Source organism: Sorex fumeus, unplaced genomic scaffold, assembly GCF_029834395.1.
Source record: "Sorex fumeus unplaced genomic scaffold, SorFum_2.1 ptg000041l, whole genome shotgun sequence".
NCBI classification, from domain to species: domain Eukaryota; kingdom Metazoa; phylum Chordata; class Mammalia; order Eulipotyphla; family Soricidae; genus Sorex; species Sorex fumeus.
This window is the reverse complement of record NW_026606098.1, coordinates 11,504,631-11,576,719: the sequence shown is the minus strand read 5'-3', so window position 1 is coordinate 11,576,719 and position 72,089 is coordinate 11,504,631. Positions and strand designations below refer to the sequence as shown.

Here is a 72,089-nt window from a genome sequence, read left to right as displayed (position 1 = left end):
CCACCTGGCCCCGTGGCGCCGTGTAATCCCATCAGCCGCCAAGACTCAAGAGACTATAAAATCCAGCTCGTCGGACGATACCAGTGCAGTCTCCTGCCCCTGCGTCTGGCTGTTCCTCACCGGGGTTCCTTGGAGGGGAGCGGGTTGAACTTTCCTCCCCAACCCGACCAGGGCTCCAGCAGCCTAAGTTCTCCCGGACCAGCCACCACCATGCCGAGACCTCTCTCCGCATACATGAAAGTACTGGCAGAGGGACAAAGCCACGCGGGTTCCGGGGCCGAGATCTCTAAGCCTACTAGGATTGGAGTCGAGCATCCTCCACCCAGATCCTCCAAATTCCAGTAGGCGGGGGTGACACCCACCAACTGGTCCCCTGGCGCCGTGTAATCCCATCAGCGGCCAAGACTCAGAGACTATATAATCCGGCTCCCGGACAAGACGAGTGCAGTCTACTGCCCCTGCGTCTGGCTGTTCCTCACCGGGGTCCCTTGGAGGGGAGCGGGTTGAGCTTTCCTCCCCGCCCCGACCAGGGCTCCAGCAGCCAAAGACCTCCCGGAGCAGCCACCACCATTCCTAGACCTCTCTCCGCACACATGAAGGTACTGGCAGAGGGAAAAAGCCACGCAGGTTCCGGGGCCGAGATCTCTAAGCCTACTCAGATTGGAGTCGAGCATCCTCCACCCAGATCCTCCAAATTCCAGTAGGCGGGGGTCACACCCACCACCTGGCCCCCTGGCGCTGTGTAATCCCATCAGCGGCCAAGACTCAGACACTATAAAATCCGGCTCCCGGATGAGACGAGTGCAGTCTCCTGCCCCTGCATCTGGCTGTTCCTCACCGGGGTCCCTTGGACGGGAGCGGGTTGAGCTTTCCTCCCCTCACCGACCAGGGCTCCGGTATCCGAAGACCACCCGGACCAGCCACCACCATGCCGAGACCTCTCTCCGCACACATGAAAGTACTGGCAGAGGGACAAAGCCACGCGGGTTCCTGGGCAGAGATCTCTAAGCCTACTCGGATTTGAGTCGAGCATCCTCCACCCAGATCCTCCAAATTCCAGTAGGCGGGGGTCACACCCACCACCTGGCCCCCTGGCGCCGTGTAATCCCATCAGCGGCCAAGAATCAGAGACTTTAAAATCCAGCTCCTGGACGAGACCTGTGCAGTCTACTGCCCCTGCGTCTGGCTGTTCCTCACCGGGGTCCCTTGGAGGGGAGCGGGTTGAACTTTCCTCCCCAACCGACCAGGGCTCCGGCTGCCTAAGACCTCCCGGACCAGCCACCACCATGCTGAGACCTCTCTCCGCACACATGACGGTACTGGCAGAGGGACAAAGCCACGCGGATTCCGAGGCCGAGATCTCTAAGCCTACTCGGATTGGAGTCGAGCATCCTCCACCCAGATCCTCCAAATTCCAGTAAGCTGGGGTCACACCCACCACCTGGCCCTCTGGCGCTGTGTAATCCCATCAGCGTCCAAGACTCACAGACTATAAAATCCGGCTCCCAGACGAGACGAATGAAGTCTCCTGCCCCTGCATCTGGCTATTCCTCACCAGGGTCCCTTGGACGTGAGCGGGTTGAGCTTTCATCCCCTCACCGACCAGGGCTCCGGTATCCGAAGACCTCCCTGACCATCAACCACCATGCCGAGACCTCTTTCCGCACACATGAAGGTACTGGCAGAGGGACACAGCCTCGCTTGTTCTGGGGCCGAGATCTCTAAGCCTACTCGGATTGGAGTCGAGCATCCTCCACCCAGATCCTCCAAATTCCAGTAGGCGGGGGTCACACCCACCACCTGGCCCCGAGGCACAGTGTAATCCCATCAGCCGCCAAGACTCAAGAGATTATAAAATCCAGCTCGTCGGACTAGACCAGTGCAGTCTCCTGCCCCTGCCTCTGGCTGTTCCTCACCGGGGTCCCTAGGAGGGGAGCGGGTTGAACTTTCCTCCCCAACCCGACCAGGACTCCGGCAGCCTAAGACCTCCCCGACCAGCGACCACCATGCCGAGACCTCTCTCCACACACGTGAAAGTATTGGCAGAGGGACAAAGCCACGCGGGTTCCGGGGCCGAGATCTCTAAGCCTACTCGGATTGGAGTCGAGCATCCTCCACCCAGATCCTCCAAATTCCAGTAGGCAGGGGTCACACCCACCACCTGGCCCCGTGGCACCGTGTAATCCCATCAGCGTCCAAGACTCAGACTATAAAATCCAGCTCCCGGACGCGACCCGTGGGGTCTCCTGCCCCTGCTTCTGGCTGTTCCTCACCAGGGTCCCTTGGACGGGAGCGGGTTGTGGTTTCCTCCCCTCACCGACCAGGGCTTTGGTATCCGATGACCGCCCGGACCAGGCACCACCATGCTGAGGCCTCTCTCCACACACATGAAGGTACTGGCAGAGGGACACAGCCTCGCGTGTTCCGGGGCCGAAATCTCGAAGCCTACTCGGATTGGAGTCGAGCATCCTCCACCCAGATCCTCCAAATTCCAGTAGGCGGGGGTCACACCCACCACCTGGCCCCGTGGCGCCGTGTAATCCCATCACCCGCCAAGACACTAGAGACTATAAAATCCAGCTCGTCGGACGAGACCAGTGCAGTCTCCTGCCCCTGCGTCTGGCTGTTCCTCACCGGGGTCCCTTGGAGGGGAGCGGGTTGAACTTTCCTCCCCAACCCGACCAGGGATCCAGCAGCCTAAGATCTCCCGGACCAGCCACCACCATGCCGAGATCTCTCTCCGCATACATGAAAGTACTGGCAGAGGGACAAAGCCACGCGGGTTCCGGGGCCGAGATCTCTAAGCCTACTCGGATTGGAGTCGAGCATCCTCCACCCAGATCCTCCAAATTCCAGTAGGCGGGGGTGACACCCACCAACTGGTCCCCTGGCGCAGTGTAATCCCATCAGCGGCCAAGACTCAGAGACTATATAATCCGGCTCCCGGACAAGACGAGTGCAGTCTACTGCCCCTGCGTCTGGCTGTTCCTCACCGGGGCCCCTTGGAGGGGAGCGGGTTGAGCTTTCCTCCCCGCCCCGACCAGGGCTCCGGCAGCCGAAGAACTCCCGGACCAGCCAACAACATGTCTAGACCTCTCTCCGCACACATGAAGGTACTGGCAGAGGGAAAAAGCCACGCAGATTCCGGGGCCGAGATCTCTAAGCCTACTCGGATTGGAGTCGAGCATCCTCCACCCAGATCCTCCAAATTCCAGTAGGCGCGGGTCACACCCACCACCTGGCCCCGTGGCGCCGTGTAATCCCATCAGCGTCCAAGACTCAGACTATAAAATCCAGCTCCCGGACGAGACCGTGGTGTCTCCTGCCCTGCGTCTGGCTGTTCCTCACCAGGGTCCCTTTGACGGGAGCGGGTTGAACTTTCCTCCCCTCACCGACCAGAGGTCCGGTATCCGAAGACCTCCCGGACCAGGCACCACCATGCCGAGACCTCTCTCCGCACACATTAAGGTACTGGCAGAGGGACACAGCCTCGCTTGTTCCGGGGCCGAGATCTCTACGCCTACTCGGATTGGAGTCGAGCATCCTCCACCCAGATCCTCCAAATTCCAGTAGGCGGGGGTCACACCCACCACCTGGCCCCCTGGCGCCGTGTAATCCCATCAGCGGCCAAGACTCAGAGAGTATAAAATCCAGCTCCGGGACGCGACCCGTGGGGTCTCCTGCCCCTGCGTCTGGCTCTTCCTCACAGGCTCCCTTGGAGGGGAGCGGGTTGAGCTTTCGTCCCCTCACCGACCAGGGCTCCGGTATCCGAAGACCTCCCAGACCAGGCACCACCATACCGAGACCTCTCTCCGCACACATGAAAATACTGGCAGAGGGACAATGCCACGCGGGTTCCTGGGCCGAGATCTCTAAGCCTACTCGGATTGGAGTCGAGCATCCTCCACCCAGATCCTCCAAATTCCAAGTAGGCGAGGGTCACAACCACCACCTGGCCCACTGGCGCCGTGTAATCCCATCAGCGGCCAAGACTCAAGAGACTGTAAAATCCAGCTCCCGGATGAGACCAGTGCAGTCTCCTGCCCCTGCGTCTGGCTGTTCCTCACCGGGGTCCCTTGGGGGGGAGCGAGTTGAGCTTTCCTCTCCGCCCCGACCAGGGCTCCGGCAGCCGAAGACCTCCCAGACCAGCCATCACCATGTCTAGAACTCTCTCTGCACACATGAAGGTAGTGGCAGAGGGAAAAAGCCACGCAGATTCCGGGGCCGAGATCTCTAAGCCTACTTGGATTGGAGTCGAGCATCCTCCACCCAGATCCTCCAAATTCCAGTAGGCGGGGGTCATACCCACCACCTGGCCCCGATGCACAGTGTAATTCCATCAGCAGCCAAGACTCAAGAGACTATAAAATCCAGCTCGTCGGACGCGACCAGTGCAGTTTCCTGCCCCTGCGTCTGGCTGTTCCTCACCTGGGTCCCTTGGAGGGGAGCGGGTTGAACTTTCCTCCCCAACCCAACCAGGGCTCAGGCAGCCTAAGACCTCCCGGACCAGCCACAACCATGCCGACACATCTCTCAGCACACATGAAGGTACTAGCAGAGGGACAAAGCCACGCGGGTTCCGGGGCAGAGATCTGTAAGCCTACTCGGATTGGAGTCGAGCATCCTCCACCCAGATCCTCCAAATTCCAGTAGGCGGGGGTCACACCCACCACCTGGCCCCCTGGCGCCGTGTAATCCCATCAGCGGCCAAGACTCAGAGACAATAAAATCCGGCTCCCGGACGAGACGAATGAAGTCTCCTGCCCCTGCATCTGGCTATTCCTCACCGGGGTCCCTTGGACGGGAGCGGGTTGAGCTTTCATCCCCTTACCGACCAGGGCTCCGGTATCCGAAGATCTCCCGGACCAGCCACCACCATGCAGAGACCTCTCTCCGCACACATGAAAGTACTGGCAGAGGGACAAAGCCACGCGGGTTCCGGGGCAGAGATCTCTAAGCCTACTCGGATTGGAGTCGAGCATCCTCCACCCAGATCCTCCAAATTCCAGTAGGCGGGGGTCACACCCACCAACTTGCCCCCTGGCGCCGTGTAATCCCATCAGCGGCCAAGACTCAGAGACTTTAAAATCCAGCTCCCGGACGAGACCAGTGCAGTCTACTGCCCTTGCGTCAGGCTGTTCCTCAACGGGGTCCCTTGGAGGGGAGCGGGTTGAACTTTCCTCCCCAACCCGACCAGGGCTCCGGCAGCCTAAGACCTCCCGGACCAGCCACCACCATGCAAAGACCTCTCCGCACACGTGAAAGTACTGGCAGAGGGACAAAGCCACGCGGGTACTGGGGCCGAGATCTCTAAGCCTACTCGGATTGGAGTCGAGCATTCTCCACCCAGATCCTCCAAATTCCAGTAGGCGGGGGTCACACCCACCACCTGGCCCCGTGGCGCCGTGTAATCCCATCAGCGTCCAAGACTCAGACTATAAAATCCAGCTCCCGGACGCGACCCGTGGTGTCTCCTGCCCCTGCCTCTGGCTGTTCCTCACCGGGGTCCCTTGGAGGGGAGCGGGTTGAACTTTCCTCCCCAACCCGACCAGGGCTCCAGCAGCCTAAGAGCTCCCGGACCAGCCACCACCATGCCGAGACCTCTCTCCGCATACATGAAAGTACTGGCAGAGGGACAAAGCCACGCGGGTTCCGGGGACGAGATCTCTAAGCCTACTCGGATTGGAGTCGAGCATCCTCCACCCAGATCCTCCAAATTCCAGTAGGCTGGGGTCACACCCACCTCCTGGCCTCCTGGCGCCGTGCAATCCCATCAGCGTCCAAGACTCAAGATACTATAAAATCCGGCTCCCGGACGAGACGAATGAAGTCTCCTGCCCCTGCATCTGGCTATTCCTCACCAGGGTCCCTTGGACGTGAGCGGGTTGAGCTTTTGTCCCCTCACCGACCAGGGCTCCGGTATCCGAAGACCTCCCGGACCATCAACCACCATGCCAAGACCTCTCTCCGCACACATGAAGGTACTGGCAGAGGGACACAGCCTCGCTTGTTCTGGGGCCAAGATCTCTAAGCCTACTCGGATTGGAGTCGAGCATCCTCCACCCAGATCCTCCAAATTCCAGTAGGCGGGGGTCACACCCACCACCTGGCCCCGAGGCACAGTGTAATCCCATCAGCCGCCAAGATTCAAGAGACTATAAAATCCAGCTCGTCGGACTAGACCAGTGCAGTCTCCTGCCCCTGCCTCTGGCTGTTCCTCACCGGGGTCCCTTGGAGGGGAGCGGGTTGAACTTTCCTCCCCAACCCGACCAGGGCTCCGGCAGCCTAAGACCTCCCCGACCAGCGACCACCATGCCGAGACCTCTCTCCGCACACGTGAAAGTACTGGCAGATGGACAAAGCCACGCGGGTTCCGGGGCCGAGATCTCTAAGCCTACTCGGATTGGAGTCGAGCATCCTCCACCCAGATCCTCCAAATTCCAGTAGGCGGGGGTCACACCCACCACCTGGCCCCGTGGCGCCGTGTAATCCCATCAGCGTCCAAGACTCAGACTATAAAATCCAGCTCGTCGGACTAGACCCGTGGTGTCTCCTGCCCCTGCCTCTGGCTGTTCCTCACCGGGGTCCCGTGGAGGGGAGCGGGTTGAACTTTCCTCCTCAACCCGACCAGGGCTCCAGCAGCCTAAGACCTCCCGGACCAGGCACCACCATGCCGAGACCTCTCTCCGCACACATGAAAGTACTGGCAGAGGGACAAAGCCACGCGGGTTCCGGGGCCGAGATCTCTAAGCCTACTCGGATTGGAGTCGAGCATCCTCCACCTAGATCCTCCAAATTCCAAGTAGTAGAGGGTCACAACCACCACCTGGCCCACTGGCGCCATGTAATCCCATCAACGGCCAAGACTCAAGAGACTATAAAATCCAGCTCCCGGATGAGACCAGTGCAGTCTCCTGCCCCTACGTCTGGCTGTTCCTCACTGGGGTCCCTTGGAGGGGAGCAGGTTGAGCTTTCCTCCCCACCCCGACCAGGGTTCCAACAGCCGAAGACCTCCCGGACCAGCCACCACCATGCCGAGACCTCTCTCCACACACATGACGGTACTGGCAGAGGTACAAAGCCACGCGGGTTCCGGGGCCGAGATCTCTAAGCCTACTCGGATTGGAGTCGAGCATCCTCCACCCAGATCCTCCAAATTCCAGTAGGCTGGGGTCACACCCACCACCTGGCTCCCGTGCGCCGTGTAATCCCATCAGCGGCCATGACTCAGAGACTATAAAATCCAGCTCCCGGACCAGACCCGTGCACTCTCCTGCCCCTGCATCTGGCTGTTCCTCACCGGGGTCCCTTGGACGGGAGCGGGTTGAGCTTTCCTCCCCTCACCGACCAGGGCTCTGGTATCCGAAGACCTCCCGGTCCAGCCACCACCATGCCGAGACATCTCTACCCACACATGAAGGTACTGGCAGAGGGACACAGCCTCGCGTGTTCCGGGGCCAAGATCTCTAAGCCTACTCGGATTGGAGTCGAGCATCCTCCACCCAGATCCTCCAAATTCCAGTAGCCGGGGGTCACACCCACCACCTGGCCCCGTGGCGCCATGTAATCCCATCAGCCGCCAAGACTCAAGAGACTATAAAATCCAGCTCGTCGGACGAGACCAGTGCAGTCTCCTGGCCCTACGTCTGGCTGTTCCTCACTGGGGTCCCTTGGAGGGGAGCGGGTTGAGCTTTCCTCCCCACCCCGACCAGGGTTCCAACAGCCTAAGACCTCCCGCACCAGCCACCACCATGCCGAGACCTCTCTCCGCACACATGAAAGTACTGGCAGAGGGACAAAGCCACGCGGGTTCCGGGGCCGAGATCTCTAAGCCTACTCGGATTGCAGTCGAGCATCCTCCACCCAGATCCTCCAAATTCCAGTAGGCGGGGGTCACACCCACCACCTGGCCTCCTGGCACCGTGTAATCCCATCACTGCCAAGACTCAGAGAGTATAAAATCCAGCTCCCGGACGAGACCAGTGCAGTCTCCTGGCCCTGCGTCTGGCTCTTCCTCACCGGCTCCCTTGGAGGGGAGCGGGTTGAGCTTTCCTCCCCGTCCTGACCAGGGCTCTGGCAGCCGAAGACCTCCCGGACCAGCCACCACCATGCCTAGACCTCTCTCCGCACACATGAAGGTACTGGCAGAGGGACAAAGCCATGCAGGTTCCGGTTCCGAGATCTCTAAGCCTACTCGGATTGCAGTCGAGCATCCTCCACCCAGATCCTCCAAATTCCAGTAGGTGGGGGTCACACCCACCTCCTGACCCCCTGTCGTCATGTAATCCCATCAGCGGCCAAGACTCAGAGATTATAAAATCCAGCTCCCTGACGAGACCAGTGCTGTCTCCTGCCCCAGCGTCTGGCTGTTCCTCACCGGGGTCCCCTGGAGGGGAGTGGGTTGAGCTTGCCTCCCCGCCCCGACCAGGGCTCCAGCAGCCGAAGACCTCCCGGACCAACCACCACCATGCCGAGACCTCTCTCTCCGCACACATAAAGGTACTGGCAAAGGGAAAAAGCCACGCTGGTTCCGGGGCCGAGATCTCTAAGCCTACTCGGATTGGAGTCGAGCATCCTCCACCCGGATCCTCCAAATTCCAATAGGCGCTGATAACACCCACCACCTTGCCCCCTGGCGCCGTGTTATCCCATCAGCGGCCATGACTCAGAGACTATAAAATCCAGCTCCTGGACGAGACCAGTGCAGTCTCCTGGCCCTGCGTCTGGCTCTTCCTCACCGGCTCCCTTGGAGGGGAGCGGTTTGAGCTTTCCTCCCCGCCCCGACCAGGGGTCCGCCTGCCGAAGACCTCCCGGACCAGCCACCACCATGCCGAGACCTCTCTCCGCACACATGAAGGTACTGGCAGAGGGACAAAGCCACGCGGGTTCCGGGGCCGAGATCTCTAAGCCTACTCGGATTCGAGTCGAGCATCCTCCACCCAGATCCTCCAAATTCCAGTAGGCGGGGGTCACACCCACCACCTGGCCCCCTGGTGTCGTGTTATCCCATCAGCGGCCAAGACTCAGAGACTATGAAATCTAGGTCCCAGAACCGCGCGGCCGCAAATGCGGCCGCCCATCATCTTATCAAGACATCTTTTTATGACATCTTATTCTCTCATTCCTTCTTTGGACAAACTTGCAGGCTATCGAATGTAGCCTTCCCACAGGGCAGAGTCTGGCAAACTTTCCGTGGCGTACCAAATATGCCAAATACCAATAACAATGATGGGTCTCATTCTCCTAAAGAGCCTTGAATATAATCTCAGGGCTAGGATGAAAAAGACGTTACTGGGGCCTGCTCGAGGCAATCGACGAATAACATTCTATCTCAAACTGTTTATCCTTCCTTGATAATTTCCCTCCATAATCTTTCTTTCTTATTTTATTCTCCCTCATATCATCTTCTACTTCTTGGCTTCTGTTGGTCAACGCTTGTTGAAAATGACCCTAAACTCCCTTACCTTTGAGGACTTGCCTCCCTACCACACAGCACTCCACACCTTCCCCACATTCCAGTTTTTCTTATCAGCTAGTTTATGTAGAAAACTTAAAGGAAATATGATAATGAATTTTGAATAGCACTATATTTAAACTACTAAATTATAAATAAACGTGGACAGTGTGCTACAGATAAAACATCCAGGTAGATATTAGGTTTTCTACCATAACTACCTTTTCTGTTTCTGTCAAAAAATTGTCTCTGATTTACTTTTTTTCATGGATATCATGTCAAAATCACTATTAAAAAGAAAAGGAAACGCAGAGAGTGAACACTCATATATAAACATATATTTGTGGTTGTGAGTATGTATCAAATATAATTTAATAAATGAAAAAATACCCTTTGTATTTGAGAGAAAGGAAGTCAGTGTCTAAAATCACAAAGCAATTGTGAACGTCAAGCTAAAATATGGCTTACCATATTCTGGTTGAATACTTTCCTCTGTTATTGCATGCTGCTTTTTCTTAACTGCTAAATTTAGGGATAAGAAATCTCATGAAAAGCTTTGAAAAATATTATTCCTTCCCTGACCTGATCAGAAACGAGGAAATATCAAGAAAGGTAAATGAGAAGAGGAGACGATATGAGAGTACTTCTGAACACTGAAGCGGGAGTCCACAAGTACTGATGACTGATCACTGGTGATTGGTCATTGGTCACTGGTCACTTGCGATGATCCAATCTTGTTTAGAAACAAGTGCATGGGAGCTCCAAGATTCTACCAGGTGCTGGGAGGTTTGGTGGAAGAATGATGTCATAAAGCAGACAGCTGAAAGGTAGAGGCTAGCCAATTGGGACGTCAGATTCCCAAGAAGAAGACTGGATTGGATAGACTGAGATGTAGACTTAAGTAGGCTAGAGAGATGGTATCTTACAAAACAGTTATAACAGTTTCAAGTTCCTCAGACTCTTAGGTTCTGGAAATACTCCTATTATACTGATGAGCTTACATATTTCATTAATAAATCAACAGTTGCTAGGTAATAATTTGTATTGCCTAGTTAACCAATAACCTTTAGTTACTACTAGTGTATTTTGTGTAATGTTTAATAATATTAAGTGATATGTTAATGCTTTATAATATACATTATTACTTAATTTAGGGGTAGGAAATGATGAATTATTATGAGAAATCTTCCCATAACAAAAACACTAGGTTTAGGGTGTTCCATTAGAAAACATGTACCCAGAAAAGAATAGTAGGCAAAGATAGAATAGATCATACAGTATCTGCCAGGTGTAAACTTGTGTCAGGCAAACATAGACTAATACTTTGTAGGGTCTTTAAGATATAGGGGACAATATAGCCAAAAATAGAAGAAACAACTTTCACAATCTTTATTTATTTGTTTATTTTGATTTTGGCTGGAACGATAGCACAGTGGTAGGGCGTTCGCCTTACAAGCGGCCAACATGGCCGACCCGAGTTCGATTCCCCCGCCCCTCTCAGAGAGCCCGGCAAGCTACCGAGAGTATTCGATATGCCAAACACAGTAACAACAAAGTCTCTAATGGAGACGTTACTGGGCCCGCTCGAGCAAATTGACGATCAACGGGAGGGCCTTTATGGGCTGGAGTGATAACACAGCGGGTAGGGCGTTCGCCTTACAAGCGGCCAACATGGCCGACCCGAGTTCGATTCCTCCGCCCCTCTCAGAGAGCCCAGCAAGCTACCGAGAGTATTCGATATGCCAGACACAGTAACAACAAAGTCTCCAATGGAGATGTTACTGGACCCGCTCGAGCAAATCGACGATCAACGGGAGGGCCTTTACCTTTACCTTTTTATTTTGATTTTGGGTCCTCACCTAGCCACAATCAGGGCTTCCTCCTGGTTCCACAATCAGGAATCACTCCTGGAGGAGCTCGGTAGACTGGGTTAAAGAGAGGTACCTTGTACACTGCATTATTTCTCTTGCGCAAACAACTTTATATTTTACGGATGCCAACTGATTCTATGTGAACTACACTAGCCTCTACTCACCAGTTCTCTTGGCACGTTTATATACTTCCTAACTGTCCTTGATGTCTCTGTCAACTCCAACATTGGCTCAACTGTTGGGATATGCTGGGGTTGGGGAGCAATATTGCATTATATTGACCTGCCATAAGATCACTGAATGCTGCAGAGGTGACCCTAAAGCTTGATCAATCCACGTGTTTGTCTACTTCTGTGATTGTCTCATTCTATGTGACAGACCGCTGCTCAATGGAGCTTCAAAGTGACAATTGGATTAAGGCAGATGAGATATAATTTCAACAGATTATAAACAATTATTGTGATCAACAAATTGTACCATGTATTAGAAAACCCCAAGTAGTGGGGAATAATTGGTGACCTCTAAAAAGAATCAGAAAGAACACAAGAAATACTTGAAGGCAGTTGTCAATTAAAATAGTGTCATCATCTGGATCCAAGTGATAATCCAGTGGTAAACGTACTTGCCTTGCACATGGTGGACCTGGATTCAATCCCTGCCATCCCAATACGTATCATCCCTTGACACCCTTGAGGAATTTCTTCGTATATGGCAAGCACACTACTCACTGTACTATCAATCCGGATAGCCCATGAAGTGTGTGTGTGTGTGTGTGTGTGTGTGTGTGTGTTATGTATGTATGTTTGTGTGCATGTGGAGAAAGAGAGGTTTTGGGCCAGCCCCAGTGATACTCAGGTCCTCCTGTCTCTGTCTCAGTAGTGACTCCTGGTGGTGTTCATGGGACCATATGTGGTGCTGGAGATTGAGCCAGGTCAGTTACATGGAATATTCATATATTAATCCTTACATTATTGCTTAGTGCTGGAGCAGAAATATTTATTAGAAGTGAAAAAAAGATGAGCCAGTAGGCGTCAGTGCAAAGATAGAATCAGGAACTTTGCTGGGGAAGGATCATACAAGTGGACAGGGACTGATTTCATAGTACAACTGCAGAGATAAGCAGAGGCAGAGACAGATCCTCAAAGAGTGAACAGTTTACTATGTGTAGTTTTTTAAATAGAAAATATTTGCTGATCCCTAATTAGCAAAAGGAAGAATGAAAGGATGACTGAGAGGAGGAAACAGAGAGAGAAATAAAGGAATAGAAAGAAGAAGAAAGAAAGAAAGAAAGAAAGAAGGAAGGAAGGAAGGAAAGAAAGAAAGAAAGAAAGAAAGAAAGAAAGAAAGAAAGAAAGAAGTAAAGAAAGGGGGAAAAGGCATCTGTAAGGAAGGAAAGAGGGAAGGAAGGCAGGAAGGCAGGAAGGCTGGAAGGAAGGAAGGAAGGAAGGAAGGAAGGAAGGAAGGAAGGAAGGAAGGAAGGAAAGGCAGGAAGGAAGGCAGGAAGGAAGGAAGGAAGGAAGGAAGGAAGGAAGGAAGGAAGGAAGGAAGGAAGACTGCTGGGGCTGGCTTCATTGGACCTCACCCACCCCACCCCCCGGGATGCCTTGAACAAAACAGGCTGGCATGGGGTGTAGGGGCATGTCTATGGTGTATTGTTCTGTGCTCTCTTCTGAGATATTTTTTCTTGAGTCTCTGGATCCCAACCATTGATGAGATTATATGGCGCAAGAGGTGTTTTGTGGGTGTGACTGCCAACCTGCTGGAAACGGGGAGAGTTCAGGAGAGATCACCAATTCTCTGATTTCATTGAGCTGGAGTTTTCAGTCAGAAGTCCCACATACCTAAGTTTTTCTGCAGATGACTCATACATGAGGCTAGTACACAATTGCTGATAGCGGCCATGATCATGGCTTTCAAGTTCTGTAGGTTTTTGGCTGCTGGGGCTAGCTCCATGGGGCGTGGAAGGAATGGGTCTCCAAATAGATTTTGAATCACATTTTCTTTATTTTCTTTCCTTTTTATTTTGAGAGTTCTCTTGATTGAATCTTTATATTTTTTAAATTTTATTTTATGAATCAACTTGAGATAGAGTAACAAGATTTCATGTTTGAGTCACAAAAATATAATGTTGAAACTCCCATCCCTCCACCAGTGCACATTCTGTAGGAAAACACTGTTCTGTACTTCCTGCATAGCCTCAGGAATAGTTGATAGTTGATATTTTATTTGACTGAGGAAAAGAGAAAACACCTTAGGAGGTATTTTGCGCTTGGGCAGTCACAAAGGGCTTTAGAATTACCTTTTATGTGGGCCCTCAGGAAGGGCTTTCTTCTGTTGATCTGGCTACCTGACTGGGTGGAGCACCAGCCCAGACTGCCAGGGATTTGGGGAGAGAAGGGAGCTGGAGAGAGAGAGCAGGGCTGCAAGATGGACCACAGAGAGACTAGCAAGGAGAACATGTGCTTGAGTGAACCTAGGACCTCCATAACATAAATTTCTTCTATGGGATAAACTTCCTTGTAATAAACTGCTACAAAGATCAACCGGCCTGGCCCTGGTCTCTTCCTTCATCTGCCCTTGGCCAACAGGGTTCCCTATCCAGGCAACACACAATGGCTCTAGTGCTCTGAATGCAGGCTGTGAGATAGAGCCATCCGAAGAGCCCGCAAACACACAACCCTCAGCATGTTTAGTTTTTTTACAGCTGGCGTCCCTTGGGCAGGCTCGAACTACCAACCTAAAAGGTAAGAATTGCGTTCAGCGCACCCCCACTTTAGAAAGTGAGTGGGAGAAAAGGATTTTTTAGTTTGCTGGAGTTAGAATCCTAGCAGCAATTCCCCCACTAAGATGGGACAGATTCTGGGCCTTCCCAAGATCTTTCGAAGTGTCTGGAGCCATACTCAACAGGCCAAGATGTTTATGGATTTGATTCAGTGTCTCTCCTGCATGACAGGGAACACAGGACTATACATTTTCAAGACCAGCTCCGGTCCTGCCTTAAAGTAGTTTATGAGGCAAACCCATGGTTCCTGGATGAAGGGACTCTAGAAACCAAGATTTGGGAAAAAGTTAAAAAAGATGTCTATAAGGCATCTAAGGAAGGGACTAAGATCCCCTGGAATTCTGGAATACATGGGAGATTGTTGATTCTAATCTCCTGTTTTGGAAAAGCACAGTTGAGGAGGAGGAGAATATTAGGGATCATACGGCCTCAGCTCCTCCCATACCTAAGTCGAAAGGGTTTTCATAGTGAAAATATTTCTCAGGCTGATGAATATAGCTCCACTTCCAATACATCCTATGAAAGCGATGCGGATTATGAGTCTGCTTGCACTTACTCGTATTATGACTCCGAGAGTAGCTCAGCAAAGTGGCCTCCAGACTGCTCGGGACTTGCTCCCAATCGCCCAGTTCAGGCTGAAAAGAAACAGCCTCTGTCTTATCACAGGTTAAGAATGGATTCTCTCAGTCATTTCCAAAAGGCCTTTACCTCCTCTGGTCCTACATCTCTGTACTGTAGGGAGTATCTTACAGACTGGGGTCAAAAAGCTTAATGGGTACCTCAAGATTTTCACATGGTTGCTAAAACATGCCTAAACCCTTCTCAGTACCTACAGTGGAGGATTTGTTTCTGTGATGAGGCCAAGGCAAAGACTCATGGCCTAGGCCATGCTGAAAGAACATTTTCAGGGTTTAAACTGACTTAGGAGATGTTAATAGGTGAAGGGAAATGGCAGGACCCAAAAAAGGCAAGTCACCTTGCCTGGTGCTGTTTTTGCTCATGCCCATGACATAGCCCTGCATGCATGGGAGAAGACTGATGCACACGCAGAATTTAAGGGAAGTTTTACTAAGATGGTCCAGAGGGCTTCAGAACCTAATGCAAATTTCATAGGAAGGTTGATGGAAGCCATTGAAATGCAGGTTAAGCATAAGGAAACTCAGCAACTATTGACTAAACAATTGGCCTTTGAAAATGCTAATGAGTATTGCCAGGCCATTCTGTGCCCTATCAAAGAGAAGGAAGATATTGTGGGGTATTTGAAAGCATGTAGGAATGTTGGTTCTGTTAAATAGAAGATGCAGGTGAAGGCTTTGGAAGCCTATACAAGCTTGTACAGAGACAAGCTCAGAAAAGATGTTTTCATTGTGGAAAACCAGGCCACTTTCGTAAAGACTGCAGGGCACTCCCCAAACATACTGTGAGAGCACCTCTTGGGTCCTGTCCCAGGTGTAAGAAGGGAAACCACTGGGCCAGAGACTGCAGAGCCAGACTTGCACCTCCCGGGCCCTGTCCAGGTGTAAGAGAGGAAATCATTGGGCCAGAGATTGTCGCTTACATTTTGATGCAGCTGTTGACCCCAATTCTGGAAACCTGCAAGGGTGCCAGCCCCAGGTCCCACAATATCAGGGGATGTTCCAAGCTGCAGCCCCTCTCCCCAGTGTGGAATTTCAGAGCTCCAATCATTATCATCCCTGCAGCCAATAGTGACAGGAAGCGCAGCCTTGGAGATTTCCTGCCCAGTATTGTTACAAATTAAATTCTGCCATAAAGGGCCCAATTCCACAAGGCACTGTAGGCGCTACTCTTAGGCAGTTTGACTTTAAAGACAACACTGTGGCTTTAAGCCCACCACCTCTCCTTATTCAATGGATATATGACATGTTAAATCAAAGACCAAAAAGGAGGTATTATTCCACTTGAATGTAGCCGGGAAAGTCCTCATTCAAGGACACGTCTATGCTTTTGTTTCAACAGATGATAACCCCACTGGGAAACTTTGGATCCCATTATGTCTCATCAGAACTCGAATTCATCCACCTGAGTTGGACCTCAGACTGGCAGAGACTCACACACCCTTCACATTCCAGCCCCAAGCTATCTCCGAACTAATTTCCACTGGAAGTCACAAGGGAAAGAAGAGGAGCCAGCCTCAGAAGACCTGCAGCAAGGCCTCTGGCTCCTGTGACACATCAAAAGTTCACATGAAGGCATTCCTTACACCTCTGTTTTTACAGGTTGTGGATCGGACAACACCAGGCCTCCGTATTTTGAATTAAGAATACTTTACTTTTACCCTTTCCATGGAATTCACAGGTTCCCGAGGAGAAATGAATGACTTTTAAACAGGAACACTTTTTTCATTTCTCTCTTGGATATCCATTTTTATTGGAGCTGTCTTTTTCTCTACTCACATGCACGGAGACCAAACCCTGATGGTCAAAGCCTCTGATTACTAAAAAATGTGTTTTTCTCAAACATAAGCTAGGTTGTACATCTATGACTGCCAATGAACCTGACCGGAGAATGGCTGCATTCCCCTACTGAATTACTCCTGCCAAAAGTTGTGATGCTCTTGTTCCAGTGCTCCCTGATCGATCCAGTGCTTCCTGGAATTTATCATACTCCTAATAGCTGCTCCCCTGGGACTCATTACTGAAACTACTACTGATCATGTTACAGAAACAACTCTTCAGTTGTGATCCAGACGCGTCATTTCTTCAGAATGGGACTAAATGACTCTCATCGTTGGTGACTCTCATCACCCCTGGACATTGCAGGACAATTGGACGCTTACTACAAGCAGTGCTCTGGGTCCAGGGTTGGACTGAAATCTTACTACAACTGATGAGACTGTCTTCTGTTTGGAATTGTTCCTGTTTCAAATTTTGGTTTTTTTGTAAAAAAAAAAAAAAATAGGACAGATGTAGGATAACACTGCTTTGTCTTTCCTGCGTAATCTCAGGTAGTTTAGGTATATTGGGTTACTCCCATCACAGTGCTCCCATTTCTCTGTCTTCATTTGTAACTTTCTTTGTTTTCTATTAGGTAAAGGTAAGGTAAAGGCCTTCCCGTTGATCGTCGATTTGCTCGAGCGGGCCCAGTAACGTCTCCATTGGAGACTTTGTTGTTACTGTGTTTGGCATATCGAATACTCTCTGTAGCTTGCCAGGCTCTCCGAGAGGGGCGGAGGAATCGAACTCGGGTCGGCCATGTTGGCCGCTTGTAAGGCGAACGCCCTACCCGCTGTGCTATCGCTCCAGCGTTTTCTATTGACAAATATTGCTTTTTTCTTCTCCCTTAGTCCTTTGCATAGAAAATCAACAGGTCTGGCCCTGGTCTCTTCCTTCGTCAGCCCTTGGCCAACAGCGTTCCCTCTCCAGGCCACACACAGCGGCTCTAGGTCACCAATCCTGGGCTGTGAGATAGAGCCATCCAGAGAGCCCATGAACACAAAACCCTCAGCGTGTCTCCCCAGAAACTCCCCTCTTTCTGGCCCTCCCCTAGCCTTCTTGGCAGAAAATTTTGAACATACTATCTCTTTGATCTTATATATTTGATGCTAGACCATTTCTAACAAAATACTATCAACTTAATTCCTCTTACTAAGCTTAAAACAATGGCTTATATACTGTGGGTACTTGATAAGGTCTTACTATTTGTGGGGGCACACCCAAATTCTAAGAGCTTACTCCTGGCTTGACCCTCAGTAATTATGCTTGGCAATGCTTGTAGAAAAGTATGGGATGCCTTAGATTGAACCTGAATAGGTCCCTGACCAAGCCAAATACCTATCTCCTTTACTATTGCTCTGGCTGAAGTATTACTATATTTAAATATAGTAAATTTATTTATTCAGCCTGGCCGACCTGAGTTTGATTCCTCTGCCCCTCTGAGAGAGCCCAGCAAGCTACCAAGAGTATCTTGCCCACAAAGTAAGGCAAGCTACCACGCCGTATTCAATATGCCAAACACAGTAACAACAAGTCTCACAAGGAAGATATTACTGAGCCCGCTTGAGCAAATCGATGAACAATGGGAGGACAGTGCTACAGTGCTATGTGCAAGATAAATTTCCTACTGGTTTATAGACTGAAGAGTAAGAACTGTGAATAGCAGAAAATTCCACTATTTGATACTCAATATTATAAGCCCACACTGATTCAACCTTGATCTTAAGTGGTCTTGCTCTATACACTTTCACTTTTTGACAACCAACTGCTTTCTAATGATCACGGTCCTTAGCCTCTGGCTTAGTGCTGGACTCACATGATCCTTCTCTCCACATGGCACCTTTGGGGCTTTCAGCATTCAGTTTTCAGCAGGAGCCTTGTGGACCATGCTGAATTCTATTTCTGAACACATGATAATTGAATACAGAAACATCTGAGACTTTCTTGATTTTTTTCCCTCTTCATAGTTTTCCACATTCAGATTTGTTGCTTTGAACTCTTAAAAAGATTTTTTAATTTAATTTAATTTTTATACAGTTGTTCACAATATTTGAGTGCATTTAATATTCAAACACCAATACACTACCATTACACCTTCTCACCACCATATTTCAAATGTTTCCAACCCAAACCTAAAACACTGCCCCAAAACAGAGCCAAAATAATTAATTTTGTACTGCTTGTTATGAAAAATTCGCTAAAATGATCCAAAAATTGTTTCTTAGAGGAAAGTGCGTCAAGACGGTTATATTACACCCAGGAGTCATTAAGCATTTCTATAGGAGATTAGTAACATGTTGTTAAGGTTTAGCCTTGGGTGCATATTCATCTATCTGTCTGTCTGTCTGTCTCTCTCTCTGTCTGTCCATCTATCTATGTTTTTGTAAAAATATATTTCCCTTATGATTGGTTTCCTTCTATTCTACTTTATTTTTTATTATTTTATTATTATTTTAGTTTTCTATTTTATTATTATTTTTATTATTATTGTTTTATTATTTTTTATTTTTTAATGAATCACCATGAGGTTCAGTTACAGATTTGCAAACTTTTCTAATTACGGTTCAGTCATAAAATGATCGAGTACCCATCTCTCCACCAGTGCCCATTCTCCACCAGCAATATTTCCAGTATCCCTCCCACCACCCCTACAAAATCTCTCCCACATACCTCTGTAGCAAACACAATCCCTTTTACTCTCTCTCCTTTGGGGTTTTATGGTTTGCAGTGCATGTAGTAACTGGGCATCATATTTGGTCTATATTCTACTTTCAACAGACATCTACCATCCCGAGTGAGCCCTCCAAGAATCATGTAAATAGTGGTCTCTTCTCTATTCCATCTGCCTTTTCCCCTAACATGTGAGACCTTCTTCCAAGCCTTGGAGCGATCCATTTGAACTTTATTATCTTTGGGTGTGAGTCTCTCATCCTGTTCCTTTCACTTAATCACTTAACTACCCGTTAGTCGTCGATTTGTTCGAGCGGGCACCAGTAATGTCTCCATTTGTCCCTGTCGCGTGCTAGTGTAGCCCAATGGCATCTATTCGCTCCGGGAACATGAAGGGCCTCAAACTGATTGTTCATGATCTTCATGAAGAAGTCTGACCATCTGGAAGGTGGGCGGCCACGCGGTCTTTTGACATCCCGTGGAATCCATTCGGTAACAGCTCTAGTCCAGCGGTCGTCTTTAAATCTCATTACGTGACCAGCCCATCTGATTTTCGACACCTTGGCAAATGAGACAGCGTCCCTGATCCTTGATCGTCGACGGATATCAGAACTCTGGATTCTTTCTCTCATTTGAGTGAAACGTGATATTCCAAGCATAGCTCTTTCTATTCTTCTTTGGGAGACCTGAATGGCGTTCTCATCTTGTTTGCGTAGGGCCCAGGTCTCTGAGGCATATGGTAATGCAGGAAGAACAGTGGAATCAAAGAGATGTGCCATAGTACCAAAGAGTTCCCAGTTGGTGGTCATTCTGGGAGTTCTCTTTTTGAACTTTGCAGCCCTTTCTCCCTGCTCTGTGAAGTAGAATTTTGCACGAAGGAGACGGTGGTCCGATCCCGTTCGAAATTTTGGGACAACAGCGACATCAGTCAGGCAAAACCGTCGATTGAATATGATGTGGTCTATTTCGTTGTGGAATCGTCCACCAGGAGACTCCCATGTCCATCGTTTAGATTCTGCCTTCTGGAACTGTGAGTTACCATGAATGGTCTTGGTCGACATGATGAACTCAGACAGTCTCTCACCCTGTTCCATTCTAGGCCATGGGTCCCGATGTGAAGTTCTTCAGCTGATCTTCTCGGTCCTATCTTGGCATTAAAATCACCCACAATGATCTTGTAGAAGGTGTTGTCTTCTTTATAGAACTTCTCTAGCTCCATGTAGAACTTCTCGATTTCTCTTTCATCATAATGAGATGTTGGTGCGTAGACAACGAAGATAGAAACTGCAGGCAGTGAGCCACATCTATTCAAATGTAAACGTCCGATTCGGGTTGTTAGGCATTCAAATGAATCAATGCTCTTGGCCAAGTTTGTGTTGACAAGGACACCGACGCCTCCAACACCTCTTTTATCGCATGTTCCGAGGAACAATTCTTCTCCAGTGTCGAAAACAGCATGGTGAGATTCGTGCCTTCTTGTCTCGGTCAGACCAATGATGTCGTACTTGATCATTCGCGCTTGTACCATCAGGTCCTCGATGGATGCATCTGATGCTAGCGTACGTGCATTGAAAGTACAGACGATCATTTTTGTCTTCCTTCGTTGTGGCAGCCTACGTCGGCCTTGAGATTTTGTCGTCCTCTCCTTTCTCATCCTTCTCAGTGCTGCCATGTCGGTGAAGCCTTCAGGGTCAGGTGAATGAGACCAGTTGTAGTTACTGGTTTTGGCATATCGAATACACAGCGGATAGCTTGCCAGGCTCTTCCGTGCGGGCGGAATACTCTCGGTAACTTGCCAGTCTTTCTGAGAGGGATAGAGGCTTTTGGGGCGACCTCTAATTACCCTTGTAGGTGTTACCATATTTGAACCCTATCAAATATGGTGCGACAATTCCGGAAGATGGGTATTTAGTGTCTTATGATGTAGCGGCCGCGCGGGTCCGGGAAACATCCTGGAGTGTGGCGACGGCTGGGTAGTGGAAGTAGTGTCGAGAGTGGAAGTCTGCCAGTGGGGTATTTATCTGGGTAGGGTGGGTCTCCTGTGCACAATTCAATCCCTGGGTGGTTGATGTTCCTTTATATTCCACAAATGAGTGCAGTCATTCTATGTCTGTCCCTCTCTCTCTGACTGATTTCAGCTTGCATACTGGAATAAAGTCCCACTTCTGATGCAGTCCTAAAATTTTCAGGGAAACGCCTCTGTCCTGAGTGCCTCTTGGGGGGGGGGGGGCGGAGGGTGGTAAATGGCCAAGGAAGAGGAGTCTTGCAGTTCCCTGAGCTGGATTTCTGGACACACTGACCTGGAGTACATGCCCACCAACCACTTGCCTTCTATTTTAAGCCTCAACAAATCTGTTGTTTTACATTTGATCTATCAGTGTTGTAAAGTATAAGAGATTGGAAGAGATTCATTCATGTGTGAGGCTAGTCTGAGCGTGTGCTGTGAGAATAGGGGTGGTTGAGTTATGGACAATATGGCTAAAAAAGAGGATAGGAAATTGTCAATATCTGATCTGTTTATTTATTTATGTCAGTTTGGGGGCCACAGCTGTTTATGCTCAGGGATTGCTCCTGGCTCTGCACTCAGGAATCATTCCTGGAGAAGTCACTATAATAAAAAGTCAAAATAGTTTGAAAATTAATGCAGAACAGGTAACCGCACTGGCCATTTAAATTTAAGTCCCAGGTTCAAGATATTGCTACATGCCCAATAGCTATACACATTCCATTATCAAGTACTGTGTTTATTTAAGAGTGAAATAGAAAAATATTTTTAAGTTTTATATGTACTGGTTTCAAATATTTGTTGCTGGAGCACTGTATGGATTTGCAGTCTATTGTGTTATTGATGTGCTGTTTTGTTTAGGATATCTGTGCCTGCTGGATCCAATCACCTGTGAGAAGAAAAAATCCGAACTGGTGGAAGCCAGAAATTTCATATACAGATCACTGGGGAAAAGATGTCAGTCAGGACATATGCCTTCTTTAGATGGTCTTTAGCCTGTAGTTTCTGTTAACTTCTGATAACATCCACGAGGCTTGTCTTGTAGTTAATACACTCACATCCTGGCCTCAAAGGTCACATGACCTACTCCTCTATCTTCATCATCTACTTCCTCCATTGTGTCAGAACAAGTGTTATTCCATCGACTCACCTGAAAATACACCAGATCTCTCCATTGCCAGCCATAACATCTATTCAATGAAGGTTTACTAAACAAAGGAATATTTGCAGGGTTGATGGTTTCTTTGAATGGCCATTATCTATTCTACACCATGATATTGTTAGCATCTAAAATGACAGGAATGGGACTAGATCTTGTGTGTGTGTGAATGCTTTGATTTTTTTTGTGTGTAGCCACACCTGATGGTGCTCAGAGGTTCCTCTTCGCTCAGTGCTCAGAAGTCACTCCTGGCAGGGCTCAGGGGAAATTTGGAGTACCAGGGAGCCAAGCAGGCCTACTGTGTTTAAGACAATCACCTACCCTCTGAACTATGTGTACAACCACTATCTATATTTCTTTTAGCCAATTTATGAGACCTCCAGGGCTCTGTGCATTTAGAAAGTGTGTAAATGTATGCAATATGATAGATCCATACAACAGAATATCAGTCAGAGGAAGTAATGACATACTGTAGCAGAGATGAACTTTGAAAGCATCAGGGTTTAAAAACGGCTGTCAAAAAGGTCACATATCTTAAGATCGATGCATGTGAAGGGTTAGAGAAAGAAAATTCATATAGACAAAAGAGGAATGTTGCCAGGAACCAGAGGAGAGAGAGAATGGAGAGGTCAGTGGGTAGTGAAGAGGATGTTTTTGGAAATGATGAAACTGTTATGCATAAAATAATGGTCACTCTGACTGTCAGTGTCCTTCCATTGTTCACTGATTTGCTGGAGCTCGCCTAGTAACATCTCCATTGTGACAATTGTTACTGTGTTTGGCATATCTAATACATCATGGGTAACATGCCAGGGTTTGCCCTGCGAGGGAGATACTCTCCATAGCTTGGCGGCTCTCCCCGAGGGGCTGAGAAATCGAACTTGGGTTGCCCATGTTGGCCACTTGCAAGGAAAATGCCCAACCTGCTGTGCTATAGCCCCAGCCCATGGATAAAATAATGGTAATACTTGCAAAACTAGCAAGTATAGCAAATGCCACTGAAATTTGTCTTAATTGATGGATCCCATAAAAAAAAATTACTTATGCAGGTGTGTATTTTAAAAGGGTACAAGTTCTCTCTCCTTTACTCATTGCCAAGAAGCACCTAGGAAAATTGGGAATAACTGTTGGGCTGTTTTAGATTTTTCTTCTTTTCAAACTCTAAATTATGTAAATGCAATACACCTTAGGTTTTTCCCGTTAGCAATAGAAGGCCATCAGACACTCCCTTTTGGGCAACTAATCCCTGGGTTGGCCAAGGTGTTCTTACTCTTTTCCCCTTAGGAAATACTTAAAACACTTCACTTCAAAGTCTCTCCCACTGCACCCCCAAAAGAAAAACGAGTCATCACTCTCAATGTTTGCAGCTTGATTTTGGTTTATTTTTTCTTTGCATATTTAACACTTGGTGGTTTATTTGTGGTCACACCACGTGATGCTGGGAGAACCAAGCTATCTGCCCAAGATCCCGCAGGAGCTCCAGAACGAACTTCACCTCTTTGAACTCTCTCTGACCTTGTATATGACCTGTTATTTTTACCTATTTTATTTTCCCACTTTTGTTGTTCCTTTGATGGATGGTACAGAGTTTTTCACTAAAAAACATTTTAATGTAACCCACCAATTTTCCCATCATGCCCTTCTGGTGTCCCAGTTCCAGTCCTTCCCCATTTCCTTCCCTGTCATTCTTCACCCCATATCTCTCCTAGAACCATCTCTTCCCACCACCATCCTCCAAGCCTCAAGAAAAGCCTGTCCCAATTGCTCTGGGAGTGATAACCTAGTGCACATGTCCCAATCCGGATTCTCCCACGGCCCAACCTCCAACGCCAGTTATAGAGTTGGTTTTTGTGTGAGTTTCCTGTTAACATCGAAGTTTGGAGCTTGCTGCAGGCACCAGACACCGCGGAAACCCCCTGAGAGGTCCCCTGAAGCTAATATATTTTGAGCTCTCAAGTCAGGAATGTCAGGACGCTGTGGTATGAAAGACACATTGGCCAAATTTGAGAGTTTGCAAATCCCAAGGACTTAGTCATATAGATCTTATTGTTGAACCATGCTGGCCTAGTGCCCCAGTAATACTGGCTCTGAGTATTGTTGGGAAGATCAAGTGAAATGATGCACCTAGGGTGACTGCACCACGGGCCTGAGTACATGGCAATAGATCTTTACATGTTCCAAGAGCTGATATTCGGACTTCTTGCTAAAACTATTCTCTCTGTTGGTCCCTATTTACAGTCACCCCTGAACAACTCTGAGGGCCGTTGTCTGTTCATCTGTAGGTTCTTTTACCCAGTTATGTGTTAGCATCCCAAAGCCTGATCATTTCTGTATAGACCACCAACACCTTTTGGAGATATGTTTCAAATGTCTTTAACAATGGAGGTCATGAAACATAAAGACAGCCTCTGTGAAACTATTTTTCCTTTTCTTAAGGTCATCTTGTTATACTAATCCTCCTTCTTCAGCCTATTCCATTTTTTTAATATTAAACCAACCCCCCTCACAGGACCATTTCTCCCATTCTTTTTTTTTTTTTGCTTTTTGGGTCACATCTGGTGAAGCACAGAGGTTACTTCTGGCTCTGCACTCAGAAATCACTCCTGTCGGTGCTCAGGGGACCATATGGGATGCTGGGAATCAAACCTGTGTTGGCCACATGCAAGGCAAACGCCCTACCCACTGTCCTATTGCTCCAGCCCCTCCCCCATTCTTTTTTGGAGGAGACTGGCAATGGAGGCATACTTGCCTGTGCTCAGGGCTTACTCCTGATTCTGTGCTCAAGGATAACATCTAGTGAAACTCGTGGGACCACATAGGATTCCAGGGATGAATCTTGGGTCAGCCTCCTGCAAATGCCCTAGCAGGTGTATGATTTAACTGCCTGCCCCCTGCCCCCCTCCAATTCTTCGTGGGGACCATAAAATTTCTCCTCTTAAGTGCTTGAAAATCCCGGAGCCAAGTTTCTATTTCTTAGATTCTTGTCTGTTTCCACTATTGTCCCCCCTCTAACTTCTATTTCTCTCTCATGAATCCTTCAACCCTCACCCCCTCCAAATAAGCACCACAGTGGAAAGCCTCTCAACATTCAGAAATTTTATTACTAATCTATTAACTTATATGCATCTATTTATTTTTGAAAAAATCTATCAGAATAAATGAAATGTGTATGGCTTTTTAAGTGTTTGTATAAGGCAACCATCTGGTACCTAATGTAGCACCAACCATTCCAGCTACTTATAGCCATAGAATCGAGAGATGTCCATATCTTTTTCTCTCAAAAAAAATTCACTTTCCCCAAAGAGGTGCATTTGGCAGTGTTCTCACTCACCTGCTGAGCCTTCCTCTTCATAGCCTCACTCTCTAGTCTCTGCTTTTTTGTGATGGTCTTTGACATGACTGCTTGTGAACATTGGGCTTTCTCCATGGAATTGGTGGAAACAAAAGTCTTGGAGTCAAAACTGACTCTGACGTTTGGGTGGAACCTGACACTCGGTCCCAGAGACAGGAAGAGTGCCCTGCTGGAGAGAAGTGCTAGCTGTTGTCTTGGAGGGAGCAGGTCTAAAAGTTGCAGGCTGAAAAATAGGCCAGGTAGTAGAGCTAAGAAAAGCTGGTCGAGATGGGTTGGTCGAAATGGGCTGAGCTGGTCTGGCAGGATGTGACAAACATGCAGTCTCTGGCCAGGAGGAATTGGTGGCAATTGGCCTAGCTGAGTTGGTAGAGCCAGTCCTGGCAGGGTAAGCTGCAGCAGGAGGATGTGAAGCCAGAGACTGTGGTTTCTGAGGAACACATCGAGCTTGCGGTTTCTCCATGGTAAGAAAAGGCAAAGGTACCAATCTGACCTTCCCAGGAGGTCACATTTCAGACTGGGAAGGAGTCGAGAGTTCTTCAGCACTGCGGCTTGGTTTCTGAGCTTTGACCTGAGTTTTCTCAAGACCTTTTCCATCCCGTGTAGCACCTGGCTGTGGTTTGACAGCTGAGGAGGGCTGGATGTCTTTGGGCTTCTTTGGACTCCCCAGGACCTGGGAGAAAAAGGATTCAGGCTTTGGATCGCCCTTTTTCCCCAGTGCATCAAACTCTTACACATACTCCAGCATGTGCATTCCTAGGCAGCTGCGGGGCTTTTAAAGGGCCTCTTTGCCAAGCTAAGGTTGACTAAACCTGCGTTTCATCCTGGCAACGGTGGGCTTCTCTTCTGCCTTCACCTTGTTCCCTGTCTGCTTATTGTCATCAGCTTTCTTTGGGTTTTCTCTGACCTTTTTTGTCTTCTTCTGCCCATGGCTCTTGGTCTTGCTGATCCTGAGGGATGCAGATTTCTGAGGTTTGCTGTTGGGTTTGACCATGGTCACAGGACACCTATCACTGCCTGCAGCATCACAAACAAACCCTGCTCCCTCTAGCAAGCTTTCTGGGTCTTTGGAATGGATTTTGGCCTTGGGTTCTCCCTCCAGCAGCTCAGAGGCCTGGTTTTTGTACTCCAGTGTTGTGTGGGAGGTCCCCTTAGTGCCACCTGAGTTTTCTCGGCCCTGATTCAGAGTGATGGTATCTGTGGTGTTCATTCTCTGCCGATCTATGCATTGATCTAGGTCTTTTAAGCAATCAAAATGCTGCGGAAGTTGTTTATCTTCCACCCATGTCGTGATGTCTGCAAAAATACCACCAGATTCAGTCCCACCTTTAAGTGATTCTTTGTCCTCTGAACACTGACCATTCTTTTTCTGACCAATAGTTTCAGTACCAGGCTGTTGCTCTTGGCAGAGAGGATCCATGCAGGCCAGGAGCTGGTGGATATCAGGGAATTCTAAAGGGCATAGTGGAGGGTCTTGGTTTTCTATTGGGATCCGGTAGGTGTCCAGAGACTTTGAAAGCCCAATGTTCATCTCATCCCAATTCTTATCTGTTTGTTCCTGAGTTGGACGTGGTGGTAGTGCCAGGATACTTTGTACCGAATCTATTATGGGTACATCCGGGAGCTCTGGTGCTCGGTTACTCTCAAGTATTTTAAATCTGCTACTTCAAGACATGGGTAATTCCGAAGTTGGTGTCAGACAAAAAGTCTGATCAGAAGGTTGCAATGCCAGGGAAGTCTCGATCCCCAGGGAATTCATCATTACAAAGGAACCACGGAAGAAATCAGTGCCCCTTAAATGAGACACTCCCTCCAAACATCTCGTGGTGCCACAATTGGGCACCTTCTGGCAATGGGCAAGGCATTGTTACTGGCTCTTCTAAGGATCATGGACAAGGCCCTGAGTTTGAAGATTGGAGGTAACTGTTGTCGTTCTTACAGTTGGTCATGTGGTGCCTTTGTTTTCTTCGTATTTGAAAGAGTTTCTGTGTAAACTGTACTTAAAAATGAGAGACTTGGAACAGAGGAATAGCGCAGTTGGTAAAGCACTTGCCCTGCGCACAGCTGACCTTAGTTTGATCCTCAGCACCACATATGAGGGCCTAAGCACCTTCCTAAGTGAACCCTGAGCACACATCGAGGTGCAAGCGCTGAGCACTGCTGTCTGGGACCCACATTCTGCCTCCCCCAAACTAAAGCTTTTATTTCAAGCTAGAGATTTGTAAACTATTAAATGCTATATAGAACTTAGCATAATATAATCAACTTCTTCACTTTCCTCAAAAAAAAACACCTAGAAGTTCATATCATGGTGTAAAAGAAGGAATGAAGCACCACTTCCTCATGACTTTTGTGCTCAAGTAGAGATTCTAGGTTTGATAACTTTGGACAGGATCTCTGAGTATATTGTATATTCAGAATCTTGTACGTTAAAGTAAAGGAAAGTTAATGTGGTATCACCACAATAAGTGTTCTTAAAAGTCTTCAGAAATCACAAAAACAGTAATTTAAGAAATGGAGCTTATTGTTACTCTGGTCATACTGGCAGACTGATCAACTATGAAAATGTAGTATTTCTTGTTATGCTACTAAAGTTTTCTTCTAAGGAAACCTTGGTGGTCTTTATACTGTCATACCTTCCAATCTGCATGAGAAGCTCTGATGTCTAGTGGGAAAATAAGGTGCTATAAAATGAGTGAGGGGAGTCTAAACTGAAACTCAGTTTATTTAAGTTCAGATTTCACACATTTAAAAATCTCAGTGTATTGAACTGAAATGCCTCCTGTCTATGGACAGTTACTCAGTTGCAGATTTGACCCCAACTTTTGAATCCCAGAATTCCCTTCTCACAGTTTTACTCACCTCGATAACATGATTCCATGATGGGTGGAGCAGAAACAGAGTAGTAGACTTCAGAGGTGGAGGCTGTTGGTCGGTTCTTTGGTGGTTGGACCTCCTTTAGAACCATAACATTTTCTGGGGATGCATTGCTGTAAGTTTGGAGGGCAGAGCCCCTACCTCCTTTGTATGTCATAGAGCCATTGGATTGCAGGCAGGGACCAGGTTCTCCAGAAAGGAGAGGTCCCGGAATGCCATGATGATAGTAAACCACCTGGCTTCCTTCCTGGTAGGGAAGCGACAGGCTTAAACGCTGATTAGGTACCTGAGATGGTGTCCTTTCAACAAGACTGGCAGAAAGTGACAGGTACAGAGACACCATGTGGTTGGTATTTAAGGTTTTCTCATAGTGAGCTGCCATAGACATGGAAGAGACAGTGGTGTCTTGGTCAAGGATAGTCACAGTAAATTCTCCCATGTAAGACTTCTTTCAGTATTTCCTGCAATATCCCACTCCAAAACACTTGGGTAGGAAGCAGAAAAAGTGGATAGCTGGCTCTGACCAGACACTCCAGGAAGCATTGTTGTGCTAGAATATTGGTCAAGATCGGCAATACCCATGAGTGGTTGGAAAGAGATGCCAGAATCTGAGGGCAGGAACCAAGCAGATCTACCAGATGGAGTAGATACTCTGGAGTAGTTGCAGACACTTCCTGTTAGGGAAGCTGCATTGTTCACCACGGGAAGGGGAAACTGCAGAGAATGTGCAGTTCCCAATACAGATGGAGTTTGAATATTTTCTGTAAGGAACAAGAGGGTGATAAAAAAAAATCTGTGAGACAGATAATCTCCAGCAACGTGTTTTTTTCCTTTTGGGTCACTCCCAGATTTGCACAGGGTTTACTCCTGATTCATGCACTCAGATATTACTCCTGGCGGTGCTCAGGGTACCAAATGGGATGCTGGGAATGGAACCCCGGTTGGCCGCATGCAAGGCAAACGCGCTACCCGCTGTGCTATAATTCCAGCCCCCTCCGACATCTTTGAGAGGAGCAAAATTCACTTAAAGTTTCAAGTATAAACAAGCTTCTAATACCAACAGTCAAGTAAGTTACCAAAATTCAAAACAACTTTGCTTGATTGAAAGGCTGGAATATTTTGCCACTTTCTGTATTGGGCACCATGCTCCCAAAGTGAATACAGAGCTATAGAAGACTCTGGTGGTGTTGGTACATGGATTTTTTGCTTACAGCTAGTTACTCCTTGTCCTATCTATAACTGTACCTTGCTCTTTTGTTGAACTCTACGTTATTGCCTAGAACGGTAGCATTTTATGACTAGGAAGTCCTATGAGAATGACTAACATTTTATTGGAGAAGAAAGGAACCTGAGGCCCAGAGATGGCCTAGAGACTTATTCAAGCTTTCCCATTATTTTTATTGGGATTGGGGTGGGGTGGAGTTTGGACCAATACCTGAAAGTGATCTTGGGCTATTCCTGGCTTTGTACTCTGAGTGACCCCTTGTAGTGCTCAGGAGACTGGATGCAGTGACAGAAATCCAACTGGATTGTCTGCCTACAAGGCAAATGCCTTATCCCATCCTGTACTATCTCACTGTCCCTATGTATTACCAGGTTACGGAACCTAAGCATGTGGATTTTCTTGCTAGGACTCTGCCTTGATCACTACAATGTCAGAAACTAGGAGGAAGATACTTTCCATTCAAATAGGTATGTTGGGTCGTTACAACTATTACCAGTGTAATCTTCAGATTTTGTCTTTTGCTTGTGCAGTTCCTATCTATTATCTACAGCTCTCATATAACTCAATCTACTTGATAATTTGAAGGTTAGCAACCATACCCTGGTTTTTGAAACCCCTCAAAAATGAGTACTTTAGTTTTTCTCAAGATGTGCTTTAGGAAGGAAAACTGTTGTTTAAATTTTGAGTCTCAAGTTGCTTTCCTGCAAAGGAGTTACTTACCACTCTAATTAAGAATAATGTGCACATAGAAATAGAATTTGTCTATTTCACGTGATTTACATGGGAGAAGTATAGAGATCAAGAAAGAAATTATAAAAATATGTATCACAGAAATGAAAATGAAGTATATTCATATTAATGAAATCTGGGCTACGTGGCAAACAGCATAGTACAGTAACTGATTTAGAGTACCCCCAAGAGTAAGCCCTGACCTACAGTGAATGTCGTCCCCAAACACAACAAAAAAAACAGCACAATAAGTTTATTAAGAAATTGTGTCATGTATACAATATGAAGATGAAATTCTATTTTAATATAGAAACTACTCGCCAAAAATGGCAATAGAAGGTGATTTTTGAGTGTATAGCTTACTAGTCCATAAAACAGAAGATTTACCAGTAACTTACATAACAAGCAGAAAATATAATAAATGTGATTGCATGTGGTATCCAGTATATATAATAAAGGACTATAAAGAGAAATAAATATAATAATTACAAGGAAATGACATGATTATTCTCATTCATGTCTCTGAATATTTACCATCAAACAACAGGTATTAAATAGAGCATACAGTTTCAGTCAATCACACAAAAAGCAGAAAAGACCATTCAAAAAATGGTCACAAAAATTTCAAATTTATTTTTAAAACCTAGATGACAAGGCTCTTTATCATCCAGGAAAATTTCATTCCCAAATTTTCAGAAACAATCATCAAAATCTAACTTAACTATCTTTAATGTAGGAAAACTCAGATTGCATAAAACTGAAATCAATGTGTAGACATCTGAGACTTGACTTTTCTCTTTTTTCTTAGGATCTAAAAGCAGATGTCGATTGCTATCAAAATGCTTTCAAGTTAGGAAGAAACTACTTTTTCTTTTCTTTTTTGGTCACACCCGGCACTACACAGGAGTTCCTCCTGGCTCATGCACTCAGGAATTACTCCTGGTGGGGTTCAGGGAACCATACAGGATGCTGAGAACCGAATCTGGGTCGGTCATGAGAAAGGCAAATGTATTCCTCCAGCCCAGAAAGAAACTCTTTGTGAAGATGACACGTTGCCTTACCCTGGACCTTACTTACCACACAAAAGAATCAATTCTCCTGATTCAACTTAGAAGATATCACTTCTTTATTTTAACAGGGAGACCATACATGTACCTTACAAACTAGAATGTAATAAAAACATTAAAGATGATGTATCTTCCATCCCCCTAGGTAACCAGTATTAGTTGTTTATAGGAAGTATCATTTCTAAAAGGTGTTTCCATTCAAAACCGCCAACTACCAACTCTGTTCTAGAGACAGTAAGAAAAGAAATCACAACCATGGTTTTCTATAGACTGTTTTTTCTACTGGTACTCTACTCGAGGCATAGTATGTTTTCTATCCTAAAATTGATTAAAGGAAACTGCTTTGACTGGCTCTCAGTATATTTAACTATATTCCTTCTGTTTTGATTTGAATTATCTGATTCTCTCCAACATTCTATCTGAAACTGTTTCTCCTTCCTTGATAATTTCCTTCCATAATCTTTCTTTCCTATTTTATTCTCCCTCATATCATCTTCTACTTCTTGACTTCTGTTGGTCAATTCTTGTTGAAAATGACCCTAAACTTCCTTACCTTTGAGTACTTGACTCCCTACCACTCAGCACTCCACACCTTCCCCACAATCCAGTTTTTCTTATCATCTAGTTTAGGTATAAAACTTAAAAGACACATGATAATGACTTTCGAATAGCACTAAATTTAAATTACTAAATTAGAAATAAAAGTGGAGAGCCCGCTACAGATTAAACATCCTGGTATATATTAGGTTTTCTACCAAAACTACCTTTTGTGTTTCTGTCAAAATATTGTCTCTGATTTAGTTTTTTTCATGGATATCCCGTCAAAATCACTATTAAAAAGAAAAGGAAATGCAGAGAGTGAACACTCATATATAAACATATATTTGTGGTTGTGAGTATGTATCAAATATAATGTAATCAATGAAGAAAAACACTTTGTATGTGAGCAAAAGGAAGTTAGTGTCTAAAATCACACAGCAAAGATGAACGTCAAGCTAAAATAAGACTTATCATATTTTGGTTGAATATTTTCCTCTATTATTACATGCTGCTTTTCCTTAACTGCTAAGTTTAGGGATAAGAAATCTCATGAAAAGCTTTGAAAAATATAATTCCTTACCTGACATGATCAGAAACAAGGAAATATCAAGGAAAGGTAAATGAGAAGAGGAGACGATAGGAGAGTAGGTCTGAACACTGAAGCGGGAGTCCACAAGTGTCCAGTAAAAGTTACTGATCACTGGCCATTGGTCATTGGTCACTGGTAACTTGCGATGCTCCAAACTCGTTTACAAACAACTACACGGGAGCCCCAAGATTCTGCCAGGTGCTGGTAGGTTTGGTGGGAGAATGATGTCATAAAGCAGCAATTGGAATGTAGAGGCTAGCCAATAGGGACGTCAGATTCCCAAGAAGAAGACTGGATTGGATAGAGTGAGAGGTAGACTTAAGCAGGCTAGAGAGATGGAATCTTACAAGACAGTTATAACAGTTTCACCTTCCTCCGACTCTTACGTTAGGGAAATACTCCTATTATACCTATGAGCTTACAAATTTCATTAATAAATCAAGAGTTACTAGGTAATAATTTGTATTGCCTAGTTAAGCAATATCATTAAGTTACTACTAGTGTATTCTCTATAATGTTTAATAATATTAATTGACATGTAAATGCTTTATAATATACATTATTACTTACTTTACGGTTATGTAATGATGGATTATTATGAGAAATCTTCTCCTAACAATAACCCCTAACTTTAGGGTGTTCCGCTAGCAAACATGCACCCAGAAAAGAATAGTAGGCAAGGATAGAATAGATGACACAGTATCTGCCAACTGTAAACTTGTGCCAGGCAAACATAGACTAATAGTTTGTAGGGTCTTTTAGCTTTAGGGGACAATATAGCCAAAACTAGAATAAACAACTTTCACAATCTTTTATTTATTTGTTTTGATTTTGGGTTCTCACCTAGCCATGCTCAGGGCTTGCTCCTGGCTCCACATTCAGGAATCACTCGTGGAGGAGTTCAGTAGACTGGGTTCAAGAGAAGTACCCTGCCCACTGAATTCTCTCTCCTGCGCAAACAACTTTATAGTTTACAGATGCCTACTGATTCTCTGTGAACAACACTAGCCTCTGCTCTCCAGGTCCCTGTGGCACATTTATATACTTCCTAACTTTCCTTGATGTCTCTGTTAACTCCAACAATGGCTCACCTGTAGGGATCTGCTGTGGTTGGGGGAGCAATATTGCATTATATTGACCTGCCATGAGACCACTGAATGCTGCAAATGTGACTGAAAGCTTGGCCAATCCACGTGTTTGTCTACTTCTGTGTTAGTCTCATTCTCTGTGAGTGACCGCTGCTCACTGGAGGTTCACAGTGACAATTGGATTTGGCAGATGAGAAACAATTTAGACAGATTGTAACCAATTATTATGATCAACAAATTATAACATCTCTTAGAAAATCCCAAGTAGTGTGGTATAATTGAGGACCTCTAAAAAGAATCAGAAAGAACACAAGAAATACCTGCAGGCAGATGTCATTTAAAATAGTGTCCTCATCTGGATCAAAGTGATAATCCAGTGGGAAACGCACTTGCCTTGCACATGGTCGACCTCGATTCAATCCCTGCCATCCCAATATGTATGGTCCCTTGAAACCTTGAGTATTGTCTTCACACATGGCATCCCCCCTACTCACTGCACTATCAATCCGGATAGCCCAGGAAGTGTGTATGTGTGTGTGTGTGTGTGTGTTATGTATGTGGTTTTTGTGGGTGTGGAGAGAGAGGTTTTGGGCCAGCCCCAGTGATACTCAGGTACTCCTGCCCCTGTGCTCAGGAGTGACACCTGCTGGTGTTCATGGGACCATATGTGATGCTGGAGATAGAACCAGGGTAAGTCACATGGAATATTCATATATTAAGCTCGACATTATTCCTCAGTGCTGGAGCAGAAATATATTTTAGAAGGGAAAAAAAGATGAGCCAGTTGGGGTGAGTGCAAAGACTGAATCAGCAACTTTGCTGGGCAAGGATCACCAACGTGACCAGAGATTGATTTCATACTACAACTGCAGAGATGTGCAGAGATAGAGAGAGATCCTTAAAGAGTAATCAATTGATTATGTGTAGTTTTTTAAATAGAAAATATTTGCTGACCCTAATTAGCAAAACCAAGAAAGAAAGGAAGACTGAGAAGAAAGAGAAAAAGAAACAGAAAACGAAAGAAAGAAAGAAAGAAAGAAAGAAAGAAAGAAAGAAAGAAAGAAAGAAAGAAAGAAGAAAGAATAAAATAAGGCATATGTAAGGAAGGAAACAGGGATGGAAGGAAGGAGGGAATGATGGAAAGTAGAAAGGAAAAAGGAAATTAAGAAAGTAAGAGTGGTCTCAGCATGGTGGTGGCTGGTCCTGGAGGTCTTCGGCTGCGGGAGCCCTGGTCGGGGCGGGGAGGAAAGCTCAACCCGCTCCCCTCCAAGGGGCCTGGGCGAGGAACAGCCAGGCTCAGGGGCAGAAGACTGTACTGTTCTCGTCCGGGAGCTGGATTTTAGAGTCTCTGAGTCTTGGCCATTGATGGGATTACACGGCGCCGGGGGCCAGGTGGTGGGTGTGACCCCCGCCTACTGGAATTTGGAGGATCTGGGTGGAAGATGCTCGACTCCAATCCGAGTAGGCTTGGAGATCTCGGCCCGGGAACCCGCGTGGCTTTGTCCCTCTGCCAGTACCTTCATGTGTGCGGAGAGTGGTCTCAGCATGGTGGTGGCTGATCCACTCTCCGCACTCATGAAGGTACTGGCAGAGGGACAAAGCCACGCGGGTTCCGGGGCCGAGATCTCCAAGCCTACTCGGATTGGAGTCGAGCATCTTCCACCCAGATCCTCCAAATTCCAGTAGGCGGGGGTCACACCCACCACCTGGCCCCCTGGCGCCGTGTAATCCCATCAACGGCCAAGACTCAGAGACTCTAAAATCCAGCTCCCGGACGAGAACAGTGCAGTCTTCTGCCCCGCGCCTGGCTGTTCCTCGCCCAGGCCCCTTGGAGGGGAGTGGGTTGAGCTTTCCTCCCCGCCCCGACCATATAAAATCCAGCTCCCAGAACCACGCGGCCACATTCGCAGCCGCGCGACGTCTTATCAGGACATCTTTTTATGACATCTTATTATCTCATTCCTACTTTGGACAACCTTGCAGGCTATCGAATGTAGCCTGCCCACAGGGCAGAGTCTGGCAAACTCCCCGTGGCGTACCAATTATGCCAAATGCCAGTAACAATGATGGGTCTCATTCTCCTAAAGAGCCTTGAATATAATCTCAGGGCTAGGATGAAAGAGACGTTACTAAAGTATGAGATTAATACCCAAGAATAGCTGAGATCAGCACCAGGAGGATTACTCCATAACTTAGAGGCCAGCCGGGTATCCTAGAGGAAAGGGCAGTTCAGATAGAGAAGGGAGCACCAAATAAAGGATGTTTGGAGGATCCTCCCAGGAGGGGAGATGCATGTCGAAAGTAGACTATGGACTGAGCATGTTTGCCACTCAATGCCTCTTTTGCAGACCACAACACCCAAAAGGAGAGAGAGAACACAGGGGATTGCCCTGCCACAGAGACAGGGGGGATGGGGGGATGGGGGTGGGAGGGATATTATCCATGGTGGTGGAAAATGGGCACTGGTGGAGGGATGGGTATCTGATCATTGTATAATTGAAACCAAAGCACAAAAAATTGTAAATCTACAACTTAAAAAAAAATAAAATAAAATAAAGGGAAAAAAAGGAAAAAAAAAAAGAAAGAGACGTTACTGGGGCCTGCTCGAGGCAATCGACGAATAACAGGATGATGAAATGAAATGAAAAAGAAAGAAAGGAAGGAAAAAAGGAAGGAAGGAAGGAAGGAAGGAAGGAAGGAAGGAAGGAAGGAAGGAAGGAAGGGAGGGAGGGAGGGAGGGAGGAAGGAAGGAAGAAATTTTCAGCTGCTGCGGCTGGCTACTTTGACCACCCCACTCCTCTCTGGGATGCCCTGAATAAAACAGGCTTGCATGCGGTCTAGGGGCATGTCTATGGTGAGTTGTTCTGTGCTCTCTTCTGAGAGATTCATTGTTGAGTCTCTGGATTAAGGCCATTGATGAGATTATATGCCACCAGAGGTGGTTTTTGTGTGTGACTGCCAAGCTGCTGAAAACAGGGTGAGTTGGGGAGAAGTCAACCATACTCTGATTTCATTGAACCTGGAGTTTTCAGTCAGAAGTCCCACATACCTGAGTTTTTCTGTAGATAACTCATAGATGAGGCTAGTCCACAATTGCTGATAGCGGCCATCATCATGGCTTTTAAATTCTGGAGGTTTTGGTCTGCTGGGGCTAGCTCCATTGGGGTGGAGAAGGGATGGGACTCTAAATAGTGATTTTGAATCGCTTTTTCTTTATTTTCTTCTCTACTCTTTTTTTGAGAGTTCTCTTGATTGAATCTATATATTTTTTAAATTTTACTTTATTGAATCACCATGAGATACAGTTACAAGCTTTCATGTTTGAGTTACAAACATACAATGTTCAAACACCCATCCCTCCACCAGTGCATATTCCCCACCACCATTCTCCCCATTATACCGCCCCTTTCTGGCCCTCCCCCTGTCTTCATGGCAGAAAATTTCCCACATACTATCTCTTTGATCTTATATCTTTGATGTTAGAGCATTTCTAACAAAATATTATCAACTAATGCCTCTTAATATGGTTAAAATTGTGGCTCGTATACAGTGAGTACTTCATAAGGTCTTACTGTTTGCGGGGGCACCCCAAAATTCTCCGAGGTGACTTCTGGCTCGAAACTCAGTAATTATGCCTGGCAGTGCTTGTCGAAAAATATGGGAAGCCTTAGATAGAACCTGAATAGTCCCTGACCAAGCCAAATACCCATCTGCTTTACTGTGGCTCTGCCTGAGGTATTACTATATTTAAATTTAGTAAATATATTGACTCAGCCTGGCCGATCTGAGTTCGATTCCTCTGCCCCTCTCAGAGAGCCCCGCAAGCCACCGAGAGTATCTCGCCCGCACAGCAAAGCAAATCAAGCAAGCTACCGTGCCATATTCAATATGCCAAACACAGTAACAAGTCTCACAAGGGAGATGTTACTGGGCCCTCTTGAGCAAATCAATGAACAATGGAAGGACAGTGATATGGAGCTATGTGCAAGATGAAAATTCTAGTGGTTTCAGAGGCAGGGTGGGATGGGGGGATGGGTGTGGGAGGGATACTGGGATCCATGGTGGTGGAAAATGGGCACTGGTGGAGGGATGGGTACTTGATCATTGTATAATCGAAAACCAAGCATAAAATCTTGTAAATCTACAAGTGTACCTCATGGTGTTCCACTAAAATAAAAAATAAAAAATAAGTCAGCACCAAAAATGTTAACATGAGAATATATTAATTAATGCTATATAGATCTGGACATTACTTTGAGAAGTGAAGAAAAGAGTGAATTCTATTGATTTAGAGAACAAATCTCAAGTATTTGAAAATAGTATCTACAATAAAGTCCAAATAATATTTGAACATAAAAAAAGAAAATTCTAGTGGTTTATAGACTGAAGTGTGAGAACTATGAATAGCAGAGTATTCCACTATTCGATACTCAACATTGTAAGTCCGCACTGACTCAACCTTGATCGAAAGTTGTCTTGCTCTATACACTTTCATTTTTTGACCACCAACAGTTTTCTAATGAACACAGTCCTAAGCCTCTGGCTTAGTGCTGGACTCACATGATCCTTCTCTCTACATGGCACCTTTGGGGATTTCAGCATTCAGTTTTCGGCATGACCCTTGTGGACCATGCTGAATTTTATTAGTGAACACCTGATAATTGAATTCAGAAAGCTCTGAGTTTCTTTATTTTGTTTTCCTCTTCATAGTTTTCCACACTCAGAATTGTTGCTTTGATCTCCTAAAAAGATTTTGAATGTAATTTAATTTTTATACAGTTGTTCACAATATTTGATGCATTTAATATTCAAACACCAATACACCAACCTCACAGTTTCTACCACCATATTTCAAATGTTTCCATCCCAAACCTAAAATCCTTCCCTAATGCAGAGCCAAAAGAATTACTTTTGTACTACTTGTTATGAATAATTCGCTAAAAATTATCCCGAAATTGTTTCTTAGAGGAAAGTATGTCAAGGCCATTATATTTCACCCAAGAGCCATTTGGACTTATATAACAGATAAGTAACATGTTGTTAAGGTTTAGCCTTGTGTGCATATCTGTCTGTCTGTCCTTCTATCTTTCTGTATAAATATATTTCCCTTAGATTGGTTTTCTTCTATTCTATTTTTTTTTATTTTTTAATGAATCACCATGAGGTTCAGTTACGGATTTGTAAATTTTCATGATTACGTTTCGGTCATAAAATGATCAAGTACGCATCTCTCTACCAGTGCCCATTCTCCACCACCAATGTTCCCAGTATCCCTCCTGCCTCCCCCACACAATCTCTCCCACCTGCCTCTGTGGCAAACACATTCCCTTTTACTCTCTCTCTCCTTTTGTGTGTTATGGTTTGCAATGCATATCGCAAGTGGCCATCATGGTTGCTCTATAGTCTACTTTCAGCAGAAATCTAACATTCCAAGTGAGCCCTCCAAGAATCATTTAAATAGTGGTCCCTTCTCCTTGGGGCACGGGCGCGGGTGTGGAGGCTGCAGTTGCTGTGGTGGCTCCGGAGCTTACAAGAAACTCCTAAATTTCATCTAGGAGTGAAGCAGAGTTTCTTAAGAACATAATGGATGGAGAAGAGAAAACCTATGGTGGCTGTGAAGGTCCTGATGCGATGTGTGTCAAATTAATATCCTCTGATGGGCCATGAGTTTATTGTAGAAAGAAAACATGCGTTAACATCAGGAACAATAAAACCATGTTGAGTGGCCCAGGTCAATTTGCTGAAAATGAAACCGAAAAAGCCAATTTTAGAGAGATCCCTTCACATATGCTATCCAAAGTATGCATGTATTTCACCTACAAGGTGCATTACACTAACGGCTCCACCAAGATTCCTGAATTCCCAATTGCACCTGAAATTGCACTGGAATGGCTGATGGCTGCGAATTTCCTAGATTGTTAAATAAAATAAATTATAATAAACTGTTAACTTTTTTAAGTATTTAATACCCATAGTTCAGTTAGTAACTTTTCATATATAGCTTGTTGCCTGTGTGCAATTGAACTTTTAATGTTCATTACCAAGCAGATTATCTTCTGTTCTTTTGCATAGCAATCAGAGCTGATATTCGTTTGCTACATCAGTAAATTAAGGACATCTTCAAAAACTGAGAAATAAACTAATATGCCAATTCGTAGGTGGTTTTGCCTTATATTTTGGATGTGATTTTTTAAATTAATGGTGGTACAGTAAATGCTAAAATTTAGGCATAAATGTACATGTTCTACAAGTAAATAATTGGCTCTGTATTTTTATGTTTTGTTTTGTTTTTAAACTATCCTGATCTTCTAGACATCATTAGTAGCATTATTCATTATGCAAATGTTGCATTATAAACATGTTTATAACTTAGCCAGGACTTCAATTTTTTTATAACTGTCAAAGACATAAGAGTTGAAATTTCTTATCTGTCTTTTGATAAACTGCAGTATTGTTTAAATGTTACTTGTCCTTTTGTTTATAGCTGAGATTTAAGAACTTGATTTAAAAGCAGTTTTGGAAGATTACTAGTCAGTGTTTGGAGCTAGTAACTGCATTTAGCCAACAGGTCAGCTACATGACTGATTAAATGTGCATTGTTCATTTTAACCAATTCACAGTATGTACTTTACTATAGTTATATTCCCCCATTATTCTTTCTTCCATAGTTCCTTGTTGCTTTCACATTTTTGTATGTACGTATTAAGACTTAACCTCACTAGACTTTAAAAACTAGACCACCCTGAATTATTCTAATCTTGCTCCTTTCATTTGTTTTATTTATGAGAAACATTTTGAGATATACAATGCAATGCTTACAATATACTTTGTTACACATAATCATCTATTAAAATTTATCATCCCAAGTGAATATGACAGTGACGATTGGTGGGTCTTTTACACACAGGTAGTGTGAACTTAAACTTAATAAGGAGGTCAATAAGCTCTCCTACTCAACATACCAAAAATATTAAAAACCATGACAGCATAGCTGATGAGAAGCTATGGTAAAAGAAGCACTGAACGTGAGTTTATATTTCTTTTATCTAGTAGTGACGACAATGCTGTCATTATAGAGTCTATAAATTAAGCTTTCAACTTAGTTCTTTCAGATGGATTTAGTATGAACCAGTTTCTCTGGGAACTGCAACCATCAAGAACCAAGTCTCTACAAGCCTCCTGTGTGCCTAGGTCTGGGGCAACCCTGTGCATTCCTGTAATGCTTAGATAAGGCCAGAGCAAGGTTATAGAAACTTCAGAAAATTTAAAAAAACAAGAGTTATAAAATTAAATTTTACTCTTAAAAGAACTAATGTTGTACTTTCTAGTTTATGAAAGTAGTAAAGTAAACAATATACATGTTAATTGCATATATTTTAGTAACTTCATAAGACATACAGGTACATATTTTAGTATAAAAGACTCAAGATCAGAACTCTATTCTGTTACCTAGTGACAAGTAATGTCAATTATACAAACCTAAACTACCAACAGAACTGTCAAGCTGATAGCTAGAAATAGTTCACTTAAACTTGGCCAACTTTAGTGAGTTACTTTGTGTTAGATTCAGAAATAACCTAGGTTTAAAACATTGAACTAGAAGATTAGGAAAACCTGTATATCTTGCAAACGGTACTTGAATGTTAATAAAGGCTCAAATGATTGAAAGATTGTAACACTTCGTATTTGATCTTTTTTGGCCTTTTTTTGAGGATTTATGAAATCAGTTTATCTTTCTATAGTTAGGTAATAGGAATTATTTGATTAAATTTAAGAAATGATCACGATCACAATCACGACCATCCTGTTGTTCGTCCATTGCCTCGAGCAGGCCCCAGTAATGTCTACTTCGTCCCAGCCCTGAGATTTTTTAAAAAGGGCCATTATCAAGGCTCTTTCAGGGTTAGGAGAATGAGACCCATCATTGTTACTGGTACTTGGCGTATTGGGTACGCCACGGGGAGTTTTCCAGACTCTGCCATATGGGCAGGTTACATTCGGTAGCCTGCCAGTTTGTCCAAAGTAGGAATGAGATAATTCGCGACTGTGCACTTCCGGGAGCTGGGTTTTATAGTCTCTGAATCTTGGCCCTTGATGGGATTACACGGCGCCAGGGGGCCAGTTGGTGGTTGTGACCCCTGCCTACTGGAATTTAGAGGATCTGGTTGGACGATGCTCAGCCCCGATCCAAGCGGGCTTGGAGATCTCAGCCCCGGGACCCACATGCCTTTGTTCCTCTGCTGGTACCTTCATGCGTGTGGAGTGTGGTCTCAGCATGGAGGTGGCTGGTTCTGGAGGTCTTTGGCAGCCAAAGCCCTGGTCGGGGTGGGAAGGGAAACTCAACCCGCTCCCCTCCAAGGGGCCCTGGCGAGGACAGCCAGGCGCAGGGGCAGGAGAAATGATCTTAAAAATTAGTGCTCCCTTCTCTATTCTATCTGTCAGTCTCCCAACTGTCACATTATATTCCACAAATAAGTACAGTCATTCTATGTCCGACCCTCTCTCTCTGAATGATTTCTCTTAGCATGACTCTCTCTATATTGATGCACATATATGCAAATTTCATTATTTCACCTTTTCTAAAAGATGCATAGTATTCCATTGTGTAGATATACCAAAGCTGTTTTTAACCAGTCATATGTTCTCGGGCACATGGATTTTTTTCCAGATTCTGACTATTGCAGAGTTCTGCAATGCGTGTACAAGATGTCATTTCTAGTGTAATTATTTGCATCTCCAGGATATATTCCCAGAAGTAGTATTGCGGGGTCAAATGGGAGCTCAATTTCTAGTTTTTTTGAGAAACGTCCATATTGTTTTCCAAAAAGTCTGTGCCACTCAGCATTCCCACCAGCAGAGAAAGAGAGTGCACTTAGACCCACATCCATGCCAACACTGGTTGCTTTTGTTCTTTTGGATATGTACCAGTTTCTGTGGTTTGACGTGGTATTATTTGCTTTCATCTGCATCTCCCTGATGATTTGTGATGAAGAGCATTTTTTCATGTGCCTTTTGGCCATTCAAACTTCTCCTCTGAGAAAGTTTCTGTTTATTTCATCACCCCACATTTTGATGGAATGGATGTCATCTTACTATAGAGTTCAACCAGTGCCTTGTATACCCTTGATATTTACCCTTATCAGATGGGTATTGGGTGAATATCCTTTATCATTCTCTAAACTGTCTTTGTATTATGCTCACTGATTCTTTTGAGGCAGAGGCTACTTAGTTTAAGAGAGTTCCATTAGTGTATCTCTGTTTCCACTTGCTTGTTCAGTGGCATGTCACCTTTGACGATATATTCCCAGGAGTGGTATTGCTGGGTCAAATGGGAGCTCAATTTCTAATTTTTTGAGAATTGTCCATACTGTTGTCCAGAAGGGCTGAACCAGTGGACATTCCCACCAACAGTGAAGGAGTGTCCCTTTCTCGCCACATCCACGCCAGCATTGGTTGCTTTTGTTCTTTTGAATGTGGGCCAGTCTCTGAGGTGTGAGATGGTATCTCATTGTGGTTTTGATCTGCATCTCTCTGATGATTAATGATGTAGAGCATTTTCTCATGTGCTTTTTTGCCATTCGGATTTCTTCTTTGAGAAAGTTTCTGTTCATTTCATTGCCCCATTTTTGGATGGGTTGGTTATTTTCTTCTTGTGGAGTTTAACCAGTATTTTGTATATCCTGGATATCAACCCCTTGTCAGATGTGTATTCGGCGAATATCCTTTCCCATTCTGTAGACTGTCTTTGTATTTTGGTCACTGTTTCTTTGGAGGTGCAGAAGCTTCTTAGTTTAAGATAGTCCCATTTATCTATCTCTGTTTTCACTTGCTTGGCCAGTGGCGTGGCATCTTTGAAGATACCATTAGCTTCAATATCATGGAGGGTTTTGCCAACTTTATTTTCAATGTACCTTATGGTTTCTGGTCTGATGTTGAGGTCTTTAATCCATTTTGATCTTACTTTTGTACATGGTGTTAGGCAGAGTTCTGAGCCTATTTTTTTGCATGTAGCCGTCCAATGATGCCAACATAATTTATTAAAGAGGCTTTCCTTACTCCACTTCACATTACTTGCACCTTTATCGAAGATTAGATGATCATATGATTGAGGGGAGATGTCAGTGTATTCAACCCTGTTCCATTGGTCTGCAGTTCTGCCTTTGTTCCAGTACCATGCTGTTTTAATTATTACTGCTTTGTAGTACACCTCATTGTTGAACCACGATGTTCTAGTGTCCCGGTAATACTGGCTCTGAGGATTGTTGGGAAGATAACGTGAAATGGTGCATCTAGGGTGGATGAACCATGGGCCTGAGTACATGGCGATTGATCTTTACATGTTCAAATTGCTTATTTTCAGGCTTCTTGCTACAACTGTTATCTTTGCTTGGTGACAATTTATAGTCACCCCTGAATAACTCTGAGGGCCGTTGACTGTTCATCTGTTGGTTCTGACCCCAGTATATGTGTTAGCATCCCACAGCCTGATCACTTATGGATAGACCACCCACACCTTTTGGAGACATGTCTCAAATCTCTTTATTTAATAACGGAGGTCATGAAACATAAAGACAGCCTCTGTGAAACTATTTTTAATTTTCAACAGGTTATCTTCTTATACTAATCCTCCTTCTTCAGCCTATTACATTTTTTTATATTTAACCAAACTGTGCCATTTCTCCCATTCTTTTTTGGAGGAGACTGGCGATGGAAACATACTTGCCTGTACTCAGGGTTTACTCCTGGCTCTGTGCTCAAGGATAACATCTAGTGAAACCCCTGGGACCACATAGGATTCCAGGGATGAATCTTTGGTCAGCCTTCTGCAATGCCCTATCATGTATACTATTTCTCTGATCCACCCCACAACTCTTAATCATGCCCATAAAATTTCTCCTCTTATGGGCTTTACAACCTGAGACAAGTTTCTCTTTAATAGATTCTTGTCTGTTTCCCCTTTTATCCCCCCTCTAACTTATATTTGTTTCTTATGAATCCTTCAATCCTCACACCCTCCAAATGATGACCACAATGGAAAGGCTCTCAACATTCAGAAATTTTATTACTAATCTATTAAATTATATGCATCTATTTATTTTTTTGAAAAGTGTATAAATGAAATGTGTATGGCATGTCAAGTGTTTGTCTAAGGCAACCATCTGGTAATTAAATTAGCACCAACCATTCCAGCTACTTATAGCCATGGAATCAAGAGATGTCCATATCTTTTTCTCTCTCGATAAAAAACTGCACTTTCCCCAAAGAGTTTTTTTGCAGTATTTTGCAGCATTCTCACGCTCCTTCTGAGCCTTCCTCTTCATAGCCTCATGCTCTGGTCTCTGTTCTTTTGTGATGGGCTTTGACATGACTGGCTCAGGAACATTGTGCTTTCTCCATGGAATTGGTTGGAAACAAAAGTCTTGGAGTCAAAACTGACTCTGACGTTTGGGTGGAACCTGGCTCTCACTTCCAGAGACAGGAAGAGGGCCCCGCTGGAGACAAGTGCTAGCTGTTGTCTTGGAGGGAGCAGGTCTAGAATTTGCAGGCTGAGAAATAGGCAGACTAGTAGAGCTCAGCAAAGCTGGTCAAGATGGGCTGAGATGGTATGGCAGGGTGTGACAAATATGCAGTCGCTGGCCGGAATGAATTGGTGACAGTTGTCCGAGCTGAGTTGGTCGAGCCATGCCTGGCAGGGTAAGCTGCAGCAGGACGATGTGAAGCCAGAGACTGGTTTCCAAGGAACACGTCGAGCTTGCAGCTTCTCCATGGTAAGAAAAGGCAAAGGTTCCAATTTGACCTTCCCGGAGGTGGCAGCTCAGACTGGGATGGAAACGAGCGTTCTTCAGCACTGCTGCTTGGTTTCTGAGCTTTGACCTGAGTTTTTTCAAGACCTTTTCCATCCCGTGTAGCACCTGGCTGTGCTTTGACAGCTGAGGAGGGCTGGAAATATTTGGGCTTCTTTGAACTACTCTGGACCCGGTAGGAAGAGGATCCAGGCTTCGGATCGCTCTTCTTCCCCAGTGCATCAAACTCCAGAATGTGCATGACTAGGCAGCTGCGGCTTTTTAAAGGCCTCTTGGAACAGCTCAGGTTGATTTAACTTGCTTTTCATCCTGGAATTAGTGGACTTCTTTTCTGCCTTCACCTTGTTCCCTGTCTGCTTATTGTCATCAACTTTCTTGGAGTTTGCTCAGGCCTTTTTTGTCATCTCCTGCCCATGGCTCTTGATCTTGCTGATCCTGCTGGACACAGCTTTCTGAAGTTTGTTGTTAGGTATGGCTGTGGTCCCAGGACACCTATCACAGGCTGCAGCATTACAAACAATCCCTGCTCCCCCTTGCAAGTGTTCTGGGTCTTTGGAATGGATTTTGACCTTGGGTTCTCCCTCCAGAGGCTCAGAGGCCTGGTTTTTGTTCTTCCGTGTTGGGTGGGAGGTCCCGTTAGTGCAACCTGAGTTTTGTTGGCCCTGATTCAAAGTGATGGTATCTGTGGTGTTCATTCCCTGTGGATCTACACATTGATCTAGGTCTTCCAAGCAATCAAAGAGCTGGGGAAGTTGTTTATCTTCCACCCATGTCGTGATGTCTTCTTCAGAAAGGAGAGGTCCTGGAGTGCCCTGATGATAGTAAACCACCTGGCTTCCTTCCTGGTTGGGAAGTGACAGGCTATAACACTGATTTGGAACCTGAGACGGTGTCTTTTCAACAAGACTGGCAGAAAGTAATGCGTACAGAGACACCTTGTGGTTGGTATCTAAAGTTTTCTCATCAAGAGCTGCCATAGACAAGGAAGAGACAGTGGTGTTTTGGTCAAGGTTAGTTACAGTAAAGTCTCACGTGTAAGACTTCTTTTAAGTACTTTCTGCAATATCCCACTCCAAAACACTTGGGTTGGAAGCAGACCACGTGGATAGCTGGCTCTGGCCAGACACTCCAGGCAGCATTGTTGTGCTAGAATGTTGGTCAAGATAGGCACTACCCATGAGTGGTTGGAAAGAGATGCCAGAATCTGATGGTAGAGCCAAGCACATCTACCAGCTAGAGTAGGTACGCTGGAGTAGTTGCAGACACTTCCTGTTAGGGAAGTTGCATTGTTCACCACGAGAAGAGTAACCTGTAGAGAATGTGCAGTTCCCAATACAGATGGAGTTTGAATATTTTCTGTAAGAAACAAAAGGGTGATGAAAAAAATCTGTGAGACTGATAACCTCTGAAAACTTTTTTTTCTATTTGGGTCACACCCAGCGATGCACAGGGGTTACTGCTGGTTCATGCACTCAGGTATTAATCCTGACAGTGTTCAGGGGACCATATAAGATGCTGGGAATGGAACCCGGTTGGCCGCATACACGGCAAACTGCCTACCTGCTGTGCTATCACTCCAGCCCCCTCTGACAACGTTTGAGAGGAGCAAAATTCACTTAAAGTTTCTAGTATAGACAAGGTTCTAAACCAACAGTCAAGAAAGTTACCAAATGTCCAAACAACTTTGGGTGATTGAAAGGCTGGAATATTTTGCACTTTGTGTATTTGACACCACGCTCCCAAAGTGAACACAGAGCTATAGAAGACTCTGGTGATATTGGTACATGGATTTGTTCCTTGGAGCTAGATTCTCCTCGTCCTAGCTCTACCTGTAGCTTGCTCTCCTGTTGAACTTTACATTATTGCCTAGAATGGAAGCATTTTAGAACTAGGAAGTCCTAAGAGAATGACTAACATTTTATTGTAAAAGAAAGAAACCCGAGGCCCAGAAGTGGCATTGAGACTTGTTCAAGCTTTTCCGGGTTTTTTTTTATTGGGATTGGAATGGAGTGGATTTGGATTAATATCTGGCAGTGATCTTGGGCTATTCCTGGCTCTGTACTCGGAGGTAACCCCTTTTAGTACTCAGGAGAATGGATACAGTGACAGAGATCCAACTGGATTAGCTGCCTATAAGGCAAATGCCTTATCCTATCCTGCACTATTTCGCTGTCCCTTATGTATTACCAGGTTACGGAACCTAAGTATGTGGACTTTCTTTCCAGGACTCTGCCTTGATCACTACAATGTCAGAAACTAGGAGGAAGATACTTTCTATTCATATAGGCATGTGGGGTCGTTACAATTATTACCCTTGTAATCTTCAGGTTTGTCTTTTTCTTATACAGTTCCTATCTATTACCTTCGTCTCACATATAACTCAATCGACTTGATGAATTAAAGGTTCACAACTGTACCCTTGTTTCTGTTCCCCCCTCAAAAATGAGTAGTTTAGTTTTTCTCAAGATGTGCTTTTGGAAGGAAGAGTGTTGTTTAAATTCTGACTCTCAAGTTGCTTTCCTGCAAAGGAGTTACTTACAAATCTAATTAAGAATAATGTGCACACAGAAATAAAATTTGTATGTTTCACATGACTTACGTGTGAGAAGAATAGAGACCAAGAAATATCATGAAAAATATGTATCACAGAACTGAAAAAGAAGTATGTAGAAATTAATGAAATCTGGTCTACGTAGCAAGCAGCATAGTACAGTAATTGATTGGGTTAGCCCTGAACAACAGTGTATGTCGTCCCCAAACACAACAAAGAAAACAGTACAAAAGTTTATTAAGAAATTGTGTCATATACACGATAATAAATTGAAATTCTATTTTATCAAATAATACTAGCCAAAAAAGGCAATAGTGAATAGCTTACCAGTCCGTAAAACAGAAGATTTACCAGTAACTGACATAACAAGCAGAAAATATAATAAATGTGATTGCATTTCTTAGCCAGTGTATGTTTTAAAGGAGAATAAAGCAAAAATAAATATAATAATTACAAGGAAATGACATTATTCTTCTCATTCATACCTCTGAATATTAGCCATCAAACAACAGGTATTAAATAGAGAATACCATTACAGTAAATCACACAAGAAGCAGAAAAGACCATTTAAAAAAGGGTTACAAAGTTTCAGATTTAATTTTAAAACCTAGATGACAAGTATCTTTAACCAACTACGAAAATGTCATTCCCAAAATTTCAGAAACAATCACCGAAATCCAAGTTAAATGTTTTTAATATAGGAAAACTCAGACTCCACAAACCTGAAATCAATGTGTACTTAGACATCTGAGACTTGACTTTTTTATTTCTTATTAGGATCTAAAAGCAAATGTCGACTGCTATAAAATGCTGTTAGGTTAGGAAGAAACTAATTTTTTTTCTTATTTGGTCACATCTGGCACTACACAGGAATTCTTCCTGGCTCATGCACTCAGGAATTACTCCTGGTGGTGTTCAGGGAACCATACGTGATGCTGAGAATCGAACCCAGGTCGGCCACATGCAAGGCAAATGACCTGTCCCTGTGCAAGGCAAATGCCCTACCTATAACTTTAGCCCAGAAAGAAACACTTTGTGAAGATGACAAGTTGCCTTAACCAGAACCCTACTTACCACACAAAAGAATCAATTCACCTGATTCAACTTAGAAGATATAACTTCTTTATTATAACAGTCACACCATACATGTACCTTACAAACTAGAATGTAATAAAAACATTAAATGTGATGTATCTTACATCCCCCTAAATAATATGTATTAATTATAGCAAGTATCATTTCTGAAACGTGTTTACATTCAAAACTGCCAAGTGCCAACTGTGTTCTAGAGACAATAATTAAAGAAACAACAACCATGATTTTCTGATACTGTTTTTCCTCTAGTAGAGTTAGGTACTGTACTAGAGACATATTATATTTCCTAGTCCTTAGAATTGATTAAAGTCAACTGCTTTGACTTGCTCTCATCATATTTAACTATATTTTTTCTGTTTTGATTTGAACTATTTTGTTCTCTGCAACATTCTATCTCAAACTCTATCTCTTTCCTTGATAATTTCCCTCCATAATCTTTCTTTCCTATTTTATTCTCCCTCATATCATCTTCTACTTATTGGCTTCTGTTGGTCAAAGCTTGTTGAAAATCACCCTAAACTTCCTTACCTTTGAGGACTTGCCCCCTTACCACTCAGCACTCCACACCTTCCCCACAATCCAGTTTTTCTTATCATCGAGATTAGAAAGAAAATTCCAAAGACACATGATATTGACTTTTGAAAAGCACTAAATTTAAAATACTAAATTATAAATACAAGTGGAGAGACTGCTACAGATATAACATCCTGGTGTATATTAGGTTTTCTACCAAAACTCTATTTTCTGTTTCTGTCAAAATATTGTCTCTGACTTACTTTATTTCATGGATATCATGTCAAAATACTATTAAAAGGAAAAGGAAACACAGAGAGTGAACACTCATATATAAACATGTACTTGAGGTCGTAAATATCTATCAAATATAATTTAGTAAATGAAGAATTACACTTTGTATTTGAGAGAAAGGAAGTCATTGTCTAAAATCACACAGCAAATGTGAATGTCAAGCTAAAATAAGACTTACCATATTCTAGTTGAATACTTTCCTCTATTATTACATGCTCCTTTTCCTTAACTACTAAGTTTAGGGATAAGAAATCTCATAAAAAGCTTTGAAAAATACTATTCCCTACCTGACCTGGTCAGAAAAGAGGAAATATCAAGGAAAGGTAAATGAGAAGAGGAGTCGATATGAGAGTATGTCTGAACACTGAAGCGGGAGTCCACAAGTGTCCAGTACCAATGACTGATCACTGGTGATTGGTCATTGGTCACTGGTCACTCGTGATGATCCAAACTTGATTAAAAACAACTACACGGAGCCCCAAGATTCTACCAGATGCTGGTAGGTTTGGTTGGAGAATGATGTCATAAAGCAGGCAGTTGAAAGGTAGAGGCTAGCCAATTGGGACGTCAGATTCCCAAGAAGAAGACTGGATTGGATAGACTCTGATGTAGACTTAAGCAGGCTAGAGAGATGAAATCTTACAAGACAGTTATAACAGTTTCACTTTCCTTAGACTCTGAGGTTAGGGAAGTACTCCTATATACTGATGAGCTTATATATTTCATTAAGAAATAAACAAGTACTAGGTAATAATTTATAGTGCGTAGTTAACCAATAACAATAAGGTACAACTAGTGTATTTTGTATAATGTTCAATAATATTAATTGATATGTTAATGTTTTATAATATATATTGTTACTTACTTTAAGATTAGGAAATAATGTATTATTATGAGAAAACTTCCCCTATCAAAAACCCCTAAGTTTAGGCTGATCTGCTAGCAAACATGCACCCAGAAAATAATAGTAGGCAAGGATAGAATAGATGACACAGTATCTGCCAGCTCTAAACTTGTGCCAGGCAAACATAGACTAATACTTTGTAGGGTCTTTTAGATTTAGGGGACAATATAGACAAAACTAGAATAAATAACTTTCACCATTTTTTATTTATTTCGATGTTGGGTGCTAACCTAGCCATGCTCAGGGCTTGTTCCTGGCTCAACACTCAGGAATCACTCCTGGAGCATCTCGGTAGACTGGATGCAAGAGAGGTACCCTGCCCACTGAATTCTCTCTCCTGCGCAAACAACTTTATATTTTACTGATGCCTACTGATTCTCTGTGAACTACAGTAGCCTCTGCTCTCCAGGTCCCTGTGGCATGTTTATATACTTCCTAACTGCCCATGATGTCTCTGTCAACTCCAACATTGGCTCACCTGTTAGGATCTGCTGGGCTTGGGGGGGGGCAATATTGCATTGTACTGACCTGCGATGAGATCACTGAATGCTGCACAGGTGTCCCTAAAGCTAGGTCAATCAACGTGTTTGTGTACTTATGTGTTTGTCTCATTCTCTGTGAGTGACCGCTGCTGAATGGAGGTTCAAAGTGACAATTGGATTTGGCAGATGAGAAACAATTTACACATATAATAACCAATGATTGTGATCAACAAATTATACTATCTCTTAGAAAATCCCAGGTAGTATGGAATATTTGGGAACCTATAAAAAGAATCAGAAAGAACACAAGAAATACTTGAAGTCAGTTGTAATTGAGCATAGTGTCGTCATCTGGATCAAAGTGATAATCCAGTGGTAAATGCACTTGCCTTGCAGATGGTCAACCTGGATTCAATCCCTGCCATCCCAATACGTATGTTCCCTTGAACCCTAGAGAATTGTCTTTATACATGGCAAGCACCGTACACACTGTACTATCAATCCAGCCCAGGAAGTTTGTGTGTGTATGTGTGTGTTATGTATGGGTGTTTTTGTGTGTGAGTAGAGAGAGAGGATTTAAGATAGCCCCAGTGATACTCAAGTACTCCTGTCTCTGTGCTCAGGAGTGACTCCTGGTGGTGCTCATTGGACCATATGTTGTGCTGATAGAACAAGGGTCAGTCACATGGAATATTAATATATTAAGCCCTACATTATTGCTTAGCACTAGAGCAGAAATATATTTTATAAATATAAAAAAGATGAGCCAGTAGGAGTCAGTGCAAAGAAAGAATCAGGAACTTTGCTGGGAATGGATCACCCAAGTGGCCAGGGACGAATTTCATACTACAACTGCAGAGATGAGCAGAGACAGAGACAGATCCTCAAAGAGTAACCAATTGACTATGTGTAGTTTTTTAAATAGAAAATATTTGCTGATCCCTAATTAGCAAAACGAAGAAAGAAATCAAGACTGAGAAGAAGAAAGAGAGAGAAGGAGAAAGAAAAGGAAGGAAGGAAGGAAGGAAGGAAGGAAGGAAGGAAGGAAGGGTAGAAAGAAAGAAAGAAAGAAAGAAAGAAAGAAAGAAAGAAAGAAAGAAAGAAAGAAAGAAAGAAAGAAAGAAAGACCTATGTAAGGAAGGAAAGAGAGATGGAAAGAAGGAAGGAATGATGGAAAGTAGAAAGGAAGGAAGGAAGGAAGGAAGAAAGGAAGGAAGGAAAGAAAGAGAAAGAAAGAAAGAAAGAAAGAAAGAAAGAAAGAAAGAAAGAAAGAAAGGAAGGAAGGCAGGAAGGCAGGAAGGCAGGAAGGCAGGAAGGCAGGAAGGCAGGAAGGAAGGAAGGAAGGAAGGAAGGAAGGAAGGAAGGAAGGAAGGAAGGAGGAAAGAAGACATTCTTGGCTGCTGGGACTGGCTTCATTGGACCTCAACCGCCCCCCCCCCCCCCCGGAATGCCCTGAATAAAACAGGCTGGCATGGGATCTAGGGGCATGTCTATGGTGTTGTTGTGTGCTCTCTTCTGAGAGATTTATTGTTGAGTCTCTGACTCAAGGCCATTGATGAGATTATATGACTCCAGAGGTGGTTGTGGGTGTGACTGCCAGGCTGCTGGAAACGGGGGCAATTGGGGAGAGGTCACCAATTCTCTGATTTCATTGAGCCTGGAGTTTTCAATCAGAAGTCCCACACACCTGAGTTTTTCTGCAGATTCACGCATAGATGAGGATTCTCCACACATGAGGATAGCAGCCATGATCATGGCTTTCAAGTTCTGGAGGTTTTTGTCTGCTGGGGCTAGCTCCATTGGGGCGTGGAAGGGATGGGACTCCAAATTGATTTTGAATAACATTTTCTTTATTTTCTTATCTTTTCTTGGAGAGTTCTCTTGAGTCTTTATAATTTTTAAATTTTATTTTATGAATAAAATATTTATTTTATGAGAGAGTTACAAGATTTCATGTTTGAGTTACAAATACATAATGTTCAAACACTCATCCCTCCACCAGTGCACATTCTGTAGGATAACACTGTTCTGTCCTTTCTGCAGAGCCTCAGAAATAGTTGATAGTTGATAATTTCTTGATATTTTATTGGACTGAGGAAAAGAGAAAAACACCTTAGGAGGTATTTTGCCCTTGGGCTGTCAGGAAGGGCTTTAGAATTACCTTTTATGTGGGCCATCAGGAAGGGCTTTCTTATGTTGATTTGCCTACCTGACTGGGTGGAGTGTCAGCCCAGACTGCCAGGGAGTTGGAGAGACAGGAAGCTGGAGAGAGAGAGAGAGAGAGAGAGAGAGAGAGAGAGAGACAGAGACAGAGACAGAGACAGAGACAGAGACAGAGACAGAGAGCAGGGGTGCAAGATGGACCACGGGGAGACTAGCAAGGAGAATATGTGCTTGAGACCTAGGCCCTCCATAACATAAATTTCTTCTATGGAATAAACTTCCTGGTAATAAACTGCTACAAAGATCAACTGGCCTGGCCCTGGTCTCTTTCTTTGTCTTCCCTTGGCAAACAGCCTTCTATATACAGGATACACACAGTAGTTCTAGGGCACCAAACGCAGGCATTGAGATAGAGCCATCCAGAGAACCCGCGAGCACACAACTCTCAGAGTGTCTCCCCAGAAACCGCACCCTTTCTCACCCTCCCACTGCCTTCATGGCAGACAATTTCCCACATACTATCTCTTTGATCTTATATCTTTGATGCTAGAGCATTTCTAACAAAATATTATCAACTTAGTACCTACTAATATGCTTAAAACAATGGCTTGTATACAGTGGGTACTTCATAAATTCTTACTATTTGCGGGGACACCCCAAAATTCTAAGAGCTTACTCCTGGCTCGACACAGTAATTATGCCTGGCAGTGCTTGTTGAAAAATATGGGATGTCTTAGATTGAACCTGGATAGGCCCTGACCAAGCCAAATACCTATATACTTTACTATGACTCTTGCTGAGGTATTACTATATTGAAATATAGTAAATATATTTATTCAGCCTGGTCGAGCTGAGTGTGATGCCTCCGCCTCTCTCAGAGAGTCTGACAAGGTACCGAGATTATCTCGCCCCCTTATCAAAGCAAGGCAAGCTACAGTGCCGTAATCAATATACCAAACACAGTAACAACAACTCTCACAAAGGAGACGTTACTGGGTCCGCTTGAGCAAATCGATGAACAATGGGAGGATAGTGCTACAGTGCTATGTGCTAGATGAAATTCCTAGTGGTTTATAGACGGAAGTGTGAGAACTGTGGATATCAGAAAATTCCACTATTAGATTCTAAATATTATAAGTCCGCACTGATTCAACCTTGATCTTAAGTGGTCCTGCTCTATACACTTTCATTTTTTGACAACCGTTTTCTAATGATCACAGTCCTAAGCCTCTAGCTTAGTGCTGGACTCACATGATCCTTCTCCCCACATGGCACTTTTGGGGTTTTCAGTATTCACTTTTCAGCATGAGCCTGTGGACCAGGCTGAATTTTCTTTCTAAACACCTGATAATTGAATACAGAAACTTCTGAGATATTCTTGATTTTGTTTTCCTCTTCATAGATTTCCACACTCAGAATGTTGCTTTGATTTCTTAAAAAGATTTTTTAATTTAATTTTATTTTTAAAAGTTGTTCCCAATATTTGAGTCCATTTAATATTCAAACACCAATACACCACCATTACACCTTCTCCCCACCATATTTCAAATGTTTCCATCCCAAACCTAAAACCCTGCCCTAATGTGTGGGAAGCTGGCCCTTTAACTGACCAAGGGCCTACATGCCTGTGCTATGTATGGTTATCTTGAGAAAACATCTGTCATCACTGTCAGTAAAAACAAGAAGTAACTGACAGTGGTTAACCTGGTATGTGAAAGGTATAAACTTTGTAAATCATATATTGAATGTCCCTTTGTGTAACTACCTCATGCCTGATATGTGAAAATATATAGACTTTGTTACCTTACTAACCATATATGGACTATGGACATGACCCTTTTTGTGTAACTGAATTGTGCTTTATCTGTACTGATAGGTATTTAAGCCCCTGCTGCCCTGAATAAACGCCTATCTTGTCCGATCCTGTCTGCTCTCCTATCTGCTCTGTCCTGTCCCTTTTTCTCTCTGCTTCTAAACTGCATTATGTCTCTTATGTCTTGTGTTCACTGGGTCAATTCCTCCCTGCACCTACGGACCCGAGGGCCACATCCGTGGGCTGGAGGATTGATCTGGCAGGGGCCCCCCTCACTAATGCAGAGCCAAAATAATTAATTTTGTATTGCCTGTTATAAATAATTCGCTAAAAATTATCCAAAAATTGTTTCTTAGAGGAAAGTATTTCAAGACGGTTTTATTTCACCCAGGAGCCATTGAGCATTTTTATGAGAGATTAGTAACATGTTGTTAAGATTTAACCTTGTGCGCATATCTCTCTATCTGTGTGTCTGTCTGTTTGTCTGTCCATCTATCTTTTTGTATAAATATATTTCCCTTAAGATTGGTTTCCTTCTATTCTATTTTATTTTTATTTATTTATTTTTATATTTTAATGAATCACCATGAGGTTCAGTTACAAATTTGCAAACTTGATTACATTTCGAAAGTACATTTGGTGGTAAAATGATCGAGTACCCATCTATCCACCAGTGCACATTCTCTACCACTAATGTTCCCAGTATCCCTCCCGCAACCTCCACACAATCTCTCACACCTGCCTCTGTGGCAAATACAATCCCTTTTACTCTCTATCTCCTTTGGGGTTTTATGATTTGCAATGCATGTAGTAAGTGGCCATCATGTTTAGTCTATATTCTACTTTCAACAGGCATCTACCATCCCAAGTGAGCCCTCCAAGAATCATTTAAATAGTGGTCCCTTCTCTATTCTATTTGCCTTTCCTCCAGCACGTGAGACTGGTTTCCAAGCCTTGGAGCGATCTCTATTATCTTTGGTGTTAGTCTCCAATTCTGTCAATTAATATTTTAAATAATGAGTGCAGTCATTCTATGTCTATCCCTCTCTCTCTGACTGATTTCACTTAGCATGATATTCTCCATATCACTCCACTTATATGCAAATTTCATCATTTCATCTTCTCTTACAGATGCATAGTATTCCATTGAGTAGTTGTACCAAAGTTTTTTTTAACCAGTCATCTGTTTCCAGGTACTTGGATTTTTTCCAAATTCTGGCTATTGCAAAGAGTTCTACAATGAATGTACAACTGCAGATGTCATTTCTATTGAATTCTTTGCATCTCCAAGATATTCTTTGCATCATCCTGTAAGCCGCGGGGCATTTTAAGGGCCTCTTGTACAAGTTCAGGCTGACTTAACTTGCTTTTCATCCTGGCAATGGTGGAATTCTTTTCTGCCTTCACCTTTTTCCCTGTCTGCTTATTGTCATCAGCTTTCTTGGAGATTTCTCTGGCCTTTTTTGTCTTCTCCTGCCCACGGCTCTTGGTCTTGCTGATCCTGCTGGACTCAACTTTCTGAGGTTTGCTGTTAGGTACGGCCATGGTCATTGGACACCTATCACTGGCTGCAGCATTACAAACAATCCCTGCTCCCCCTTGCAAGTGTTCTGAGTGAGTGGATTTTGGCCTTGGGTTCTCCCTCCAGCGCCTCAGAGGCCTGGTTTTTGTTCTTCTGTATTGGGTGGGAGGTCCCCTTAGTGCCACCTGAGTACTGTTGTCCCTGATTCAGAGTGATGGTATCTGTGGTGTTCAATCCCTGCGGATCTATGCATTGATCTAGGTCTTCCAAACAATCAAAGAGCTGGGGAAGTTGTTTATCTTCCACCCATGTCGTGATGTCCTCTCCAGAAAGGAGAGGTCCTGGAGTGCCCTGATAATGGTAAACCACTTGGTTTCCTTCCTGGTAGGGAAGCAACAGGCTATAACTCTGATTTGGAACCTTAGTTGGTGTCCTTTCAACAAGACTGGCAGAAAATGATGCGTACAGAGACACCTTGTGGTTGGTATCTAAGGTTTTCTCATAGCGAACTGCCATAGACATGGAAGAGACAGTGGTGTTTTTGTCAAGGATAATCACAGTAAAGTCTCCCATGTAAGGCTTCTTTTCAGTACTTTCTGCTATATTCCACTCCAAAAAATCATGGGTTGGAAGCAGACGAAGTGGATAGCTGACTCTGGCCAGACACTCCAGGCATCATTGTTGTGCTAGAATGTTGTTCAAGATAGGCACTACCCATGAGTGGTTAGAAAGAGATGCCAGAATCTGATGGCAGGAGCCGAGCAGATCTACCAGTTGGAGTAGATACTCTGGAGCAGTTGCAGACACTTCCTGTTAAGGAAGCTGCATTGTTCACCACGAGAAGAGGAAGCTGCAGAGAATGTGCAGTTTCCAATACAGATGGAGTTTGAATATTTTCTGTAAGGAACAAGAGGGTGATGAAAAAAATCTGTGAGACTGATAACCTCCAACAAAGTTTTTTTTTCCTTTTGGGTCACACCCAGCGATGCACAGGGGTAACTGCTGGTTCAAACACTCAGAAATTACTTTTTGTAGTGCTCAGGGGACCATATGAGATACTGGGAATGGAACCCTGTTGGCCGCGTGCAAGGCAAACGCCCTACCTGCTGTGCTATCACTCCAGCTCCCTCCGAAAACGTTTGAGAGGAGCAAAATTCATTTAAAGTTTCAGATATAGAGAAGATTCTAATACCAACAATGAAGTAAGTTACCGAAGGTACAAACAACTTTGGGTGGTTGAAAAACTGGAACATTTTGCACTTTGTGTATTTGGCAACACGTTCCCAAAGTGAACACAGAGCTATAGAAGACTCTGGTGATGTTGGTGCATGGATTTGTTGCTTAGAGCTAGTTTCTCCTCGTCCTAGCTGTACCTTTAGCTTGCTCTTCTGTTGAACTTTACATTATTGCCTAGAGTGGAAGCATTTTAGAACTAGGAAGTCCTAAGAGAATGACTAACATTTTATTGGAGAAGAAAGAAACCGAGGACCAGAATTGGCATACAGACTTGTTCAAGCTTTCCCTTTTTTTTTAATTGGGATTGGGGTGGAGTGGATTGTAACCAATATCTGGCAGTGATCTTGGGCTATTCCTGGCTCTGTACTCTGAAGTTACCCCTTGTAGTGCTCAGGAAACTGGATGCAGTGACAGAGATCCAACTGGATTAGCTGCCTATAAGTCAAATGCCTTACCCCTCCTGTACTATTTTACTGTCCCTTATGTATTACCAGGATACAGAACCTAAGCATGTGGACTTTCTTGCCAGGTCTCTGGCTTGATCACTACAATGTCAGAAACTAGGAGGAAGATACTTTCCATTCATATAGGCAAGTGGGGTTGTTACAACTATTAGCAGTGTAATCTTCAGGTTTGCCTTTTTCTTGTGTGGTTCCTATCTATAATCTACGGCTCATATATAAATCAATGTACTTGATGAATTAAAGGTTCACAACTGTACCCTTGTTTCTGTTCCCCCCTCAAAAATGAGTACCTTAGTTTTTCTCAAGATGTGCTTTTTTAAGGAAGATTGTTGTTTAAATTCTGACTCTCAAGTTGCTTTCCTGCAAAGGAGTTACTTACAAATCTAATTAAGAATAATGTGCACACTGAAATAAAATTTGTCTTTTTCACGTGACGTACATGTGACAAGAATAGAGACCAAGAAAAAAATCATGAAAAATATGTATCACAGAATTATAAAAGAAGTTTGTAGATATTAATGAAATCTGGGCTACGTTGCAAGCAGCATAGTACAGTATTGATTGAGAGCAGCCCCAAGAGTAAGCCCTGGCCAACAGTGAATGTCATCCCCAAACACAACAAAGAAAACAGTACAATAATTTTTTTAAGAAATTGTGTCATGTATATGATATGAAGATGAAATTCTATTTTAGCAAAAACTACTAGCCAAAAACGGCAATAGAAGACGATTTTTGAGTGTATACCTTACCAGTCCATAAAACAGAAGATTTAAAAGTAACTTACATAACAAGCAGAAAATATAATAAATGTGATTGCATTTCATAGCCAGTATATATATTAAAGGAATATAAAGCAGAAATAAATATAATAATTTCAAGGAAATGACATTATTAATCTCATTCATACCTATGAATATTAGCCATCAAACAACAGGTATTAAATAGAACATACAATTTCAATAAATCACACAAGAAGCAGTAAAGGCCATTTTAAAAATGTCACAAAATTTCAGATTTATTTTTAAAACTTAGATAATAAGTATCTTTATCAACCAGGAAAATGTCATTCCCAAAGTTTCAGAAACAATCACCAAAATCCAAGTTAAATATTTTTAATGTAGGAAAACCCAGACTCCACAGCACTGAAATCAATGTGTAATTATACATCTGAAACTTGACCTTTTTATTTCTTCTTAGGATCTAAAAGCAGATGTCAACTGCTATCAAAATGCTGTCATGTTAGGAAGAAACTACAATTTTTTTCTTTCTTGGTCACATCTGGCACTACACAGGAGTCCCTCCTGGTTCATTCACTCAGGAATTACTCCTGGTGGTGTTCAGGGAACCATACGGGATGCTGAGAATCGAACCCGGGTCGGCCACATGCAAGGTAAATGGCCTACCCGCGTGCAAGGCAAACGCCCTACTTATCACTGCAGCCCAGAAAGAAACTCGTTGTGAAGCTGAAGCGTTGCCTTTATCCTGGACCCTACTTACCACACAAAAGAATCAAATCTCCTGATTCAACTTAGGAGATACCACTTCTTTATTTTAACAGGCAGACCATACATGTACCTTACAAACTAGAATGTAATAAAAACATTAAAGATGATGTATCTTCCATCTCCCTAGGTAACATGTATTAGTTATTTATAGGAAATATCACTTCTAAAATGTGTTTCCATCAAAACTGCCAAGTGCCAACTATGTTCTTGAGACAATAAGAAAAGAAACCACAATCATGGTTTTCTATAGACTTTTTTTCCTACTGGTACTCTACTCGAGGCATAGTATGTTTTCTAGTACTATAATTGATTAAAGTTAACTGCTTTGACTTGCTCTCAGCATATTTAAAAATATTCTTTCTGTTATGATTTGAAATATTTGGTTCTCTCCAAAATTCCATCTCAAACTGTATCTCCGTCCTTGGAAATTTCCCTCCATAATCTTTCTTTCCTATTTTATTCTCCCTCATATCATCTTCTACTTCTTGACTTCTGTTGGTCAAAGTTTGTTGATAATAACCGTAAACTTCCTTACCTTTGAGGACTTGCCCCCCTACCACTCAGCACTCCACACCTTTTCCACAATCCAGTTTTTCTTATCATCAAGTTTAGAAAGAAAACTCAAAAGACACATGATAATGACTTTTGAATAGCACTAAATTTAAAATACTAAATTATAAATACAAGTGGAGAGACCGTTACAGATAAAATATCCTGGTAGATATTAGGTTTTCTACTAAAACTGAATTTTCTGTTTCTGTCAAAATATTGTCTCTGATTTAATTTATTTCATGGATATAATGTCAAAATACTAATGAAAAGGAAACACAGAGTGAACACTCATATATAAACATGTACTTGAGGTCGTAAATATATATCAAATTTAATTTAATGAATGAAGATATACCCTTTGTATTTGAGAGAAAGTAAGTCAGTGTCTAAAATCACAAAGCAAATGTGAACATCAAGCTAAAATAAGGCTTACCATATTCTAGTTGAATACTTTCCTCTATTATTACATGCTGCTTTTCCTTAACTGCTAATTTTAGGGATAAGAAATCTCATAAAAATCTTTGAAAAATATTATTCCTTACCTGACATGATCAGAAAAGAGGAAATATCAAAGAAAGCTAAATGAGAAGAGGAGATGATATGAGAGTACGTCTGAACACTGAAGCGGGAGTCCACAAGCGTTGAGTACAGATGACTGATCACTGGTGATTGGTCATTGGTCACTGGTCACTCGCGATGATCCAAACTTGTTTACAAACAACTGCATAGGAGCCCCAGGATTCTACCAGGTGCTGGTAGAGTTGATGGGAGAATGATGTCATAAAGCAGGCAGTTGAAAGGTAGAGGCTAGCCAATAGGGGGGGGTCAGATTCCCAAGAAGAAGACTGGATTGGATAGACTGAGATGTAGACTTAAGCAGGCTAGAGAGATGGAATCTTACAAGAGAGATATAACAGTTTCACCTTCCTTAGACTCTTAGGTTAGGGAAATACTCCTACTCAAGAGCTTACTTATTTCATTACTAAATCAACAGTTACTAGGTAATAATATATACTGCCTAGCTAACCAATAACATTAAGTTACTACTAGTGTATTTTGTATCACGACACGAATCACGACCATCCTGTTATTCGTCGATTGCCTCGAGAAGGCCCCAGTAACATCTCTTTCATCCTAGCCCTGAGATTATATTCAAGGCTCTTTAGGAGAATGAGACCCATCATTGTTACTGGTATTTGGCATATTGGGTATGCCACGGGGAGTTTGCCAGACTCTGCCCTGTGGGCAGACTACATTCGGTAGCCTGCCAGTTTGTGCAAAGTAGGAATAAGATGTCATAATAAGCCAGGCGCGGGAGCAGGAGACTGCACTGTTCTCTTCTGGGAGCTGGTTTTTATAGTCTCTGGGTCTTGGTCGTTGATGGGATTACATGGCGCCAGGGGGCCAGTTGGGTGGTGTGACCCCCGCCTACTGGAATTTGGAGGATCTGGGTGGAGGAAGCCCGGCCCCAACCCGAGTAGGCTTGGAGATCTCGGCCCCGGAACCCGCGTGGCTTTGTCCCTCTGCCAGTACCTTCATGTGTGCGGAGACTGGTCTCAGCGTGGTGGTGGCTGGTCCTGGAGGTCTTCAGCTGCCAGAACCCTGGTCGGGGCGGGGAGGAAAGCTCAACCCACTCCCCTCCAAAGGGCCCCTGCGAGGGCAGCCAGGCGCGGGGACAGGAGACTGCACTGTTCTCTTCCGGGAGCTGGTTTTTATAGTCTCTGGGTCTTGGCCGTTGATGGGATTACAAGGCACCAGGGTGCCAGTTGGTGGGTGTGACCCCAGCCTACTGGAATTTGGAGGATCTGGGTGGAGGATCCCCGGCCCCAATCCAAGTAGACTTGGAGATCTCGACCCCGGAACCCGCGTGGCTTTGTCCCTCTGCCAGTACCTTCATGTGTGCAGAAAGTGGTCTCAGCATGGTGGTGGCTGGTCCTGGAGGTCTTCGGCTGCTGGAGCCCTGGTCAGGGTGGGGAGGAAATTTCAACCCGCTCCCCTCCGAGGGGCCCCCGCGAGGGCAGCCATGTGTGGGGGCTGGAGACTGTATAATGTTTAATATTATTAAGTGATATGTAAATGCTTCATAATATACATTATTACTTACTGTAGAGTTAGGAAATGATGAATTATTATGAGCAATCTTCCTGTAACAAAAAACCCTAAGTTTAGTGTGTTCCGCTAGCAAACATGCACCCAGAAAGAAGAGAAGGCAAGGATAGAATTAATGACACAGTACCTGCCAGCTGTAAACTTGGTCCAGGTCAACATAGACTAATACTTTGTAGGGTCTTTTAGATTTAGGCGGCAATATAGTCAAAACTAGAATAAACAATTTTCACAATCTTTTATTTATTTATTTTGATTTTGGGTCCTCAGCTAGCCGTGCTCCGGGCTTGCTCCTGGCTCCACACTCAGGAATCACTCCTGGAGGAGCTCGGTAGAATGGGTGCAAGAGAGGTACCCTGCCCACTGAATTCTCTCTCCTGCGCAAACAACTTTATATTTTACAGATGCCTACTGATTCTCTTTTAACTACACTAGCCTCTGCTCTCCAGGTTCCTGTGGCATGTTTATATACTTCTTAACTGTCCTTGATGTCTCTGTCAACTCCAACATTGGCTCACCTCTAGGGATCTGCTGGGGTTAGGGGAGCAATATTGCATTATATTGACCTGCCATGAGACCATTAAATGCTGCACAGGTGACCCTAAATCTAGGTCAATCCACGTGTTTGTCTACTTCTGTGTTTGTCTCATTCTCTGTGACTGACCGCTGCTGGTTGGAGGTTCAAAGTGGCAATTGGATTTGGCAGATGAGAAACAATTTAGACAGATTATAACCAATTATTGTGATCAACAAATTATACCATCTGTTAGAAAATCCCAAGTAGTTAGGGATAATTGGGGACTTCTAAAAAGAACCAGAAAGAACACAAGAAATACTTGAAGGCAGTTGTCATTTAAAATAGTGCCGTCATCTGGATCAAAGTGATAATCCAGTGAGAAACGCACTTGCCTTGCACATGGTTGACCTGGATTCAATCCCTGCCATCCCAATAAGTATGGTCCCTTGAACCCTTGAGGATTATCTTCATTCATGGCAAGCACCCTCACACTGTACTATCAATGCAGCCTAGAAAGTGTGTGTGTGTGTATTATGTATATGTGTTTGTGTGTGTGTGTGTCTAGAGAGAGAGGATTTGGGGTAGCCCCAGTGATACTCAGGTACTCCTGTCTCTGTGCTCAGGAGTGACTTCTGGTGGTGCTCATGGGACGATATGTGGTGATGGAGATAGAACAAGGGTCAGTCACATGGAATATTCATATGTTAAACCCTAGATTATTGCTTAGTGCTTGAGCAGAAATATATTTTAGAAATGAAAAAATGATGAGCAGTAGGAATCAGTGCAAAGACCGAATCAGGAACTTTCCTGGGGAAGGATCACACACAATGTTCATACAACCATCCCTCCACCAGTGCACATTCCCCACCACCATTCTCCCCAGCATATCCCTCCTTTCTCGTCCTCCCCCTACCTTCATGGCAGACAATTTCCCACATACTATCTCTTTGATCTTATATCTTTGATGCTAGAGCATTTCTAACAAAATATTATCAACTAATGCCTCTTAATGTGCTTAAAACTGTGGCTTGTATACAGTGGGCACTTCATAAGTTCTTACTGTTTGCAGGGGAACGCCAAAATTTTCAGAGATGACTCCTGGCTCGATATTCAGTAATTATACCTGGCAGTGCTTGTCGAAATATATGGGAAGCCTTAGATACATCCTGGATAGGTACCTGACCAAGCCAAATACCTATCTTCTTTACGATTGCTCTCACTGAGGTATTACTATATTTAAATTTAGTAAATATATTGACTCGGCCTGGCAGACTTGAGTTCAATTCCTCCGCCCCTCTCAGAGAGCCCGGCAAGATACCAAGAGTATCTTGCCTGCACAGCAAATTAAGGCAAGCTACCGTGCCCTATTCAATATGCCAAACACAGTAACTACAAGTCTCACAAGGGAGACCTTACTGGGCCCACTTGAGCAAATCAATGAACAATGGGAGGACAGTGCTACAACGCTATGTGCAAGATGAAATTCCTACTGGTTTATAGACTGAAGTGTGAGAACTGTGAATAGCAGAAAATTCCACTATTCGATACTCAATATTATAAGTCCGCACTGATTCAATCTTGATCTTAAGTGGTCTTCCTCTATACATTTTCATTTTTTGACCACCAACAGTTTTCTAATGATCACAGTCCTAAGCCTCTATCTTAGTGCTGGACTCACATGATCCTTCTCTACACAGGGTACCTTTGGGGCTTTCAACATTTATTTTTCAGCATGAGCCTTGTGGACCATGCTGAATTCTATTAGTGAACACCTGATATTTGAATACAGAAACTTTTGAGATATTCTTGATATTTTTTCCTCTCCATTGTTTTCCACACTTAGAATTGTTGCTTTGATCTCTTAAAAAGATTTTTTAATGGGCTGGAGCGATAGCACAGCGGGTAGGGCGTTTGCCTTACAAGCGGCCAACATGGCCGACCCGAGTTCGATTCCTCCGCCCCTCCCGGGGAGCCCGGCAAGCTACCGAGAGTATTCGATATGCCAGACACAGTAACAACAAAGTCTCCAATGGAGACGTTACTGGGCCCGCTCGAGCAAATCGACGATCAACGGGACGGCCTTTACCTTTTACCTTTACCTTTTGATACAGTTGTTCACAATATTTGAGTGCATTTAATATTCAAACACCAATACACCACCATCACAACTTCTCATCACCATATTTCAAATGTTTCCATCCCAAACCTAAAACCCTGCCCTAATGCAGAGCCAAAAGAATTCATTTTGTACTGTTGTTATTTATAATTCGCTAAAAATGATCCCAAAATTGTTTCTTAGAGGAAAGTATGTCAAGGCCATTGCATTTCACCCAGGAGCCATTAAGCACTTCTATAATAGATTAGTAACATGTTGTTACAGTTTAGCCTTGTGTGCATATCTGTCTGTCTCTCCATCTATCTCTCTGTATAAATATATTTCCCTTAGATTGGTTTCCTTCTATTCTGTTTTTTTTTTATTTTTTACTGAATCACTATGAGGTTCAGTTATGGATTTGCAAACTTTCGTGATGACATTTCCGTCATAAAATGGTCGAGTACGCATATCTCTACCAGTGCCCATTCTCCACCACCAATGTTTCCAGTATCCCTCCTGCCACCTCCACACAATCTCTCTCACCTGCCTCTGTGGCAAACACATTCCCTTTTACTCTCTCTCTCTTTTGGGGTATTATGGTTTGCAATGCATATAGCAAGCGGCCATCATGGTTGCTCTATATTCTACTTTCAGCGGGCATCTACCATACCGAGTGAGTGCTCTAAGAATCATTTAAATAGTGGTCCCTTCTCCTTGGGGCGCAGGCACGGGTGCAGGGGCTGCAGTGGCTGTGTTGGCTGAGGAGCTGTCAAGAAACTCCTAAATTTCCAACGGGAGTGAAGTAGAATTTTTTAAGAACATAATGGATGGAGAAGAGAAAACCTATGGTGGCTGTGAAGGCCCTGATGCTATGTATGTCAAATTAATATCCTCTGATGGCCATGAGTTTATTGTAAAAAGAGAACATGCGTTAACATCAGGAACAATAAAAGCCATGTTGAGTGGCCCAGGTCAGTTTCCTGAAAATGAAACCAATGAAGTCAATTTTAGCAATATCCCTCCACATGTGCTATCCAAAGTGTGCATGTATTTCACCTACAAGGTTCGTTACATTAACAGCTCGACCGAGATCCTGAATTCCCAATTGCACCTGTAATTGCACTGGAATGGCTGGTGGCTGCGAATTTCCTAGATTTTTAAATTAAATAAATTATACTAAACTGTTATTTTATTCGTCAAGTCCCTGAATGATAGGTTTGAGGGTTTCCCTATTCCTAGATCGAGCAGATGCCATTGGGCTACGCTAACACGCAACAGGGATGAATGGAGACGTTACTGCCACCTGCTCGAGTAAATCGATGAGTAACGGGGTATCAAGTGATCAAGTGATCAATAAACTGTTAACTTTTTGCAGTATTTAATACCCGTATTTCAGTTAGTAACTTTTCATATATAGCATGTTACCTGTGTGCAATTGAACTTTTAATGTTCATTACCAAGCAGATTATCTTCTGTTCTTTTGCATAGCAATCAGAGCTGACATTTGTTTGCTACATCAGTAAATTAAGGACATCTTCAAAAACTGAGAAATAAACTAATATGCCAATTCATAGGTGGTTTTGCCTTCTATTTTGGACGTGATTTTTTAAATTAATGGTGGTACAGAAAATGCTAAAATTTAGGCATAAATGTACACGTTCTACAAGTAAATAATTGGCTCTGTATTTTTATGTTTTGTTTTGTTTTGTTTAAACTATCCTGATCTTCTAGACATCATAAGTAGCATTATTTGTTATGCAAATGTTGCATTATAAACACGTTTATATCTTAGCCAAGACTCCAATTTTTTTATAACTGTCGAAGACATAAGAGTTGAAATTTTTTATCAGTCTTTTGATAAACTGCAGTATTGTTTAAATGTTTCTTGTCCTTTTGTTTATAGCTGAGATTTAAGAACTTGATTTAAAAGCAATTTTGGAAGATTACTAGTCAGTTGTTGGAGCTAGTAACTGCATATAGCCAACAGGTCAGTTACATGACTGATTAAATGTGCATTGTTCATTTTAACCAATTCACAGTATGTACTTTAGTATAGTTATTTTCCCCCAATATTCATTCTTCCATAGTTCCTTGTCGTGTTCACTTTTTTGTATGTACGTATTAAGACTTAACCTCACTAGACCTTAAAAACTAGACTACCCTGAATTATTCTAATTTTCCTATTTCCATTCGAATTATTTATGAGAAACATTTTGAGATACACAATGCAATGCTTACAATATACTTTGTTACACATAATTATCTATTAAAATTTATCATCCCAAGTGAATATGACAATGACGATTGGTGGGTCTTTTACACACAGGTAGTGTGAACTTAAACTTAATAAGGAGGTCAATAAGCTCTCCTACTCAACATACCAAAAATATTAAAAACCATGACAGCATAGCTGATGAGAAGCTATGGTAAAAGAAGCACTGAACGTGAGTTTATATTTCTTTTATCTTGTAGTAACAACAATGCTGTCATTATAGAGTCAATAAGTTAAGCTTTCAACTTAGTTCTTCCAGATGGGTTTATTATGGTCTAGTTTTTCTGGGAACTGCAACCATCAAGAACCAAGTCTCTACAAGCCTCCTGCATGCCTAGGTCTGGGGCAACCTTGTGCATTCCTGTAATGCTTAGATGAGGCCAGAGCAAGGTTATAGAAGCTTCAGAAAATTAAAAACAACTAAGAGTTATAAAATAAAATTTTACTCTTAAAAGACCTAATGTTGTACTTTCTAGTTTATGAAAGTAGTGAAGTAAACATCATACATGTTAATTGCATATATTTTAGTAACTTCATAAGACATATAGGTACTTATTTTAGTATAAAACATTCAAGATCAGAACTCTCTTCTGTTACCTGGTGACAAGTAATGTCAATTATAAAAACCTAAACTACTATCGGAACTGTCAAGGTGAGAGCTAGAAATAGTTTATTTAACCTTGACCAACTTTAGTGAGTTACTTTGTGTTAGATTCAGAAGTAACTCTAGGTTTAAAACATTGGACTAGAAGATTAGAAAAACCTGTATATCTTGCAAACAGTACTTGCATGTTAATAAAGGCTCAAATGATTGAAAGATTGTAACACTTCGTATTTGATCTTTTTGGCCTTTTTTTGAGGATTCATGAAATCAAGATATCTTTCCATAGTTATTTAATAGGAATTATTTGATTAAATTTAAGAAATGATCTTAAAAAAAGAGTGGTCCCAACTCTATTCCATCTGTTATTCTCCCAACTGTTACATTATATTCCACAAATAAGTGCAGTCAATCTATGTCTGTCCCTCTCTCTCTGAATGATTTCTCTTAGCATGACACTCTCTGTATTGATGCACATATATGAAAATTTCATCATTTCATCTTTTCTAACAGATGCATAGTATTCCATTGTGTAGATATACCAAAGATTTTTTTAACCAGTCATCTGTTCTCAGGCACTTGGGTTTTTTTCCCAGATTCTGGCTATTGCAAAGAGTTCTGCAATGAATGTACAAGTGCAGATGTCATTTCTACTGGAATTCTTTGCATCTCCAGGATATATTCCCAGAAGTGGTGTTGCAGGGTCAAATGCGAGCTCAATTTCTAGTTTTTTTGAGGAAGTCCATATTGTTTTCCAAAAAGGATGTGCCAGTCAGCATTCCCACCAGTAGAGAATAAGAGTACCCTTCGACCCACATCCATGCCAACACTGGTTGCTTTTGTTCTTTCAGATATGTGCCAGTTTCTGTGGTGTGGCCTGGTATCATTTTGTTTTCATCTGCATCTCTCTGATGATTTGTGATGAAGAGCATTTTTTCATGTGCCTTTTGCCAGTCAGATTTCTCCTCTGAGAAAGTTTCTTTTTATTTCATCGCCCCAATTTCTGATGGGATGGATGTTTTCTTACTGTAGAGTTCAACCAGTGCCTTATATACCCTTGATATTCACCCATTACCAGATGAGAATTGGGTGAATATCCTTTCCCATTCTGTAAACTGTTTTCGTATTCTGCTCACTGATTCTTTTGAGGCACAGAGGCTACTTAGTTTAAGAGCATCCCATTTGTGTATCACTGTTTCCACTTGCTTGTTGTTCCACTTGCATGTCACCTTTGACGATACTTTTATTTTCAATAATGTGGTGGATTTTGCTGACCTCTTCAATGGAGTGGGATGGAGTTAGGGGGTACGGATGGGCCCAGCTCAGCTCTGGTGGTTCCTGCACACACAAGGGGTTGTTCAGTTTTGTTCCTTTTTGTTTGGGGCCCACATCCAGAAATTGTTCAGGTCTGGCTTTACACTCAGGGATCATTCCTGTCAGTGCTAAGGAGTGCTGGGGATTGAACCCAGCTGGAAGGCAAGTAAGTGCCCTGTCCACTTTGCTATTTGCAGTCTTTTTCTTTTTCTTTTTTTTTTTGGATTGCTATTGAGGGGTGTGGACCGGTCTCTCCAGGATGGGGTGCAGTTACGGGGGTCAGTCTGGGGCTGCTCGGCTTTGTTCTTCCAGGGAACCACAGAGCGTTAGGAATGGCTCTGCCGATGGCTACATGACCTTCACTTGCATGAGCCTGATGAGATACATATTGGGTGGGGGGCGGGCATGCTTGGCTCCACCCAGAAAGCCTCTGGCATACAGTTGAGGCAGAACAGGACGCTCTGAAATATCACTGTCAAGACTTTAGTGGGATTTTCCCAACATGTACCTGGAGTACACACAGGGTCCCGGGGAGAAAAATACATCATGAGATGGGTGGGGTGGCTCTAGACAAAAGCTGTGGGACCCTTTACCAAAGCACACCGAAGTGAGTGGAGGGAAATAGTGGCTGTGCATTTAAGTGGGATAAGGAGGGAGGTGCATAGAGGGGCAGGATCCCAGGACTCATGACAGAGCCATTCTGAATAAATTTGAATAATTCCATGAATAAACTTGTAAATCATAATAAAATAATATCTCCTCAGATGAACTGACTGAGATGAACTGACTCATCCAAACTTAGCTCTAGGGCTCTGGGAAGAGTTCTGAGTCCTGCCACCTATGCTGAGCATCCTGGAAGAGCATCATTGCTACTATAACTGTGAGGTCACTATGGTACGGGCAGACTTACATGTGTCCAACTGCACAAAGGATCAACCCTCCAGAAATATGGAGAGTAGCCAAGCCAGGCCCTTGTGCATATGTAGATTCTGGGCTTTGATTTACAAATATATTCATGATTTAGTTTCAGACATAGTTTTCCAGCTGCAAACCCATCACCAGTGACAACTCTCCTATCCTGGGACTCCCAGTTTCTCTCCTGTCCTATAACCTATCTCTTTGACAAGCACATTTTGAGGTTTGCTTATTGTAACTTGGATATCATGCTTTTAGTTTTTATTTTATTTGTTTATTTGGGGGGGGTCACACCCGTTGATGCACAGCGGTTACTCCTCACTCATGGACTCAGGAATTACTCCTGGTGTTGCTCCAGGGACCATATGGGATGCTGGGAATCGAACTCAGGTCGGCCCCATGTAAGGCAAATGCCCTACACGCTGTGCTATCTCTCCAGCCCCAAGGACTAAGGTTTGGGGGTGCATATGTCAGATTTCAGAAACCTGTGCTCCCCAAAATCCCTCAGGGCACCTGGCTCCCAGCTCGTTAGAGGCCCAGAAACACTTGATCCAGACCCCTGGGGGGGGTTCTGGCTCCTGAACTTGGCTAAGTTCCCCCACAAACTGATTTCCGATTTCCCAGTATTCTCCTGCAGTCATAAATTATTTTATTTACCTCAGGTTTCCTCTTCATGCCTGTTGCCCCTGAGTCCTGCAACTCCAGAGAACATCTGACCCGCTGTCAGATAAAATGGCTCAGCTGCTGTAAAAAGGGTCAACTTCTTGGTTTCATCCTAGTCAGGGTACATGGGGGCCCCAGGAAAACTCAGTGCCTCACTTTGTCGGCAGGAAGTCAATTTAGAAGATGGAACTTTGCTCTTGATCCTGAAAGGAATTGTGGGTGCCAACTGCCAGGGGTGGGGTGGGGTGTGTGTGTGTGTGTGTGTGTGTGTGTGTGTGTGTGTGTGTGTGTGTAATACTTGGGTGGGAGAAGAAGGTTGAAGCCACCAGGACAACTGATTGCTTTAACGGGTTGTTTTCAATCGTGTTTGCTGTAATATTATCCTATCACAACAGTCATGGAGAGCTGGGGCGGGGGGGGGGGGGGGGACTAAGTAGCAAATAACAGGAACACCCAACACTCTCCCAAGATGGGCAACACTCTCTTTGCCCATCACTTCACACCTGGTCACAGAGAGAGCAAGGTAGCAAAGGTCCGTGCTCATGTGCACATGACTGTGAATAGAGAAGGTGTGAAGGTCGGGGGCTAGGGAGCTTGTGGGGTCAGTCCCAGACAGGCACAGCAAGAGAAGCAGCAGGGCCCAACAGGGGGGACACAGGTGACAGATTTCAGACCAGGACAGAGAAGGTTGCAGAGACAAAACCAGGTCATTGTACACTGGAGGCGAGCAGACGGAGAGGGACAGGACCAGACCATCGTACTCAGGATCAGCCATCATGGGACAGGACGAAGGACGTCGTACATGGACAGGAGATGCTTGGACTTTGGGTCGGGCAATGTACAGTTTTCT

At 43.8% G+C, this 72,089-nt stretch overlaps 1 pseudogene; it reads left to right on the top strand.

Annotated features, from left to right (window-relative positions):
* The first annotated feature begins 39,437 nt into the window (after positions 1-39,437).
* Positions 39,438-66,635, top strand: LOC130028897 (elongin-C-like; annotated as a pseudogene).
* Positions 66,636-72,089: the final 5,454 nt, after the last annotated feature.